Consider the following 58,258-nt stretch of genomic DNA (forward strand, 5'->3'; position numbering starts at 1 on the left):
AACTACTGAGCCTGCGCTCTCGAGCCCACGAGCCACAACTACTGAGCCCGCGTGCCACAACTACTGAAACCCACGCGCCGCAACGAAGAGTAGCCCCTGCTCTACACAACTAGAGCAGCCCGCGCGCAGCAACAAAGACCCAACGCAGCCAAAAAAAAAAGATCAGGGAATCTCCTAACTCTCATGAAGAAAACCAGGTTTTTAAAAAGATAATACTTATAAATAATAAAGTACTTTCACAACTGTTAGCTCATTTGATCCCCAAAATGTGTGCCTAGAGACCGTGTTTCACAAGAGAAGCCACCGCAATGAGAAGCCTGAGCACCGCAACGAAGAGTAGCCCCCATTCGCTGCAACTAGAGAAAGCCCACGCGCAGCAACGAAGACCCAACACAGCCAAAAATAAATAAATTAATAAATTAATTTTTAAAAAAAATAAAGGTAGCCTCTTAACAGGGTGCTTTTCTCCAGCTCTGACTGAAGTAGCGAGTACTAGTTATTGAAAAAGAAAAAAAAAGTACTTCTAGTATAGAGAAAGGCAATCTATCCCATCTCATAACCTGGTATACATATCCAGCCTTTTTTGCTCAGATGCTGAGCTGACCAAACAATCTTTCAAATTGTATTTAGGAATACTGCGTTGATCCATTCCAGCAAGAGGAAATAAACACCCACTATAAATAACCTGTTGCTATTTATCCTGCCAAGGTCCTCTTTTTGCTGTAAATTAATAGATGGTTGTTCTGGTCTAGAAAGCATCTGCAGGAGAGTTATCATGAGTAAATTCTTTATACCAGGGCCATCCAGTGGAACTTTCCATGATTATGTTCAAAAGGGTAGTTAGCCAAATATGGCTACTGAGCACTTGAAACATGGCTAGGGCAACTAAGGAAGTGATTTATAATACTATTTAATTTTTTTTAACATCTTTATTGGAGTATACTTGCTTTACAATGGAATGCTATTTAATTTTAATTAAGTTAAATAGCCACATGTAGCTAGTGGCTACTGACTTGGACAGCACAGCTCTAGACCCTTGGTACTCAAAGTGTGGCCTGTGGATCAACAGTGTCTGCATCACTTTATTAGCTTGTTAGAAACGCAGGATTTCAGGCCCCACCCTAGACCTACGGATTCAGAATCTGCATGTTAACAATATCCCCAGGTGATCTGTATGCACATTAAAATTTGAAAATGGCAAGGTTATTTCTGAATGACCTGAAAATTTAAAAAAAAAGGATGGACTGAGAACCATATCTGTGGTGACCTCTTCAAATTGCAGCTACCCACATTTGAGACCGGTGTCCAGCATAAGGGGGCTTCTTTCTTTGTATCTGTCTCTTATCCATCCCTTAAGCATAGCAGAAAGGGGAAAGTGAGAGAAGGGAGAGAGCCTGGAACACTGAGTCTAAGGAAAGTTAGTACAGGATATGGGGATGGGGCTGCGGTGGGAAGAGCATGAGTTTCTCAGGGATACCTGTACAAAATAAAATGATGGAATTCCCTTGATAATTATTGACTATGGATGATGGGTATATGGGCATTCATAGTATTATTTTCTCTTGTGTATGTATGACATTTTTTAAAATTGAAAAATAGATGTGATTTCAGAGATGATGTGTGTGATAGCCAGCCTCCAAAATGGTCCCCAAAGATCATCTCCTCCTGGTATTCATAACTTTGTGTAGTCTCCTCCCATACTGAATCAGGGCTGGTCCATGTGACCAAAGTGGAGGTGACAGGTGTGACCTCATAAAGCTAGGTCATGGTGACTTCTGCCTTGCTGTCTCTTGAATCTCTTGCTCTGAGGGAAGTCAACTACCGTGCTGTGAGGACACTCAATCAGTCTTGTTGAGAGGCCTCTACAGAGAGGAGCCAAGCTCTCCGGCCAACAGCCGGCCAGTCATGAGTGAGCCATGTAACTGAGCCTCTGTGGAAGTAGATTCTCCAGCCCCAATCAAGCCTTCCACTGACTGTAGCTCCATTTGTTTGCAACTGCCAAGCCAGAACTGCCTTTCAAGCCGCTCCTGAATCTCTGACCAACAGAAACTGTGAAAGACAATAAATGTATATTCTTGTATTAAACCACTGAGTTTTGGGGTAATTTGTTATACTGCAATAAAGAACTGATGCAATGTGATTTCGGAATTTCCCACACCCTGAATACCCTCCCTACATTATCACTGATGCCTGAAATAAACAGGAAAGGAAAGACCTTTTCACACTGTGCATAGGGTTAACATGCTAATACCCCTTGAAGAGATAATACATTCCCCTAAATCCATGGTAAAACATGTGACAGATATAAATTCTTTCTTTTGAAAACTCTTAGCAGGCTAATATATTGAGACATTAATTTCAGTCTTGTTCTTGCTGTTGTAAGAAACTAGAAAAAATAAAAAGGTAATTTCTCCCTCAGGGTCTACCATCTCAAGAACAGCTAGTCTGAATTATTAGGTCTAGGCTCTCCTTACATCCCCTTATTCCCATGCCCAACCCCCCAAACACACACTGGTTAACAGCTTCTTGGTGTTTCAGGGACCACCCTATAGACGACAAGCCCCCGCCCCCTTCATTTTGAGGATTAGGTAGCAGAGAAACTATAATGGAATTGCTCCATAAGGGGAGGGGAAAGAGCTGATACTGGTTTAGGAAGAGGGCAAGTGCCAGACTTAAGGGATGAATGATTTCCCCCAGGCTGGGAAGGATTTTGGAGTTTCCAGGAATGGAAACTTGTCCCTGTCTTGTATGCAGTCGAGGTGTGTGTGTGTGTGTGTGTGTGTGTGTGAGAAAACGAGAGGGGGTGTTGCCTCACAGGGTGTCTGTGCTTGCACCAAAGATCCTCCCTTACCCCTACTCCTGCCCATCCAGCTTGTAGGCTGTGGAGCTGTACCCTTTCAGTGGTACCCCAAGAGTCGTGGAACAGTAGCATCAAGACTGAAAAAAAAAAGGCCCTTCTCCAAATCTTTCCCCCAAATGTTGGAACTTCACAGACCTCTGTCTTGTATGCAGTCGAGGTGTGTGTGTGTGTGTGTGTGTGAGAAAACGAGAGGGAGTGTTGCCTCACAGGGTGTCTGTGCTTGCACCAAAGATCCTCCCTTACCCCTACTCCTGCCCATCCAGCTTGTAGGCTGTGGAGCTGTACCCTTTCAGTGGTACCCCAAGAGTCGTGGAACAGTAGCATCAAGACTGAAAAAAAAAAGGCCCTTCTCCAAATCTTTCCCCCAAATGTTGGAACTTCACAGACCTAGAGAGAGGGGAGGGAGGAACCTCAGAACGTGACTAATGAATTTCCCGCCAACATTAACAGCCGGGAGCTGAACCAGATTTCTCTAATTTGTAAAATTAGAAGACATGTGACGCATCTTGGCCCGGAGCCAGTTGCAGCGAATTCACTTCAGTTAGACCTACTTTTCCTGGGAGCGGTTTTGGTAGGTAGAAGTATGGGGGGGTGAAGGGGCTGGAAGAAGGTGGAAGAAGTAATTGGGGAACTAAGGGGCCAGGGCCCCGCTCCCAACAGTTTTCCTTGCCAGGTCCCGACACTTTCTGAGAAGGAATGAGCTGCGCGCGACTGCCACTCCGCCACTCCGCCAGTCCGCCAGTCGGGCTCCGACACAAACACACGCACGTGCGCCCCGCCCCCGCCGCGCGCACGCGCCCCGAGGCTCGGCGGCGGCGACGGGCGCGCGCGCGGTGTTCGCTGCCCCCACGCCGCTCCCAGCGCTGGGATTGCGGCGCCTCCCGCTCCCTGCACCGCTGCACGCCGGCCCAGCGGACCCGGAGACGGTGGCCGTGGTCTGGGGGCTCCGACGGCGCAGCGGTCGAGGCGGCGGCGCGGGGGGAGCGGAGCGGAGCCCGGCAAGTCCCCGGGAGGCGATGTTGCCGGGCGCGGGCCCCTGCGAAAGGCGGGCGCCGCGGCAGGCCGGCCGGTGAGGCGCCGCCAGGGGAGGCCGCGACGGAGCTCCCGGACCCGCCATGGGCTGAGACACGTCCTCGCCGAGCAGGTGCAGTGAGCAGAGGTCCCACGGGGGGAGCCCGCCCGACAGGCCCCGGGGCCCCTCAGCCCGGTTAGGGCTCTCCCTACCCAGCCTGTGCCCGGTCGACCTTCCTTCAGCTCCTCCCCAAAGGCCCTGCTGACCCCGCCTCCAGACCCGGGCCCTGCAACCCCTGTAACCCCAACAGTCCCTGACGCCCCGGCGATCCCCATCCTCCGCTCCTGTGACCCCAGCCCAGCAGGCCCTTGTGCCCACCTCCTCCTCGGTGCCAGTATTTTGAGCCCACCGCCTGCACAGTGCTTGGGAACTACCCAGCATCTCTTCTTTTCTCTTCTAGCCCAACGGGGGTGGGGCCGCGGGGGGGTGGGGGGAGGAGAGGGGAAGGCAGGAGAGTCGGTCCTTCCCGCCAGAGGCCCCGGTGACCACAAACCCATCCTGTTTCTCTTAAGCCTATAGTGAAAGTGACCCTTCCTTACCCCACCAGAACATGCCCGGGTGACTTCCTCCCAGATCTTCCTTGTGGCCTTCCTCGCCCTCCCCAGTGACACTATGCAACCCCAGCGTGACCTGCGAGGCCTCTGGCTCCTGCTGCTGTCCTTGTTCCTGCTCCTCTTTGAGGAGGCCAGAGCTGGCCGTCCCTTGGTTAGCTGTCCAGCCGCCTGCCTGTGCGCCAGCAACATCCTCAGCTGCTCCAAGCAGCAGCTGCCCAACGTGCCCCACTCCTTGCCCAGCTACACGGCGCTCCTGGACCTCAGCCACAACAACCTGAGCCGCCTGCGGGCTGAGTGGACCCCCACGCGCCTGACCCACCTGCACTCCCTGCTGCTGAGCCACAACCAGCTGAACTTCATCTCCTCTGAGGCCTTTTCCCCAGTACCCAACCTGCGCTACCTGGACCTCTCCTCCAACCAGCTGCGTACCCTGGACGAGTTCCTGTTCAGTGAACTGCAGGCGCTGGAGGTGCTGCTGCTCTACAATAACCACATTATGGCAGTTGACCGCTGCGCCTTCGATGACGTGGTCCAGCTGCAGAAACTCTACTTGAGCCAGAACCAGATCTCCCGCTTCCCTCTGGAACTGGTCAAGGAAGGAGCCAAGCTACCCAAACTAACGCTCCTGGACCTCTCCTCCAACAAGTTAAAGAACTTACCATTGCCCGACCTGCAGAAGCTGCCCGCCTGGATCAAGAATGGGCTGTACCTGCACAACAACCCGCTGCACTGCGACTGTGAGCTCTACCAGCTCTTTTCCCACTGGCAGTACCGGCAGCTGAGCTCCGTGATGGACTTTCAGGAGGACCTGTACTGCATGAGCTCCAAGAAGCTGCACAATGTCTTCAGTCTGAGTTTCCTGAATTGCAGCGAATACAAGGAACGTGCCTGGGAGGCCCACCTGGGTGACACCTTGACCATCAAATGTGACACCAAGCAGCAGGGGATGACCAAGGTGTGGGTGACACCAAGCAATGAACGGGTGCTAGATGAGGTGGCCAACAGCACAGTGACGGTGTCCAAGGATGGCAGTCTTCATTTCCGGCGGGTGCAGGTCGAGGATGGGGGTGTGTATACCTGCTATGCCGTGGGGGAGGCTTTCAATGAGACACTGTCTGTGGAGTTGAAAGTATACAATTTCACCTTGCACGGACACCATGACACCCTCAACACAGCCTATACCACCCTCGTGGGCTGTATCCTCAGTGTGGTCCTGGTCCTTATATACCTGTACCTCACCCCTTGCCGCTGCTGGTGCCGGGGTGTCGAGAAGCCTTCCAGCCATCAAGGAGACAGCCTCAGCTCTTCCATGCTTAGTACCACACCCAACCACGATCCTATGGCTGGTGGGGACAAGGATGATGGTTTTGACCAGCGGGTGGCCTTCCTGGAACCTGCTGGACCCGGGCAGGGTCAGAACGGCAAGCTCAAGCCAGGCAACACCCTGCCGGTGCCTGAGGCGACGGGCAAGGGCCAGCGGAGGATGTCAGATCCAGAATCAGTCAGCTCGGTCTTCTCTGATACGCCCATTGTGGTGTGAGCAGGATGGGTTGGTGGGGAGATTCTGCCCCAGGAGAGGTAATGCACCCCTGAAGGATACGAGGGGATGGAAGAGAGGGCTAGCTGCCCAAGGGAGTGGGCTCCCCCCGAACTCAAGGGAATTGGTCATGGTTACAACAACAGGCAAGACCCCAAGCAGGGTGTGGCTGCCATGATTTTCAAATATGGATATGCTAATTCTCAGGCAAATGCTACACCCCTACCCAGAGCCCTGACAGTTCTCAACGTGGTGGAAGAAGAGGAGTGTATCTGAGCTGGTGGGAATGAGGAAGGGGTGGGAGGAAGAGCGGATTCCTTAAACTTTTTTGAGGTCATCCCTAGCTCCTTAAGAGAAAATTATTTGGAAAAAAAAAATCATTTTTTCCTATCTCTGCCCACCCACACCTGCGATGTTGTGTGTGCTGGCGGGAGATTCCACAGCAGCCATGTTGGGGAAGAGCTATATTATCTTTGACCAGGAAGTCACACTTCACAGCTGGGGAAATTGGAAACCTTTGGAAAAATGAGTCAGGAAAAGGCTGAGACCTTAATCAGTAACACTCCCCAAACCCGTTGTAAGACTTCCCACTAATGCCTTCTTCTTTCTGGATGAGCCCTGGGTGGATGGGTCTTTGCAGGAGCCTGGCCTGTTGCCTGTCAGATAATGGCAACAATGTGAGACATGGTATCTGTGCCTTGTCCTGGGACCAGTGGTACAGAGGGGTACAAAATGAACCGAGGGGTCCATGTCACAGCATAGATGCCAGCACAGAACTTGGAGATGGGGGATAAACTCCAGATTGGCTAATTCCCTGGTTGGTGAAACCCTTGGTTAGCATTTGATTCCCAGCACCTGTGTGTGGCACCAGGGTGGAGGGTGCTGAAAGCAGAGCTTCTATGGATGCCTGCCATGGACGTGGGATGGGGGCCTCTTTGCACTAGGAGGAGGAGGGTAAATCAGCCTCTATTTATGTAGCATCCAGCTGGACCTACCTGATTTTCTGTGTATGCCATCTCTTCATTCAGTCTCCTGGTCAAGTTCAGGTGGGATTCTGAGTGTTCCCTAATATGCTGCTCTGTAAAAGAAGGAGTCCGGAAAGTCTGGCCCCAGCTGGGTTAGATTGGGCTCGGGGATGGAGGGGGCCGGGTATGTATCTCTTCTGTGTTGACAAAGCCTCTTTGCTCCTCTCTTAGAGATCTCAGCCCTGCTGCAAGGCCAAAGCATGGGATCTCATCATCTGAGGAGATGGAATTGAGTGGTCTCTGCCACAGAAGAATGGCAATTTGGAGTGTGGCTAAGTTTTGCCCTCTCCACAAGGTTCCATGCAGTCTTGTAACAGACAGTCAGTGGCACTAAACTTTAAAAAGGAGACCCTCTCAGCCAGAGGTCTGTGCAGTTGTGGTTGTCAGGCCCGAGGAACTTAAGAACAGGCCCAACATTCCATTCCATCCCAGTTGCAGGATACTTTGGGTATAGAGACGACCACTCCCTTTGACTCTGCTGCAGGCCCTGGGAGTTGGTTGCTCTGAGCTTTGGCAAGGGGATGAGCAGGGCCAAGGTGAAAATGTTCTCTGATGTTGGTCTTTTCAGTCTCTCCCCTCTCTCCCACCAAGTCTCCTTCCATCGGAAGTTCTCCAGATCTTCTAGTTTTCTGATCTCTCTTTAGGTTCCAAGAAGTGTCATTTACCTGCGGGTGAAAGCTGCTTGCTAGGAGGGCCTAACTCCTGCTGCCCATTAAGATTCGGGGAGGGGACTGGAACTCAACGTCTGCTTCTTGTCTGTTCCTGGGATGTCAAGACTGCTGTCCATCCTTTATTAGTAACCTAGTTTTGTCAAGAGAGGTGCAGCATTTCCCTCAAGTACTTGCATGCTCATAGGGATGCATGCTTATAGGTCTGCATGCACCCCAGCACCTTGACTTCCATCAGGACAGTGAGTCTTCAGTCCCCACTGATGTCCGCTTCCAGAGTGGTTTCCACCTCTGTGCACAACTTCATGCACACAATTTTCTTGCCCTGTAGGAGAGACAGTGACCATGCCAGGCTCCACAAATACAAACTTTTGTACTTTAGATTTCTGAACTGCCTGAAGCTTCACCCACATCTCCACGACACTGAATAACTTCTCAGAAAAGGCTGGAGTTAGGAGAACTACAGGTTGAAGATCTTGAGAGAAGGGGTGATGAGGAGCTAGCTGGCTCTTCAGACCCCTCAGAAACCTTCCGTGGATTAAAGTTGATACATGTGAGAAATAAATGTAGAACTAGGTCAGTGACGGACCCAGAACAACACTGGCAGGGGACCAAGGAGCTGTAAGTTGCTCTTCCTGTGTTAACTGCCCTGGTAAGACGGGCAGGAGGAAAAAGTTGTCTGGTTATATTCCAGAGACTTCTGAAGATTCTGATACTGATGCTATAGGAACCAGGACTCCCTCCTCAGACTTACTAGGGAATCGGGGAAAAGTCTCACCTCCATTCTGCAGCTTCCCCTCTAGGCACCATCTAGGGCTCTGAAAATCTTGAAAGTGAATGTCAAATGAAGTGAGTCTTCTGGGGCATTCTAGCTGAGTTCCTTAGGACTAGGAGGGCCATTTGCTTCATAAATCCTACTCAGTTTAGGGCATAATATCAAGAAAAGGCCCTGAGGATCTAAGTCTCCCCACTGTATCCACTAGGTTGGCCAGTACCTACCAGTTTGAGAGACTGGTAGACGTGCCTGGCTGCCCCACCAAGAGACTGAACTGATGAGCCTCTTCCCATGGTTTCAGTCGACAGAACCCAAAGGTAGCTTTCTACCTGGGGGATTGGGTACTCAGCATATGTAAGCTCACTAGAACCCTGTGTAGGAAACTGCCAGCTCTGGTTAAAAGAAAAGGTCGAGCCATTACCCCAACCCCCATAAACCAGACGTGTCTCCCAGGAAGCAGGTGTCCCTGGAGACAGTATGACAGGGCTCTACAATCTGTCTGTGTGATTATTTGTGATTTTTTTTCTTTGCCTGTATTTATGAGGCTCCTAGGAAGGATCCAGGAGCAGGTATACCCCAGCTGGGGAGAGTAAAGCCGACTGATTGCAGTTTTCCGTGTGTCCTTACCTTTGTACTTCCTTGTAGCCCTGCTGGCGGAGCAAGCAGGCCTCCCCATGTCCAGGATCCTAGTCCTCCCACTTATGTACTCTCAGGCTGGCAAACCTTGGAGCCTCTGGGCTCTGAAAACTAGACAATGATCATTAAACCTGGCTTGAGTCTCTGTTCTGGCATAGTCTGTGACTGGTTTATTTATCTTTTCAGCCCGTGGCTGGGGTTCACTGGACCTCAGAAGGGTGTGGCCTGTCTAGGGGGAGAAGAGTTAAATGCTGTTATAAGGGCATGGGTTGAATCCACATCTAGGCATTAAGATGGACCAGGGGTCAGCCAACCTTTTCTGTAAACAGTCAGACAGGAAACGTGTTAGGCTTTGCAGCCCGTATAGTCTCTGTTACAACTACTCAGCCGTACCGTTGTGGCAGGAAGGCAGCCACAGACAGCACGCAAATGAATGACTGTGGCTCTGTTCCAGTAAAACTTTATTTATGGACATTAAAATGTGATTTCCATATCATTGTAACATGTATTTGAGGTTTTTTAACCATTTAAAAATGCACAAACTCTTACTAGCTCACAGACCATACAAAACCAGGCAGCAGGTTGGTTTTGGCCATCAGACCATAGTTTGCCAACCCGGCAGATATTCTCAAAAGAAATGTCACTGACGCTTTAGCAAGAGAGAGTTTAGAAATTCCATGACTTGGGGCTAGAGCCTGTAAATAAAGAAGGCTTTCTGGATCCCTGGGGAGGAGGGTTGCCTCCCTGAAGAGTTCTCTTAAGTCTAGATCAAGCCTACAAACTGTACCATGGAAAAATGCTTGGACTGGGTTAAAAGAAATGATGGAGAGCAGCTCGGTTTCACAGTATTTTGATTATTACCGGTATGTGTTCATGCCGTGAATGGTAACCATCTTAGTTTGGCTTAAAGTATATTAATCTAATAGGAAGGTTATTATTCATTGACAGTGTAATATGTCCTAGGCATTGCACAGAACACAGAAATGCGGTCCCCACTTTCCTGGTAACAGAAGACAGCCTACCAGAAATTGGACTGGATTCTACTAAACTCTGAACATGCAGTTTCTTTGGCTACTCTCTTGGTACTTCTGGAAGGGGACTGTCATGGTAGATTCCACAAGGGAAGAGGACATGGTATAAGGAAAAAAGAAACTAAAAGAATCAGAATTTGGGGAATTCCCTGGCGGTCCAGTGGTTAGGACTCCACGCTTCCACTACAGGGGGCACGGGTTCAATCCCTGCTTGAGGAACTAAGATCCCGCAAGTCATGCAGTGCGGCCAAAAAATAAAAGAATCAGAATTTGAATAATTACCTAATTTCTTACATTGATAAAACCTTGACCAAAGGACAGTCCTCCTCTGTCTGGAAAGCTGTCTTTTTCTCTTGATGAGGAACAAGTAAAGTGGTAAGGGATGGAGACACCTCACAGCCAGCCACATCAGACCAATCAACCTTGGCAGTCAATGAAATGACAGATGTTGATGCCAGAGCACCCCCAGAGTCTACATTTATATAGTATTTTTTAATCTTTCCAAAGCAGTTTTTGCTATGGCTGAGTTTAGCCAAGAGGGTGAGCTGATAAAGAGAACAGATCTGGGGAAGACTACTGAGAGTTCTCCCCTGTATTTTGGCCTGTGCCAAGCCCTGTCTCTGTGCCTGAAAAGTTCTGATACTCCTTTCTCCATCATCCCAAGGAATCTGTGGCTGCATCCCTTCAACCCTCCCCTTCTCCCCGCTTCCCCAACCCCCCAGGGAGTTCCATAGGTTCTGGCCAAGATGTGCAGTTTTGTCTGCCATGTCTTGCAGCTCTTCCCCTAGCTCCTCTTAGGTGGCACTGCAGGAGACTGGATGAGGTTAATATGATGGCTACCTTTTAGAACAGAATATGGGAGTTCAGTGGATTGCCCAGCCTAGTCTCTCTTCCATCTGATCTCTCAAACTCCTTCCCTTTCTGCAGTTGTAGCTCTTGTACCCCTTATCTTGTCTCCTGGGCAACCACTGGTGAAGCTTCACTTTTCCCACGCACACTGCAGAAAAGGCTCAGGCCCATGCCGTAGTATGGTTAGCTCTTCTGGTCTGGCTACAGTGAGCCTATGCTGGATGCTTCCTCTCCCCAGGCTTGAGAGAGGAAAGCTAAAGCAGCTGCCACGTCAAGCCCTTTCATCAGGCGTATATACTGTTGGGTGGAAAACATGAAGTGTTTTCCTGCCCTGAGGCCTTCCAGTCGACAGAGGCTTTGTTACAGTCCCACAATCACAGAGGGCATGGAGAGAACCAACCTTTAGGACATGAGGCCCTGCAGGAACTTCTAGGTGCCCTACAGCACTGACAAACATAAGGTGAGAGTCACCCCAAAGTTGGGGGGTGTGTATGCATGTGCACGCCCATACAAACATGCACACAGGTTGGGGAGCACTGTAGCTGGATAGAACTTTGTGCTGCTTTTCCTTCACCTCCCACTGCTCCTTCACTTGGCCGTGGTTTGCTTTAGGCGTGGACCTAAGCAGAAAGGCCGAGTCCAGTCTTGGGCATCCTTAGAAAGCACTGTGAGATCAGTGGGAATCTGCTTTAAAGAGAGGGGTGCTGGGGGCCTCTCATGTATACTCAATGAGACAAAGTTGAATCCTCTGGTACCAGAGACTAGCCTGAAGTAGCTACTTAATCTGCTTTTAACAGAGGTTTAAAAAATCTGGGAAATTCTAATAGCAAGTAGATAAAAAACTGGAACTTATTCCCTGCACATTGGTAACTTAGTCAAGCCTTCTGGGTGGGTGGGTGGGTGGGTGGGTAGGGAGAAGGTGGTCTTACTGGAGGGAATGGAGGGAATCTGTCTGCTTTAAGCTTAGCCCAGTGCTGGAGACTGTCTACATCAAACCACCCTCCAGGGCAGTTCTGGGGCACTATCCTCCTGCCTTTCAGCTGTGTCTTCTCTGGGCCTATGCTTTGCTGAGGCCATGACCACAATGCCTGACTAGTGTTTCATTCCTGGATCCCAGGATAGGGAAAAATAAAATAAAAACTACTAAGATTAAAAGACAAATACCAAAGCCTCTGCGCTCCTGGGGTGCCTGCCTCTCTGTGTCCACTCCAGGCAGACTGCTGGCTGTTCTCAGACCAATGGAATGGAAAGTATCCTTCTCCTAATTTAAACATAACTGCTTTCATGGCGCGTGTATGTGTGTGTGCATGTGCGTGTATGTTTTAATTCCAATAAAGTCCTTTGAGGAGGAAGGGGCTGTGATCCTACTCCAAGAGACTGAAACAAGGAAGGAGAAACAAACCCGTGAACAAGCCAGGGGTTGTGTCTCACAGCTCCCCACCTCCACCCTGTGCCTGGGTGAGGGCCTGAGGCAGCCTGTGGCTATGGGGGAAACCAGAGTGTTGGTATGGCAGTGTTGTGTCCATTGCTCCTCCCGTCCTGGATTGTCTGCTCTGCCTTTCCCTCAGAAGAGCAGAATTAGGTAGAAGAAATTTAGAGAGATTTTTGACCAGGAGCTCCAGACTAAGACCAGCTCCAGGAACTTCAGCCTGGACCTGGGGGATAACTGACTCCCAGATTTGCAATCAGCCCCGTGACTTGAAAGCACTAGCTGGCAGCACTCAGGGCAAGCTTCACTAGAGTCATAGCCTTGGTGGCATTCCTGACCTTGCATCTAAGAGGAAATGTCTGTGTTCTGCAATGATGGCCAGCCACACAACCTCTCTGAGACTTGGGTCCTCTAAGCATCATTATTCGTAACTGTTTATTGCCTCCCTAAAAGAAGCATAAAACCCAGAGCCAGGCTGAGTGAAAGAGAGATAAGGACAAGCACATAATACCACCTGTTTTCATCTGTTTAATGCTTTGAACTTCCCAACGCCTGTTAACATGCATTCTGTCATCTAGCGCTCACAACATCCCTGTGAGATAGGTCAAGCAGCAAGTGATTTGCCTGTGGCCACACCAGTGTTAGGAGCTGGGTAAACCCAGACTGCAGGTTTCCTAGCTCCCAGGTCGATTCACTTTTCACTTCATGATATGTAGGCTCTTTATGCCAACCAGACGCCTCCCTGCTCCCTAAGCCTGCAGAGGGCCACCAGAAATGCTGAGGGAGTCAGGGCTGTCCCCTGGAGGCCAAGACAGGTCAACAGAAGGAAGGGCAGGAGTACTAGAGGTTCAAGGTCAACAGCCACCACTACCAGTGTCAGTGGAGCATGCACTACATTCCCTACATCTTGACCTTTGTCAGGTGAAAAGGCCTTATTAGTTTACTCAGAGGATGCTCAGAGCCCACTCCCAGAGGAAGGATAAGGCTTGGCTGGGAGGTGAGACTCCTGACCTGTCCTCCCTCTGCAGCCCAAGAAGAGGCGGAAGGTGAGGGCTGGCTGACTCAGCTTGCAAGTGCTTAGAGATCTGGAGCTGAAAGGCCCCAGCACTGTTCAGCTAATGATTATTATTAACTCTGAACGGGCCTTGGCATAGCAGCCAGCTGGCTCAGGGAGAATGCCTGGATCTCCCACAGTGAGGTTTTAAAAAGAAGACCCATAGCAGCCATGCCCAGGGGTAGAAGGGTGGGGACGATGAGAAGGAAGGGACAGGCCAGTGTCAGGGAGTGGGGAGAGGTAGTCTGTGCTGTGAGAGGGTGCGGACAGAGGCGGCACAGGCTGGCAAGAGATAGCAGCCTACCTTCGATGCAGCTGAAAAGCCAAGAAGGTGAGGCTGGGAGACTTCCCCAGACAGAGCTCCTGCCATTCAACACCACCTCCCAGCCAGGGGCAGGGCGGGGGGAAGTGTTGGGGTGGGAAAGCGGTGGCTATGGGAAAGATGGGGGCTTCGGGGTGGTATGTGAACCCAGAATGGTGATCCTATTACCATTTGGATTTAGATACAAAAAGCATCTATATTGGGCTTCCCTGGTGGCGCAGTGGTTGAGAGTCCGCCTGCCGATGCAGGGGACACGGGTTCATGCCCCGGTCCGGGAAGATCCCACATGCCGCGGAGCGGCTGGGCCCGTGAGCCATGGCCGCTGAGCCTGCGCGTCCGGAGCTCCGCAACGGGAGAGACCACAACAGTGAGAGGCCCGCGTACCGAAAAAAAAAAAAAAAAAGCATCTATATTTCTAATGTCCTCAAGGCTGAGTTTGAATGTAATCATATTTGGAATCAGGACTTAGTGAGTTTGATATGCAAATTTGTGCAAATGACACAGAATTTAAAAAAACCTGAACACCCTGGCTTTCTTTTTTAAAGGCAAAACAGGCTGGCTACTTGCAGCTTTCCCTAGTTAGGGGACAAGGGCAAAAGGGCAGCCATTTGCTTCTCTCCCAAGGCCTCTGCCTCACTCCTGAGGAGCCCAGATAATACCCGAGATGGGGAGATACAGGGAGGTGGGGGGATAGAGGGTGTAGGGAGGAGGAAACACACAAGCAGGAGGCATATGCAGGCGTCAGCCCCCGAGATCCCAGCTGGAGGAAGAGTGCCCTGGCACTGAGGTCTAATGGTTGTCCAGCTGCTGCCCCAGGATGTGAGGGCAGGTGGTGATGGAAGGAGAAAGGAGGGGAGCAGAGGGAAGTCCCCTTACAATCTGGCCAGCTGGGAAGAAGGGCTCCTCCTGGTGACCTCCTCCCTATACTGCAATCAGACTTGCTAAGCAGGAGGAGACCACCTGTGCCCCCCTCTCTGCCCTGTGCCTCTGCCCCCCACCCCAGGCCTACCGGTCAGAGAAGTGACAGCTGGGACCCCTTCCTCCTGCGGAATATAAATGACTTCCCCCTTCCTCCCAGGGCTGGGAATAGACATCAGCTGGCACTGCCCACGCAAACTGCCGGCTGTCAGCCAGCCTGCCCGCTCACCAGCCCCCGCACCACCTGGGAGGAGGCAACACCTCAGGCAGGCTCGGGCTTTATGGTGTTGCCTGCTTGGCTCCCAGAGCAAGCTGGTGAACCCCACCCAGCCTTCCTGCCCTGCTATAGGAGTAAGACTCCCAGCACTGACTGTGGTAGGCAAGGGGGGATGGGCTCCCTGATCAAAGCGACCGTCGGTGAGAATCTCCTCCATGCAGCCCCAGCAACCATCTCTCCCAAGTTCAGAACACACTGAGGAGTTGGAGAGGGGAGAGAGGGCAATGAAAAAGACAGGAACAATCACCCTCTGCATAGCAGGGGTCCCCCTTGAGATGCTCAGGGTCTGGAGAGCTCCTAGGAGATGACACCTGACCCGGGAGGATCCTAGCGAGGTCTGCTCAGAGGACCCCTCTGCCCTGCAGTTCTCACTCCTGTACTGTTGAATCATACCAACCTCCCTGCTTCTGAGCCACCCAGAGAGGAGGTCTTGAATCTTCTAAAGACCTGAGATATCCAAAATATTGCTATCTAGGAACACCTACTCCTGCTCCTGGGACCTAGAGCTCCAGGCCCTACACCCCAGGCCTCCCAGAGTTTCCACTGAGCTCTCTCTACCAGCCTTAACACCAATCTCCTGGCTCAGCGATTTTCAGTATTTGCCATGGTCTACGGAGGTCCCAGCTCCCCGACTGAGCCAGAAGACAGTTAACCAATCTAGCATCCAGCCCTTATCACCGAGGGCAGTCTGGGGAACTACTGATACTTTCAGTTTGGAACAAGGAGGGGGTCTCTGCAGGGAAGAGAGCCCAGCCCTCATTTGTCAGCTGGCACCAAATTCAGCCCCCTCCTGGGCCAAAGAGCTGGCAAGAGACGACACTTGAGAAAAGCTTAGCTGACGAGGGGAGAAGGGGAACCAGAGACACTTTGTTTTCTCTGAGATCAGAAGAGCCCTGCCCCATCTCCTTGACTCTTATTTTGTTCTAACAGCTTCGGAAGAGCTCCACGAAGCTATGTGCTAAGGCAAGGACCTGAGCCCTAAGAAGGACAAAACATGAGATGCTCAGGACTACTTTGCCACTGAGAATGGATGTCTCGCAGCCCTCAAGCCCAGATCCTGAAGTGAGCTGAAGGAAGTTCTTAGCTGGGCTAAGAAGCCCAGCCAAGAGCCAAGGCTTAGTTAAGCCAATGCCCTTTTGCTCCTCCAAAAGTTTTAAAGTGACTTTAGTGCCTTTATTGTCTTGAAGTTCTGGAGACCCTCACCTGGGCCCCTTCTCTCCACAGTGCCTGACCCCTTGTCCCCTGGTGCAGGGGCCAAATCGGCACAGATTCCTGAAAGGCCACAAGAGCAGACCTGTCCCTCCAGAGGGTTAAGGAGACAATGAATGTAAGAATTACACCCTGAGTCTGCTGAGTGGGACAGCCCATGGTTCAGACCTGGGAGGGTGTTCTGTGACATCAACTTGACAGACACTGAATGTTAAGAGAGATTGTTTAGAAACAATCACTCATTACATAGATGAGGAAACTGAGGTCCTGAGACATGTGACTCATATAAGGTCCCACAATACAGTGTCCCATAAACAAGACCCATTGGCTCTCTCCATTACACTGCTTTCTCAAAGTGACCCAAAGAGCCATAGCTGTCATTCATAAGTTACAGGAATCCAACTTTTCACCAGGCATGCAAGGAAGAAATGACTGCTAGCACCATCACCACCACCACCCAACACTTCTGTCTCCCATCAAGAGTGGAGGCTTCAGGATCAAGCTCCCCATCACCTTTCACTTGGGCCCCGTACATTTCCCCATTTTGGCCCACTGAGTCATCTGTCAGCAACAGCAGTTTGGGTTTCTGCAGCCCCTAGCCCAGCTAAGAAATACAAAAACCCTACCACTTCTGAAGTGGATCCCTGAAGGTCACCAAAGGAACCACTGAAGTCCAAGTCAAGTGTCCCATTTTGATTCACAGTTTGGAGGAATTCACATTTCCATTTTCTTCCTTGGCAAGTAGAAGCTGGAGATCTGGTGCATGATTATCAGGGCTGGATAGAGGGGCAGCGCCAGGCACAGGTACCAGGCTGCACCTTTGATCTGGGCCTGGAACCACACAGAGTGCATACCCAGGAGCACTGTTACAGTAGCCATTAAGAAGATCACCAGTCCACATGTCAGATGGTAGAGTTTGAGGCGAGCCACCCCTGAGACCCTGGCTGCCCGGGGACAGAGGAGGCAGAGCCCACACAGTGCCTGGACGCTAGTGGCCAGCAATGTCAGAGCCCCTACCCAGCTGTGCCAGGACACCAGGTGGGGCAGCTCACTGCGGGTCCTGCTGGAGATGATAAAGCCCAGGCCCAGGGCTGCGCAGAGGATGGCTAGGGTCTGCCCCGCCCAATGGAGTCGGATCCGGGCCTTTCGGGAGCAGAAGAACAGGGAGTGCTCAGGCGAGAAGAGTAGGATGGCCTCAGCCATGCAGAGGCAGAACTGTGAACACAGGAGAGGGCCAGTGAGCCTCAGACCCAGCTTGGAGGCCTAAGAAAAAAGAGGTGCCCCCAAACATCCAAACAAGGAGGACAGAGGGTGGGGGCTAAAGAACTCCCACCAGGACCACCTGCCACACAGGTCAGCATTTGTGGGCAGAAATGGGAATCCATGCTAGAGTGGAAGTCTCATCATTAAGGCTGACATCATGCCCCCACCTCCACCACAGACAATGACTCTCATTTCTTGACCAATGGGAACAGCAAATGTTAAACTTCCTCCTGAACTTTGGGGTGGGGAGCAACTGGATTACACCCCTTCCACTTCCTCCTTTCAGGCCCTAATGGAGAAAAAAATGGTATCTTCCATGTCCTCCCACCCCCTTAAACCATCTGACTACCTACAGCCCAGCCCTCCATGTTTCCTTCACAGGTTGCAGGAAAAGATGGGGCCCTGGGCGTTTCCCCCCACCTCTCTGAGCCTCAGAAAGGCTAAGCCTTCTGAAGGCTGGATGCTTCCTTAGGGGCATATCCAAACAAATCACCTGCAGAAAGAAGCCCAAACTCACCGCCAAGGCCATGAATACAGGGTGCCAGGAGAAAAGACCTAAGAATCAAAGAGAACAGACTGACGGCTGGGCACCGTTGTTTCTACCCCTGTGGCTGGCTGGAGCCCAAAGAATCTGGCTGGAGGGGAAAGGTCAGAGTACTGTCTCCAACCCTAATGGGTAATCAGGAACTCCGGGCAAAGTGGAGCAGCCAAAGGGCCTTAGGGTGAGCAGCCAAGAGGGCAAACATACCACTTTGGCCTGGGTTCCCCATTCAGCACCTCGCAGCTACCAGCCCAGTCCTAGAACAGACCTTGGCATCCCTCCTTTACTTGTATCATCCACGAGGGGCTTTGCTTATGACGAACTAGTGAGTTGCGTTCACTTCAGTCGTCTCCTCTCCTCCCAGCATCCAAAGCCCCACCCTTCCAGACCCCACCCCCAGGGTCACGCCCCACCACGCCCTTACTACACAGTCCGCCCATCCACTGCTAGGGTCCCCACTCCACGCCTCTTAGCGCTCCCAAGCGCTGCCCCTCCAGCATCTAGGCTCCGCCCCCTTCCCCGCCCCGCCTTGCACACTTACTGGTTCCTGGCCGGGACAGCACTGTCAGAAAGATGGTGAAGCCCAAAGCGACCAGGTGCGCCAAGATCCCACTGCCTCTCCGCAGCCACCGGGTCAGTCTCGGCTCCCTCTGTGGAGCGGGAACCAGACCTACCTCCAGGGACTGCATGGCGGTGCCCGGCCGCCCCACACTTCCAGCTGCCAGGGCACGTCTTCCGGGTTTGCAATCGCGGAGGCGGCCTCGGCTGCGGGAGAGGCTCCTCCCCGGGACGCCGCCGGCAATGCGGCGGTTCGTCCACAGCGCCCTCTGGGGGCTGGGGGAAAGCGCATCCGTCCTGGAGAGCCCCGAGGGCAGAGGCGACTGGACAGCTCCGGGCCCACCGTGTGTCTGCTGCCCAACTCATGTGTATCTTTATGTCTACCCGGGCTGACAGGGCTTATGTCTCAAATAGCCTGTGGAAACTACATTTACGACAACTTATTTCACCCGAATCACAGATTTGGTATACTGAACCAAGAGTGTGAAACCAGTGTTTTGAACAGTTTTCCAGAAATACTGGATTTCCCTGGTTGCCCACTCTCTCCTGCCACCTCTTCTTCTGTCTTGTTAAGGGAATAAGATCCCTCCCTGCCTAAAAGCAAGGAGACTGAAAGGAGAGGAGAAAGCTAAAAACTAGTGCCCTGTGCCTGGTGAATTCAGGTTTGAGGACCAAAGGAGGGACATGCAACAGTCATATCCCCTGTCTGCACAGTAGCTGTTGTCCCCAGTGAGACAAATGGAAAAACTAGGGCACTCCCAGCCCTTGCCGCCTCCACACCATCTGCTCAGCCCCGGGGAGCCAGGCAAACCTGAGGGGCTAGGGCCTCCCACACAGCTGCTGCCTCCCACACCAAGGGAAGTTCTGTAAGTGAGGATACCTTTTCCCTTCCTGCCTCCAAAAAAAGGTGTGGTTCAGCTTAAGGAGGCCTTCCTGGGAGAGGCTGTACCCCTTCCTGAAGGGTAAACCCACAGGCCATGGAGAAAGAGACCAAAACCAGGCCGTCCCACAGAAATCAGGGCCATCCTGAGTGCAATTACCAACTCAAGCTCCAGTGGTTGAGAAAATAAGGCTACTAGTAAGAGGCAGGAAGGGCAGAAAGGGCTGAAGAAACTGAGGCAGTAATTCAGAGACAGGACGGAGGCACAGGATTGCTGGAAGACCAGAAAAGGGCCACAGGCAGACATCCACAGACCTTCAAGGCCAAGATCCAAGAGTAGAGCCAGAGGTGTGGCTCCCCTCCCCCATCAAGTGTCCTTTCCCAGGGGGACTGTAGTCCCCTTGCTTGCTCGGAGCCACATGCCTCCTCATCCTAAGACTCCCCCAGTGATAACAACCCCCAGCCATTTCCACAGACTAAAAGGACAAAAATATACGAGTGTAAGAGATTTTTTTTGCAGGCAAGTGACGGGAGCTGGAGTCTGACTGCCTATCATCTCAGCCTCCTGGGGAGCAGTTGGGGACAGTAAGGACACTCATTTTGTTACATTTCTTTCCTTCCTTTTCTACGTTTCTGTTTTTATATTTTCTTAGCAGCAACAGAACAGGGAGACAGTCTTGAGGTATTTTAAAGAGTTTTTTTTTCTTAAAAAAAATAATATAAAGTTATAAAAAGCGGCAGCAGCCTGGGGCCCGGATCTGGAGGGGAGGAGGTGCTGGCGGCTCCATCGCAGTGGGCAGGCACTTTCTCGTTAATGGGCTTTTGACTGTAGGAAGACAAGAGGCAAGAGACAGGGTCGGGCTGGGGGTCTAACTGTCCTCCTATCCAGCAAACTATGTGGGCCAGAAAAGCTAAGGCTTGACTTCCTCCTGCTGGTCTTGTGAGTAAAGCTGGGCAAGGGGGAGGATGAATGCCAGCCCAGCAGAGGCAGCCTGGAGATCACCCATGCACACGTGTGACAAAAACACACTCAGGCCCCGTGCAGCTGTCAAACTTACTACTCTCATATGGGCACCAAAGGCGTTGGTATGCATCTAGCCAGTGCCTAAACCAGGAGGGCATCTCCCCTTCCCACCTCCAGTATGTTCCTCCTGGCTAAGGTCATATGGATAGCTCATAGCATGCTACTCCAGGGCTCCCATCAGAAGAGGCAAATAAACCTGACTGCTGGCTTTACCAGAAACCCTGGAGAGCTTGCCTGGCATCTGAAAACCTGGCAGTGGGTATATGTATAAGGTGGGCGGACATGCATATGGGGACCTAGGGTTATGTCCCTGCCCTTTCAAGCCCTGATGCCCAGAGGCAAAACCAATGAACAAGACCAGCCCACCCAGCCTGTGCCCAGCGTGTTAGGCCACAGCTTAGGGACCCAAGCTCAACCCCACTGCCCAAACCTTTCTTATCTGAGCTCATGGAGTCCAGCTTCCTCTCCTTCAGGGAACAGAGGTAGCTCCAAGTCCTGGAGTGAGGGCCACAGCCAATTCAGAAAGTGGCCCTTTGATTAAAGCAAGCAGGGGAAGGGGGAGAGGCAGAGGCAACATCTCCTTAGCCCAAAGGAGAGGGCTGGGGATAGGGGAAAGCCCACCAAGCAAAAGGTGGGGTCACCTCTCCCTAGAGCAGATGGCCCAGGAACTCTCTCTCAACTTCCCCAGTCTTCCCTTCCCTGCCCAGACATTTACTTAAGCACCTCTTTTTGTCAGGTGCCTGTGCACTCCAACCTCATCCATCCTGACCCTTCCCCGCCCCTGCTCTTCAGGGAGCTGGGCTGGTACCTTCAGTGTAGAACACTTCTCCTCAAAGGCCAGGGCCGGACCCGGTTTCTTGCGGCGCACAGAGCAGGCCGCGTCGGCAGGAGCACCAGCCTGGCAGTGCTTGGCCTTCACTGGCCGGCAGTAAGTGGCCAGGTTTTTCCGCTTCTTGGCTACCTCCTCCTCAGAGAGGCAGTTGGTCGGCAGGGCCTTGGCCGGGTGTCCAGCCGCTCCCTGGTTGTCCAGCTGAGAAGCCTTGACTGGCGTGGGGGGCTGATGAGGGGAACCCCGACAGTCCAGGGGCCCTGCCCGCTTCACTCTCGGCTCCACCGTCCCATTAAGCCCCATGCCCAGGCCTGTTTTAGTCTTGGCCGAGAGGCCCCGGCAGCCAGAGGGTTTGCCTTTTCCAGTGGGCTCCAGGATGCAGGTCCGTTTGAAAGTGGCGGGCCCAGGGGATAACTTTCGCTTTCGAGAAGGAGCCTCCACCTCGAGCCCGTCCTTGCCTTTGGATGACTTGCTGGCCTTGGAAGGTGGGAGCTTGCTGAAGGACGGGGAAGGTGTGTTGGCAGGCAGTGGTGAGGTGATAGCCTGGCTCCCGCCCATGCACTCCGCCTGGCTGCAGGCGGCTGCCACGCTGGGGGAGCCTGCAGGGTAGCCGGGGCCAAGACTGTCCTTGGTGGGGGGCGTGGAGGCTGGGCAGGCGGGTCTGGGGGGTGGGCCTGGAAGGCGGGGGCAACTGCCCGCAGAGGATGGGCTCAGGGGAGCAGATGGCGGGGAGCTGACAAGGTGGGATGGAGGCTCAGCCGCCGGGGGGATCTTCCTGCAGCAAGAAGAGAGCCCCACTGTGATGCCAAGCAAGGAAGAGGGCTTCCCCACCAACATACAAGTCTTTCCACCCACGTAGAAATGGCCCACAGAGCCCTGGCAGTGCCGCCCTCTGCTGGGAAACGCTGGAACTGAGAGATAGGAAGAAGGCACAGGGAAAGGCAGGAATGAACTAATATACAAACCCTTTAAAAACCTCACTTTAAATCTCAGGTTGGACACCCCCTATCCCTACTTACCCAAAAGGTACTGGAAGTGATTGGTGAGAGTTAAGATTCACTCCCAGGCCACCCATTCAGGCCCTGCCTTAGCCCAGCTCCAGGCTGCCAAGTTTCCCCACCTCCTTTTCACCCTACCTGGGGTCTTCCTGGCAAACAGCCAAGCCACATCTATAGGTATGTGTGACGAATTAGGGGTTCTGAAGCCCGTGTGTGCCTGGGGCCTGGGAAGGGAGGTTCTGGGGCCGAGAGACTCACTTCCACATGTGTGAGCTGAGGTGCCGTTCCAGCATAGAGCTCAGTGCCGAGCAGAACCTGTCCAGCCGGCGGCTAAACACATAGCATCCTGGACTCACCAGCCGGCTCCCAAAGGTGCAGAACTGGAGGCAGAAGGAAGGCACTTGGTTAAAGGGGCCTGAAATACAGGGAGGGCACCTTCACGTAGGATCTGACCTCCTCCCCACATTGTGGGCCAGGAGGACTGGCCCTCCACCCCCAGGTCCATGCCCCAGGTCCTTACCGCCTGCGGCCGAGGGGGCCGGGTTGCATAATGGCAGTCAGTGGGGAGGTGGAGGTCATCAGATGTCCCCTCCTCCTCACTCTCCTCGCTGGAGGCCTGGGCACCACCCCGGGGCAGGGGGAAGGGGAACAGGCCTGGGTCCCCAACACCACCACAAGGGCCTTCATCATCCAACTCACTCTCAGAGGACGCCCGGGACCTGGAAGGGCCAAAGGGGATGTGAGGGCAATGTGATGAGAGTGGGTCACGGTAGGTGTGTCCCTGATGAACCTGCCAAGCTCAGAAAGTCGGGGCAGACACCCTGCTGGGCGATCAGACAAAGAGGAAGGAGGACAGGAAGGGAGGGAACAACAGAGCTCACAGAGTAAGAGCCAGAAAGATCAGGGGCCACAGCTCCCAAGGGGTTTTCTCCCCAGCCCCTTCACTTCCCAGGCCCTGCCTCCTCAGGGGGAAAATCTGCTCCACATTCGCCTCCTCCAGAAAATATGAGTATAACCGCACCCAGCTCTGGTCAGCCCAGTCAATTTTCTCAACCCCCTTCTTGCATCACATATTCCTGTGAGCCTATCTGTGAGCTGAGCCTATGTTTAGTGTCTGCCCCTCATGTTACAGGCAGAGATGCGTGTGTGTCTCCTTCCGCAAGGCAGGCTCTCCCCGGGTTCCAGCGCAGCCTCTGCACACAAAGGGGCCAGTGAATAAATACACAGTAGGACTGCCTCACCCAGGACCCTGACCCTTTCGGCTCCCCAATTACCACTTTTGGCCTGTTGGAAGCAGCTGGGAAAATGTTTTTTCCTGGGTGTTGGAACACTACAGAGAGCCTGGGGTACTGTGGTATGCCGGGTTAGGAACAGGGAGTCACCCACCACCACACCACCGCCAGGGGCCCCTCCCCACACACTCAGGGTGGAGTGAGCAGCATCTTCCAGGGCACTCCCTGAGCCTGTCTCCAGGGGTTCCTGATGGCCTGGGGCCAAGTGTCCCCAGGTAAGATGGGCGCTGGATCCTGGACGTACCTGGGCAGTGCACAGTATGGGTAGGTCTGCTTGGCACGAGCAGAGAAGGTGCTGCTGGGAGCAGCCACTGCTGCCACAACCTGGACTGAGGAGGGGGGCTCCTGGGAGGGGCGCTCAAGAGCTGCCTCCTTGCGCCCTGGGCTCTTCTCCTTGGGAGACTCCCCTTTGCGGGAGTTGGCCTTCAGCTCTGCCACCAGCACGTCAAAGTCCTTGGCTCGGCCCTGGACTTCCCTGCGCTGGTGCACGGAGTGGATCTAGAACACAGCAGGGGGGAGGGTGGGGAGGGGCTGAGCAGACGTAACGGGAGGTGGTGTGCTCTGGCCTGGGCAAGTGAAGAGACTGGGCGTGTGAGTGTGGGTGTGTTTGTGTGTCCTTGTTTCACTTCCTGACAGGGCCAGAACCCTCCTCTGGAGAGGGGGATCTGGAAGCCACCCCCTGCCCGCTGTCCCCACCTTGGGTCCAGTGTGGGCAGCCTCCCCTCCCCCTGCCTGGTCTGGGCTTAACCCCCAGCCCTTCAGCTGGATCTTGGATGAGATCTCACTTGCTCTCCCTGCCCAGGGCCCGTGTCTGTGCTGTCCTCCCTCACTGTGCAGAGGGACTGAGGGTTACCTTGCAGGTCAGCAGGCGGGTACAGATCTTTTTGGTCTCTGGATTTATTACCCCACACTGCCTGTTGAGGTCGCACTCCTTCCCTGTGGGGAAAGCGGTTCCCATGAACCCCAAGGCCATTTCTGGGAGGGTCTGGCGTCTTCAGGCCAAAGGCCTGGGAAGAGCTGGGCCTAAGGCAGGAGAGCCTCTGGCCCTCAAGTCTGGGGCTGCAGCCTTCCAGAGATACTCCTCTGGGCATCAGCAGCTCTCTGCTGGGTATAAGAACCATCCCGTCCCCATGCCAGCCCAGGTACTCCTTTGGGGGGCCCCAAGTCTCAAACAGGGAAACATGTACCAGGAAACAAAAGCAGCTACAGGCATCTGGGATGCCAGGGAAACCAGCTATGGGAGGCTTCTGGTGCCCTGGATCTAGACGAGAAAAGAGATAAAGTTCAACAGCCCAAGGTGAGGAAGAATACCTTCACCTGCTTGGGCACAGGCTCCAATGGCCTTAATCAGGAGACCTGGACTGAAGAGAATCTTCCAAGAGAGCAAGCAGATCAAGTGAGTGTCCACGTCAAGGGATGACCAGGGGCTCCTGTACCCTGGCACCCTGTGATGGCCAAGCCCACCCTTTTCTGACCCCCTCTCCATCAGGCCCAAGGACAAAGCAGTCCAAAGGAGTCCCCACTCTACCTTCCTGACCCCAAGACCACGACTACTCACGAGCCATCTTCCGGTGGGCTTTAGGGGGCAGCCTGGCCCCACCAGGCTCCTTTTCAGACGGGCTGCCTTCAGCCCGGTGACTGGGGCCCTCGCTGGGGGTTATCTCGATGCTCCCCCTGCCAGGAAGTTCTTTAGAAGGGGATGCCATGGGGTTTTTTCCAGGGGAGTCCTTGGTGAGGCCAGCCGGCTGGCTGAGGAAAGCAGAGGGTGGAGCCACCCTGATTCCGTGTCCATCGGGCTTCGGGAGACTGGACATCTTTTCCAGATTCACCACAGGCACGAAAAGGCTATACACGGAGAGAGGGTGCAGGCTGGGAGGTAGGGAGGCTGGGCCTGGCCCCCAGACTCTAGCCCAGAGCCATCTCCTTTCCCAGCCCTGGAACTTGGGTGGGCTCCTGCAGGGGTGCAGAACATGGGAAAAGGGGACCCCATATTCCCTGGAGCGAGTAGAAGGGAGCTGCAGAGAGAGATGGCCGCCTCCCACAGTGAGCAGTGCCCATCGCCCCACAGCTGCCTCCATGTGTGCCAACCCCTCCCTGGGCTAGGGTCAGGGAGTCTCCAGCCTTTCCTTACCAGAGGTTGTCCTTCTGGGTCTTCTCAGGAGGCTGGTGGCCACGGCTCCGGGACCCCTGGCCCTTCTCCCTGGAGGAGGTTTTGGTGGAACCTGGGGCCCTACAAGCTGGGCCCTGACCGTTCACTACATGGCATTTCTGAGAGCTGGCAGGGGCTGGAGGTGGGGGTGGGGCCCGGGCGTAAAGCTTGCTGAGCGGCCCATGTCTTCTTTCTGTCACCAGGAGGTGGAGAGAGCAATCGAGGTGAGTGGCATCAACTGTCTCCTTCCCCAACCTCCTAACCCTGCTCACAGACTCACAATAGAGAACCTGGAATTTCCAAAGCTTAGATTTTAAATTTGCCTCCTTCCCATCTGAATTTGAGCCTTCAAGACTCAAAATTCTAGGAATCAGCTTCCTGAACCTCTTAGGTCTTCCCAGACGCTAGAACTTTACTCCACCAGATGCTAAAAGGTTGCTTAAACAATAACCCCAACCAACCACAATCTGTGAAGCTCCTCACCTCCACCTTCTTATTCCCAAAGCCTCCCTCCATTACCCACATGACCTCCCAATCGGCCCTGTCCTCAGAGTTCCATGTTCCACCTTCCCCTGTCCCCTCTATCTCCTCCCGAGGGCTCCCCTCACCGCAGTGCTTCTGGAAAGCTTGAGGCTTCACCACTTGGCTGCAATGGTTACATACAACCAAATAGAAGTCGTCATGGGCAGGGCAGTGCCCGAAGATGGACATGTCTGCAATGACAGAAGCCCTTATCACTGGGGCTGAGGACACCAGATTTTCCCTGTAAGATCAGAGAACACTCCCACCCACCACTCAGATGACACTTCCCCTCCCAGCTGATATGACAAGCTTTATATTGGATGCTTCCAGCTTCCAGAGTTCAATCTAACCAGTCCCTAAGAATGCAGGCTTTCAGGTGAGTGGGCACCAGACACCAATGATTAGGATCTCCCTCAATAAGTCACAGGAGCCAGGGGAACAGGCTGACTCAGACCTATCAAAGTGAGAATCCCCAGACCTGCTGCTTCAGGCAGCCACCTCCTGGGTTGTGATGGAAGAAGGGAAGGTGGTCCTGTCTGCCCTGGGCCCCAGCCCCAGTATGTGTCAACTCGCACCTTCTTTAATGAGGGTCATGGCATCCAACTTCTTCAGGTTTTTGTTACTCTCCTCCAACTCAGCCCCTGGAGGAGAAACACAGCTCAGAAGGACCACCCCCATCCCAGAAGCCCCATCTCCCATCTGACCAGGTCCTGGGGCCAAGCAGGAGGAAGCTCTCACTCCTTGACAAGCACCTGGTGCTCAGGACCACTTGGAGAACCTTTCAGTGGATCTTTCTCAAGTGCCCATTCTTCCTTCACTTGCTACCTCTGGAATGAGCTGGCCCCATTAGAAGGGATCCAGCCACCCTTCTTATGGATCCTTCATTCCAAGGTACAGTTCAGGATTCCACTGATGACTCGTTGGGTGACAATGGGTAATTATCTCTTTTCTGGGCCTGCTTCCCCATTTAAACGGGAAATAGTCCTTAACATATTTTACTACAGATCCCCGAGTCCCTTCTTGAGATTTCTCAGACAGGTCCTTTCTGCTTTTCTGTAGCATCCCAAACAGATACTCTCCTAGGTCCCCATCCCCAATTTTGTTCCACCTGGGTTGCCATGGCATTGTCAAAGTTACACCCAGCTTCTCAGGTCCTGCACTGATAGGATGGCCACAGAGCAGAGAAACTGCTGTCTTAGGGCCCTTCAGCATCTTCAAAGTCCCCTTGATCAGCTATGCAAGCCCTTTTCCTCTTAAGAGGGGGTTTGGGCAAGGGTTGCCCTTGTACCTCAGTTTCTGGGTTGATGACAAAAACGTTTTAGCTGTGCAAAGCAGCTCTTTCCCCATCCCCCTATCTTACTCCTCTCCCCTCCCTCCTCTACGCCCCCTCCCTGTCCCTTGGAAAAAAAATCAATTCTGAGTCACCAAACCCGTCTGATTCCATTTCCGGTTCTCAATGCACCCAGACCCTGACAATGGCCCCATCCTTGCCCACCCAGCATGGGGCAGTTCTGGGGTGGCCTGAGGCTCCCACTTAGGTCTGCTTCTGACACCTACTAACAGACGTGCCCCTTTCTAGAATGAGAAGAATACTGACAGTCTTATATAATCTCCAGATATGAGGGGTGGTGGGTTAGGCATGCAAGAAACAAGGGGCAGCTCCCACTCTTAAGTCCATTAAAATGCAGTGATGGAAAGAACTGAGCTGGGAGTTGGACGTCTCAGAGGAGAACAAGTGTCATCAGAGACCGCTCCATGTGGTCTCTTCCTCCACCTCTTCTCACTTACAAACTTCTTCAGGGGCGTGATGCCTGCTGTCACCCCAAAGGCCACGAGGCCAGATGCCCCCTGGGGCCGAGGAGACAAAGATCAGGAGAAGGGGCTGTCAGCCCGCTCACCAAAAGCACTCAGGGGCCTAGAGAAGGTGGGGGTCAGGGGAGAGAGCCCGGGAGGCAGGGCAAGAGGCCCGGGAAAGGACGTAGGGTTGGAGGCATGTATGGATGGACGGAGGAGGGAGGAAGGGAGGATGGATGGATGGATGAACCGACGAACTAATGCGGAGGAGGCCGGGGTCTAGTGGCACTGCAGCCGACAGGCAAACGCCGAAAAGGAGCAAAAGGTGTGGGGCAGAAGGCGAAGGAACAAGGGGGGTTGGGAGGGGGGCAGAGAAGTCGGGTGCGTGGGAAACACGTGGACAGGAGTGTTGCCGATGGTGTGGGGCAGAAGGCGAAGGAACAGGGGGGGTTGGGAGGGGGGCACAGAAGTGGGGTGCGTGGGAAACACGTGGAGAGGACTGTTGCGGATGGGGAAACCTCGAGGCAGGTGCAGGAGGGGCGGAAGCTGGAAGACAGCAGGCAAGAAGATCCATAAAAGCAAGCAGATGTGGGGGCAGGTACTGGGCAACGGCAGAGGCAGAGGTGGGCAGGGTGGGCTGCTGGAAGAGGGCCGGCGCTAGGACCCGGAGGCGCGAAGGTGGAGGAGCGGGCGGGCACTAGGACCCGGCGGGTCCTTTGTTTGGGGGGCCGGGGAGCCGGACGGCGGCTCCCGTCGGCAGCTCCCCTCTGTTGGCGGGGGGCCGGAGGGGGGGAGGGGAGACAGTGATGGGGTCTTCAGACTCTAGGGGTGCTTCACTCACCGTCGGCCGCGGGCAGCTCGGCCCGCTCCACCCACGAGCTCCAGCTCTGTCCCGCGAAGTCATCGAGACTCGGCACCCGCCGCTCCAGAGCGGCCATTGCTGCCGCCGCGCGTTCACGCACCGCCATCACCGCCGCGGACGCGCGCCCGCCCCGGCGCCGCCGCTGCGCGGCCCCCTCCCCCCATCCCTGCCGCGGGCACGCCTCCCCTCTCCCTCCCACCTTTCCAGCTCACTCTTTGCGCAAGCGCAGCACTGGTTGCCTTCCCCTCACTCTCCCTGCCGCATAGCGTTCTGGGAAACGTAGGCTTAGAGGTGGTGAGGTTGCCTACTGAGCTTGACGAGAGAGCCCCTCCAAAATGCGCAATTGCGGGGGAAAAAGAGACCAAAGCCCCAGGACCTCTGCTCCTAACCGTTGTGAACACATTCTTTGTGCTACCAGCCCACTCTCTTTAGTTCGCTGCACACAAACCCCAGTCCCAAACCTCTCTCTGCCCAAGATGCCCCTTTAAGCCGTGCCTCCGCCAGCTGGCTGGCGCCCCTTCCCCGGCTGGCGGCCACGAAGCGACTTCGCTTCCCCGTAGAGCGAATGCGGTAGGTGCAGGGAGGTGGGCGCTGTGAATCAGAAGGGCAAAGGGAGGGGGTCTGTTGGATGTGCTGAAGGACACAGGGGTTGGAGTTGGGGGAGGGTCCTCAACTCTCGGGTTGTGCCTCCTGTGTGGGAAACCCACGCTGCCCTGACGCAGAGCAGAGGGTTGAAGTGGCGTTGTCTGGGTTTGGGAGGACCTAGCTGAGCTGACCGGGATCACCTGTCAGGATGACAGAAGGCTATCTCCGAGCCAGAGCCAGCCCCGGAACTGGGGTGGCCCCGAGGCTGCTGGTGTTTGCAGCATCTCTGCTGATCCGTCTCTCTCCTCATGAGCACTGCGATCGATACCCTGTACCGCCTCTTCCCAAACCCTGGCTGGACCCTGACTCCATCCATCCCTTTGGCTTCTTTTTCTAACGAATATTTTCTCTGCTGGCAGGGCTGCTACCAGAGCCTGGGCACAGGGAGATTTCTCATCAGATCTGTCATTTTCCTTGCTAAGGCCTGGAAAATACCTTAATCATCCACCTCTTTCTCTTTTCTCAGCTGATAACATTGCTTCCCACCCTCACACAATCAAGAGACAAAAGCCTGCCCCCCACCCCATCAGATCAGAAAAGAGATACTAATTCTCTTTTCCCTTCTCAACCCCTTACACCTCACCACATATTCATTCTTTCATCTAAGGGGAAACCAAACTGGAGGCGAAGAAGTCAAGGTCTGTGACTTCAAGACCTCAGACTGTCTTCTCATTTTCACCCAGGGAAGGTTTAAGTACTTCAAGGATAATCTCTGAGGGTAGAGATTCTTAACCTGAGAACCAAGGATGATTCCTAGGGGGAGTGGGAAACTGGTGACATTGAATGTAATATTGTGCCCAAGTGTATTTTTCTAGGGAATGTAAATGTAGCCTGTGACTGTTTGTCAGAAGGGGCATAGAGGTGCAAGTTTGTTCAGCAAGAACCTTTATAGTTAAAAGGGCAAAGCACGCGGCCCTCACCTCCTGACAAGGAAGCTTGTCTAGGTCACAGATGGTAGGAGAGCAAGTGGAAACAGCATTGTGGAAGCCAATATCTCTCGCCTTTTGAGTTTGCTCTAAATTTACTAATGAGTCTCAGTTACTTTGGACTAATTGGTGCCACCAAAAGAGGAGATGTTGCCAGACTGGGGTCCGCCAGGAACAACTCCTCAGCCTGCAGACTCTATCACTGGGAGTGCAGAGTGGAGAGGAGTGGAATGATGTTTTGGTGGAAATGCTGATATTTGTCCAAGAACTTAAAGCAAGGGGAGGAGGAGGAAAAAAGTCCCCAGAAGGGCTACATTCTTGGCTCCTTCGTGGCAAATGCTTGAAGCACTGTTTATTCAAATGTATAATAACAAGCACCAGAAAACAACATGCAACATTCTCCCCCCACCCATGATCTTCAATCCCAGAAGAAGGACACCTATGACCATGATAGTGGAGGGAACTCATGTTCAGGAAAGGTCCTAGGTGGGCACCCTGTCAGGGTCAGAGTTTACTAGGGCAAAGGGCAAGTGCCTTGCCTGTTGGCCTCCTGCAGCAACTGGAGAAACCAGCACCTTCTACCTCAGGCCCCACTAGGCAAAGTGGTGATGCCAGCCCTAGCTGGAGGGGACAAGAGTCCTATGAGGACAGCCGCACACTCAGCATTTGACCCAGACCAGCCCTCTGAAGGTAATGAGGTGAAGTAGCCTTTCCTCTTAGGGTGGCTATGGAGAGAGAGGCCATAGCCTAAATCAAGGCTCTTCAGGCTGAGAACAAGCCAGCCTCTTGAAGAGGAGAAAGAGCCTTCTCTGCTCTAGGGAGAGTTCTGGGCTAGGAGTCCTTGGCAGGAGTGCATACCCACCCACCCCCCTTTCCCTAGCTGAAGGGCCAATTAGTAACTTAGGCCCCCAAATGAGAACACTTTATCCATCACATTTCAGATAAATTACAAATACGTACACAGAATCCAAACAAAGTTCCAGTAGAAGCTCTTCACAGACCCTCACAGGGGCCAGCTTGAAGAAAACTGAAGGTCATCCCTTTGTTCTCTGTGTCTCTGGAGCTGTGGGCAAAACTGTCTCCCCTTGTCCTTGAGTAATCATGGGGACAGCTCAGGACAGAGAGGTTCAGACTTAGAAACACCCTTATCCCCATCTCCTATCTTCCCTCCTCAAATGCCTTCCCCCAAATCTAAAAAACAAAACAAAACACCTAATTTTTCACTGAAGGACTCTGGAGCATTTGAAGATGTAAACCTCACACTCCCCTGTCAAGTGGGGAAACTGACCCAAAGAAGAAATGATTGGCCCGAAGTCAAAGGTCCTGCTGCCTGGGTACCCCAGTAATGCACACGTTAAAATGGAGGGTGCTGAGGAAGGTGAGGAGGTTGGAGGGGTTGACTCAGTCCTGAGGAGAGACTGGCACAGGGCACATTTACCTTTGGGATGACAACTGGGCTAATTGGCACTGGATTGGAAAATGGCTGGATTCTGCCTTCTTCCTTCTTCCCTGGGCAGCCCTATGGCCAGGGCAGACTGAAATGTTTTGAGCTGGATGGGAGACAGATGGCCCTTATCCAGTCAGCACTGACCCTTGGGCCCTGGGGTCCGCAGAGGTACTGAAGAGGTGTCAGGAAGGGGAGACACACCAAAGACAAATATGGAACTGGGTCCCGAAGTGAAGAAGCACCAAGAGCATCAGCCTGCCCTGGACTGGGGTGGGCGTGTAGGGGGGATAGAGCTTGGAACAAATGGGGAAGCAGGGGAGGAATGGCAGGCAAAGGGAGAGGGCATGTTCTTTCGTAGAGGTGAGAAGGGGAAGTATGAAATGGGCCAGAGGAGGAGCAGGGCGGGAAAAAAACGAGCAGAGAGTGAGGAAGAAATGGGCCCATCCATCCATGTCCTGGGGCTCTGGGGCAACTTAGACTCATGATGGTCCTTTCTTACCCTTTCAAAGCCCCTATCTGGCCCTACAGGAATGAAAGGAAGGCCTGGACAGACTTTTGAAAAGGATCTTGAATGCCTCAGACCCAAGAGGCTGGGGAAGGGAGAGGGACAGAGAGGTGGGAGGCGGGGAGGGCTGAAACGGAGATGCTCCTAGACCCCTCATCTTGTGTCCCAAGTGTGAAACCAAGCCCAAGAAGGAGGACAGGGAGGAAGGTAAGGAGTTTCTAGGGCAAGTATGAGTTTAGAGTGTTGGTGGAAGTGCCCCAGCCTGGAGGGGTGGGAGGACTAAGGAAATTTTTAAAAACTGATTCCCCAGCAAGTTTCCTGGCTTCTGTTTCTTGAAGTTGCAACTCAGTTGCAATTTATCTGCTCCCCACCAAGTCTCAGCCTACTTGGGACCCTCTGAAAGGCTGTTTTCTAGGTTAGTCAGCCTCCTGGGTTCCCACATGATGGGCTCTGTGGGCAAACAGAGGCCAGAGGAGAGGGTGGGGAGCATACTGAGCTCAGGCTGATTGGAGGTCAGCGCAGACACGGGGCCTTGATGACAGCTATTGAAGAGGGGTCACTAAACCACTGGTGGGCCCTCCATGCAAGGGGGCAGGGAGAAGGCTGCCAGCCAATTTCCCCTCCCCCCACTTTTATTGATGCTGTACAGGCTGATAGAAGTGGCAGCTAGGAACCAGTCTCAGGTCTCCTGACCCCAACCTTTGTCTGTAGCAGAGGCTGGTTCTCAAAGGCTGTGAGGGTACATGTAAGACCCCAAGTAAGATATCTGGGTCCAGGCAGTAGATAAGAAGCACTGAGCTCCTGCCATCCGGGGCTCCAGCAAGAGGAGGGATAGGAAGCCACTGGGAGGGCTGCCCAGGTTTCTGACAGCTGATGCCTGCCTATCCAGTGAAGACGTCTCAAAGCTCAGAGCCCAGAATAATGGGGGAGGGGAGTTGGGGGAGGAAGAAGAGGGAGGTCCTGGAAGCCAGAGGCGGTTGAAGAGGCGCTGTCCTGTTCGGGAGTAGCCGGGTGGGGGCCGCTTACTGCTTCTCCACCGCTCCCTGCTCAGCTGCGCTCTCCTGGCCGGCGCCCTGGCCCTGGTCCTGGCCCTGCCCATGCCACGGGGTCTCCTTGAACACAAACCAACAGTTCCCGGCCCACAGGAAGAAGCTGATAAAGCCAAAGAGCTGCAAAGACATCAGGGGGAGGGGGGCTTATGAGAATAAAAGGAGGGCATCCTGGGAACAGGGAGGGGGAGTACCTGGTGTTGGGGGGAGGGGGAGGTGCAGAGGGCTAGAAAGACTAAAAGAGAACTGGATGTAGAGCCAGGGTTTAAGGCCATCACCCACTAAGGGATTCTCTGGTGAAAGTGTCTAACTTTGTCCACAGCATGCACCCAAGTTGTGGCTTGGTCGCTAGGAGAACCTGGCTCCTGGAGTGGAGCACCGTGCAAAGCATAGCAAGGAGCAAGGGCTCTAGTGGCGCTTCCCACAGCGTCCGCAGGCTGTTTCGGAAGGCCTTGTCGGGGTGGCTGGGGCCAGAGCTGTCCAAGGTGCTCCTTCCCTAGGGTAGTGACCTAGCCAGCTCTATCCAAATATTTATTCAAAATATTTAAAAACCTATCAGCAGGGAGTATTTAGGGGGAAGTGTACTGATGTCTGCAATCAACTTTGAAATGCATTAAAAATAAGATGGATCGATAGATGAAGAGAGGCAGATAGATACGGGACAAAGCAAGTCTAGTAAAATGTTAATGGTACAGTCTAGCTGATGAGTGCGTGGCTGTTCATTGTAAAAGTCTTTCAACTTCGCTGAATGTGTGAACATTTTTACAGTAAAAGGCTGTGGGGCTAACACCTATCAGCAGGGTTCCAGCAAGGTCTAGAAGGCTCCCTGGTGTGCTAGCCATTAAACCTTTCAGTTGCTGGGCCCGGGGAAAGTTCAGGCCATTTTCAGGGCAGGGCTGAGGCGGCTGGGCTGACAGGAGGGCATTTGCAAAGCTCAGCTACTTACCAACTGATATGGAGATGTTTCGATGTTCTAACAGCTGGGGTGGCCAAATACATGCATACCAGCTAGACCCACCACTGCCCAAAGACCTTTTCCAGCCTGGATGCCTGAGTGACAATAAGCCCCTTCTCACCCACTCTGGGTCTGCTCCCCGCTTTGAGCCCCGTCACAGCCCTAGGCTCCCCCTCCACCTGCTCATGTGTGTACATACACACAGACTGTAAAGAGGCAGGAGGAGGGAGAGGCAGTCACAGAGCACGCCTGGAGGTGGGGAGGAGAGAGGGAAATGGGAGGCAGAGGCAGGAGGAGGAAGGCACAGGAGGCTGAGTGGCTCTTGGGTTTCCCCTGCTCAGATGTCCCTCAGGGTCCGCCAGGGGCCAGCAGCCAGCATTAGGTGCAGGGGAAGCACTGGCTGCCAGTGCCGGGGAGGGCAGCTGTGGAGACACCCTCTCTGTTCCTCTCAGACCCTGCTGTGACAGGCCTGGGCAGCTGGGAGTGTGCTGCCTTCCCCAGACCCCCTCAGGGGCCACAGGTCTCACCACGGAGATGTTGGCCAGTCCCATGGAGGGCGTGGCCCCGGCACTGCACACCGCCTCCTCTCCATGGCACACAGACATGGCTGCTGTCAGGCTGGATGGTCGTGTGGCCCCCTTGACGTCGGTCAGGCCCTTGCCCCAGGCAGCTGCAGCTACCAGCCAGAAAAAGGTGAAGGAGACAGTCACACAGAAGTCCTGGGAGGAGCAGAGGGACAGGAAATACAATCAGCAAGGCCTCCATCATTCTGTACTTCTTTTCCTCTTGCCATAAGGCACTGGGATCCTGGGGTCCCAGGACAGCTGCCTCTTCCCGTCCTACCCAACACCTAGAGCTTCAGGGAACTCACATCATCCTAGGAAATCTGCCACCAAGAGAATCCTGCCAGCCAGGGCTACCCCTGCCCATGCCCTCAGAACTGAGGTCAGGTAACAATGTGCCCAGGCATCTGTTGGTCAGTGTCATCCCCAAACCCACGTGGCCTAAACTTGACACTCTCCCCACGCCCAGCCTTTCCTTTGATCACCACTGCTCAGTTACAACTGGTGGCAGAGTGAGGGCAGACTGCAGGAGATAAATGGGGTCCCCTAAGGCACCTTTCCACCTTGCATGCCTGGCATAAGGAGAAAGTAAAGGGGAAATAATATTAATAATAGCTAGCACTTATGGAGGCTAACCATATACCAGGTATTTTACATGCATGTTCACTTTATCCTTCCAAAACACTATTAGATTGTTATTATTTTATTCCCATTTTATAGTTGAGGAAACTGAGAGTTAGAGACGTTAAGGAAATTGTCAAGAGCACACAGCTAGTAAGGGACAGTGCTGGGATTTGAACCCAAGCGATCAGACTTCAGCGCCTGCTTCTTGAAGCTCTTGTGCCTACTTTGAGTAGAGCAAGCGATGGGAGGTTGGTAGACGCAGAGTCCTGGGACATGGGCCTTCCACTGGCCCGAGGACCTGTGGCAGCCCCAGCACCCGAAGGGACCAACAGCAAAGAGCTGGCAGGGAGATTGAGGAGGTTCACATCCGAGTGTCCGGGACCCAGGAAAGCCACCATGTTTGTCCTCAGCCTGGGAACGTATGTCTCCTCAGTGCCTCCACCCGATCCCTCCTGGCTGTGCCCACTCACCACCAGGGGAAAGCGCCTGTTCTCCGTGTAGATGTTGTGGAAACGCAGGTAGAGGACGAGTGCAGCTATGGTGTAGAAGAAGGAAAAGATGCCCAGGGTCACGAAGAACTCGGCGGGGGCAGAGAAGTCCCCCATGAGATGCATGGTCTTGGAGGTGGATTCAGCGTCGCAGAGGGGCATCTCATACTGGACCCGGTTCAACCTGCAGGTGGCACGGAGCCCACCCTGAGCTCAGGACGAGTCTCTCCCTGTGGAGGCAGTGGGCTTCCCCTGCCCCAGGAGCAGTCCTGCACTAGTTCTCACCCAAGGACTCTTACAGAACCAAGAAAGGGGCAGGTAGGGAGGAAAGTTTCTGGAGGGAACCTTGCAGTCAGGACAGGAATTTCCCTGGAATTCTGGTCAAACTCTACCTCCCTCTCAGCCACCACCCCACACTCATCCACCCTGCCCAGATACGGTGACCCTGTATTTCCAAGTATCTCCACGACCCTTTAGATCGTAACCACAGTATATATAGTTCATCTATTTCTGGTAGCCAAACCACCAGGGAAATCAGCTTCATTCTGTCCCTGGGAAAGCACAGGTCCACAGTGGCCAAGTTAAGATTGGAATCACCCATTCTCAGGCTTTATTTAGGTCCCCCAATGAGACTACACTGGACAAAATCAAGAGAGAAAAACAAATACCCTATTATGAACAAGAGACAGCTAATCTAACTTGGCTGCTGCTACAAGAAATTTCTGAAAAGCTGAGCCCTGTCCCCATTCCCCTCTGAACACTTGGGCTCTCCCTTCTCTAAGCTCCCAAACACTCAGGAAAGAGTATTGTCTTCTACCTCCTGGTCAAGGTATACCTCCTCGTATTCTGGTGGTACTGGTGAGCATCCCCCATCAGCTCTTTAGGATCTGAGTACTGACAAGCTTCCTTACCTTCAAGGCAGGGAGGAGGCTGCTGAGGGTCGAGAAGCCTCCACCCCACACTGCATGGGTTCTTTCTGTAGGAGATGTTGTTACCTGCTATTGGTTATCCATGCACTGCAACGTTATTATAACAAGGATCTATTTGAGTTTCCCTTATATTTTTCTCTGGCCAGTGTGTCTGAAATTCCTAAAGGGCAGGAAGGACCTGAGCCTTGTAATTCTATCTGAAACTGGAGTGGCACACAACAAAAGGTCTTTAGGTTTCTGGAGGAGAAAGAGACCAAGCAGGTCCTGCCAATCCAGTGAGAGAGGCTATGCAGGGTCAGAATCAACTCCTGCTCACCTGAAGGGATAGCCGAACGAAACAATGATGGTGCTCACGTCCTTGGCTTCGTTGTTGCAGCGAACCGTTGCTCCTGTTTCCCCACTGTAGGAGCCGCAGGACCCGAAGGCGAAAATAGCAAAGAGCTGAGGGAGAGTGAAGCCCCTCTGAGAGTCAGAAGGTCTCAGCTGGCCAAGGTCTGTCCCTTCAGAACCACCCTCTGACTCTCGGCCGGTGCAGATATGGGGGTGGGGGGAGGGCCAGGAGTCCCTTTAATCAGGTCCCTCCTGGCCAGGGACCCATGGCTTCCTTTGGTCTCCCAGCCTCAGGGTGCTGTGTTCACCGCACAGCGTGCTGGACCAAATAGCCAAATGAATAAGGTTGACTATGACTGGTACCTGGGAGGGAGATGAAGAGGGAGAAATGGGCAGTTTCCAGGTCTCCCCATTGGATGTGACACTGGAGACCACAGGTAGCCTCCTTAAGATGATGACTAACACAAGCAATTTAGGCTTTGGAAACTTCTATCTCAAAGTTGGACTTGAATTTCCTCCCCAAGGGAGAGGCACCCTAGAAATAGATTTCCCTGCACCAATCTAGATAAGGAGTGCATGGAATTCTTTCCATTTCTCCTTTGAAGCCATCACTACATCTTGCCATTACCTTCTTGCTAACTTCCAATGGCTTCCTGCCTCAGTGGAGGTATAGCTAGAGGGGACAACCTCTGCCAAGCCTTCCGAGGGGCCAAGGGGGCAGGGGCCCGGCTGCTGTCCCATGGTACTGCCAGCTAACTCCTCTCCCCCAAAGGCACCTTTCCTTTGGCAACTGTGCTGGCTGGGTTGATGCTGGCAGTCCTGGCTCAAGCCCAGAGAAAAGTATCCTCAACTTGCCTTATCAGCCTCTGCTTTTTCCCCAGTGGTGTTTCCCTTTATAATCCGTTGCTGCTGCCATTTCTCAGTGTTAAAAACCAGAGGCATTTCAGATCACATGAATTGTTTTCCTCTTCACCTTTCATCACATTTTACTAAACCTCCTGCCTTGAGTGAAATGAAATTCCCTCATCCTATGATTTTCTAATTTCTTTCTGAGGATACACACTTTGGTTAGAAGGAGGTGAGAAATTGGAGTCTCTGATCCTCCCACATCATCTGTTCAGGCCTCGTTTCCTGTGCACTTACCATTGGCTTGTGCACGATATAATCATTTGTATTAAGCAGTGAGCTTATTCTGTTAATTGTTCACTTTTTGTATGTTTCTTTGCGATTTGGTATCTTGGATATTAAGCACCTAGAAGAGAGCTAATTCACATCCCAGTCCTGCATCCAGTGTTTATAGAATAGAGTTGTGTTCACATTATTTTGCTAATGCTTCATAGTATTGTGGAGTGAAGAGACCTGGATCAGGAGTCTGGAAATCCAGGTCCTAGTCCTGGCCCTGTCACTAACTGGCAGGGTGACCTCTAATAAGTCATTCTGCTCTCTGAGTCTCAGTTTCCTCCTCTGTAAAATGAGGGGTTTGGAGCAGGTCATCCAAAGGCCTTTTCCAACTCCATGATTCTCTCACTCTCCGAGGGTAATGCTATCAGTGTGCTCTTGGCTGGGCTTGCCAGCAGCTGTGCTCTGTCCCTGGGTGGTGTCCGGTGCCACTGCCCCACCTTGCATCGCCTGGCCTGGCAGATCTTCTTCATGCTGGAGCCACTGACCCCTCTCTAAAGGTCATAAACCTCTCTGTTTCTAGGAGGTTTCATTCAAACAAATGACAATTGTCTCCATCTTAAAAATCATCCAGGGGGCTTCCCTAGTGGCACAGTGGTTGAGAGTCCGCCTGCCGATGCAGGGGTAGGGGTTCGTGCCCCGGTCCTGGAAGATCCCACATGCCGCGGAGCGGCTGGGCCCATGAGCCATGGCCTCTGGGCCTGCGCGTCCGGAGCCGGTGCTCCGCAACGGGAGAGGCCGCAGCGGTGAGAGGCCCGCGTACCTCAAAAAAAAAAAAAAAAAAAAAAAAATCATCCAGGAAAGGAGACAGTATAACCTCTCTCCAATGCCTGATTAACCTCCTGATCTGACTTAAATTACAGAGGCTGCAGTAGAGCCCTGTTTGCTCATCTTCTTGACAGGCCTGGAGAGAAGTTACTCAAAGCCTCTGCATTATTATCCTTTACATACTCCAAGTCACCTCCCTGGCATAACAGGGGAACTTCTCTAGCTTGTCCTCGTAAGAATTCTCCAATCTTGTCAGCTCTGTTTCTTGTCAGTTCTCTGATTCCTCTTGGCAGTTTCTTTGTTCCTCTTAGCTTCTGGTGCCCAGAACTGGACACAATTAAGGCGTTACATTCTGGGAAGGGCAGACAGTTGGATATATTTTTACTGTTGGCAGTTAGCCAGTGAATGGCTCAGTAATAGGTTCCCCCCAAAAGTAGGAACTCCTAACTTGGGGCAATGAACAGTTAGTTATGGAGCCTGCTTTTTACCAGCACTCTCTTGACTGGCACTCCTGACCATCTACAGAAAGATGTCATTTACTGAGCATCTACTATGTACCAGGCATTGTTCTAGGCGATATGATTTATTAGTGAACAAAAGAGAAAAAAAATCTCTGTCTTCATGGAGCTCCTACTATAGAGCTGCACTATCCACAATGGTAGCCACTAGCCAAGTGTGGCTATTTACATTTAAATTAATTAAAATTAAATAACATTTAAAATTCAGTTGCTCAGCCACACTGACCACATTTCAAGTGCTCCCTAGGCACATGTGACTAGCAGGTTCCATACTGGATAACACAGATTATAGAGCTTTTCCATCATTGCGGAAAGTTCTGCTATGTCCAGATGACAACCTTGAGGTTCTGAATATCCTGAACTCTGCTTTACGATTCCTCTCTGGGCAAAATATAACCATAGTAAACTTAGTATTAACTGTATTCTCTTGTATTCTGATTCTTTGAAAGTCAGGAGCATCTAAACACCTTATATAACTTTATTAACCAGAATATATGATTAAATCTGAACATAACACAGTCAGATGGTGTCAGATAACACATGACAGTTGGCTATGCAAGTGAACGGATGGAGGAATCTCAGGAAAATCTCACAGGTTCACAGAGCAGCAGAGCAAAAAGGATCTCAGAGATTATCAAGCACAATAGTCTCATTTCATAGAGGTGGAAACTGAAGTCCCAAAAGATTAAGTGACTTTCCCAAGGTCACATTTAGCCAATGTGAGAGCCAGGCTTAGAATTCACAACTCCTGATTCCCGGTTCAGTGCTCTTTCTACGTCACCCATTCATTAATCAACAAAGAGTTATCGAGCATCTACCTTGTGCCAGATGCTGCAGAATCTAAGTTGAATAAGACCTGGTGCCTGCTCTCAAGAGTTTGCATCCAGAAGGGAGAGAGTCATGCTCAAATAAAAACCAAGACAGAACCCTGCATCACGGAGTTATAAAGGCTGAAAAAGATCTCTACCGTGTGAAGGGAGGATTGCAAAGAGAAAGGAAGTAGCTCTGCACCTGGGATGCAGGAGCAGAGAAAGACATGCTTTCCCAGCTCCCTCTACCTTTCTGTATCAGATATGCTTTCTTCCTTAACTGTGCCAGGTGACTGAGCCACAGGGAAGAGTGGGGAAGAACAGAAACCACCCCTGTCACCAAGCACAAGGCTCTGAGCCAAACAAGGTGGTCATAAAGAACAGGAGCCAAGAAGACATGGAGACCCTAAGACAAGGGGCAACTCCAGAGCTCTGGTACCAACCAGCCTTCCTCCTCATGGACCTGCATTGCTGGGAACAGCAACGGTCATACACTGCCACCCTCTTCCCCCTCTTCCTCTTCCTCCTCCTCCTCCTCCCTCTGCATCTCTTTTTTTAAAAATAAATTTATTTTATTTTTGGCTGCGCTGGGTCTTTGTTGCTGTGCCCGGGCTTTCTCTAGTTGCAGGACTACTCTTTGTTGTGGTGTGCGGGCTTCTCATTGCAGTGGCTTCTCTTGTTGTAGACAACAGGCTCTAGGCATGCGGGCTTCAGTAGTTGTGGTACGTGGGCTCTAGAGAGAAGGCTCAGTAGTTGTGGCGCACGGTCTTAGTTGCTCCGCGGCCTGTGGGATCTTCCCGGACCAGGGCTCGAACCCGTGTCCCCTGCATTGGCAGGCAGATTCTTAACCACTGCGCCACCAGGGAAGCCCTCTGCATCTCTTTTGGAAAGATGTCAGAATAACCTTGCTACTTTAAGGATGAAGCTCCACTTTGGTGCTGACTTGCTTTTTGGTGATAATCCTTTGTCAATCCTGAGAACACTAACATTTCCACTTAGTGCAGGGCACAAGGAAGACAAGTTCTCCCCCAAATCCTATTCCCACAATCATGTCACTGGTTTTTATGGACTCTGATGGTGTACTTTCGAATTCCCCACATTTACGGAAATACCTTATTTTCATTACAGAGACCCCAGGGCCAAATAAGTGACTTTGGCACCTCAAAGGTGAATTACTGATCAAGGGCACACCAAGTTAAAGGTAACGTGACATTATCGATACAGTAACTGAGTAATCCAGGAGATTCGTACCTTACCCTCAAAGTGAGGATTTGGCAGTGACATCTGAATAATCTCACCAAAGGACAAGTCCAGCTGACAGTCTGCATAAGGGGGAAAGTTAGGGAGAAGGAGAGGTTTGGGAACCAACACTTGCTGAATACCTCCTGGACTGCCAGGCTCACCATGGTCTTCCTGAATGCTCCAGTGCTTTACAGATATTAGCTCCTGTAATCCTCCCAGTGAGCTCATGAGATAGATCTTACCCTCATCTACAGATAAGAAACTGAGACCCATGAAGATTTCATCACTTACCCTATGTTCCATAGCTAGAAAGCAGAGAAAAACTAGTTCTCCAATAATTGGTATATGCCCATGTTATTTTCCTAGCTGAGTGTAGACTTAGTGAGACCCCAGAACTGCAATTGAGGTGAGATTAGTTAATCTTTAAATTTTAAAGAGATACCCTAAGCTAAGCTCCTCACTAATAAAAGAATACCATTACTTTTATCTCACCAGGATTCCAGTAAAACCTTTGCTTTTTGTAATAGTGACAAGAACGTTTTCAATTATCATTACAATAACTGCAGGTTTGTCTGTGGTTTTTTTCCCCCTTTTCCAGACTGGAGTATTTGATCCCTCCAAGCAGGAAATATGCAAAAAGTCCCAAACGACATTTTCACTGTCATTTTGGTGCTGGTTCCTGGTGCTGGTTCCTGTGTTCACCTGCAGAGACTCAGGGCAAGTGAAACTCACTCTGAATTCAGGCTACCAGGATGGCAGTAAAAGCAAATCATGTCTCTTTATGATGCTACCCTTCGAATGAAGGCTGAGTGCAGAGCCTAGCCCTGGACTCTTGGATTGAGTATTATGAGAGAAAGGCATAACTTCCTCTCTAAGAAGTTGAGGATGTTAAAAGTCAAACAGGTCTTAATTCTTAGGGATCAGAACTGACTGTGGGAGGAGACTAGGCATTGCTTTGTGCAGCCTTATAGAAATGTTGTGGGTATTGGTTGGGGGAGGGTTGGGAAAAGGATAGAAAAGTTGAAGAAGGAAGCTTTTCAGAATCCCTCCCATGGAGGATGATTCCATGGTCTAATAACCTCATTGTTTCCCTCATCCCTTGACAGCCTTTCTCAAATTTCCCTTAGATCCATTTGTCTAGTTTAATGATAAAATTGTACCCTTACATTTCTGGTTCTGCTCCTCTGGACCACTCATAATGGATCCCTCGTTCTGGATGGTAGACACACGGAGCCTTAATATCATTCTTCTACGGCCCCCTCAAGTACTCAAGTGGTGGGTCATGGCAGGGAAGTGGGGGGGGAGGTGAAAGAGCTCAGTCAGCAGTCGTTCCAACCATTCTTGAGGCAGTAGAGAGAGTGGAAAGTCCCCAACAGGTCCCAGAGTTTGCACTTGGGAGCTCCGCATGCTGGCCTGTAGCCCCAGTCAGGGTCTCAGATATCCAGAGGTAACCCCAAATGCACTATTGCCCCCGAATTCCAGATCTGATGATTCTCATCCAAAGGATGATTTAAGAATCAGCAACACAGTGCTAACTCCTGTCTCCAGTGAGTTAAAAGCCCTTTAGAACTCAATCCTCCTCAGTATTAATGGTAACTTATTCCCTAGCTGAATTCTGTGCTGAAAGCAAATTAATTAAGTTATTCACACACCATTTGGTGTGTGGATTGTCTAACTTAAATCTCTTCTGTGATAGTGCAATAACTGCTCCCGAAAAGTCTTTATGATTTGAAAGAGTGACTGCACCTGTCCACATTCCTAATTTATACCCAGGAGGCCTTGGGCACTGCGAAGGACAGAGAACATGCTAACATCTCAAAGTACCAGTGAGGCAGGAGAAGATGGTATTTCCCCTATACCACTACAGGGGAAACTGAGGCCCTGGGCAAATGATTTCTTCAAGGTCACAGGCTAAGTCTAACCCAAGGGCAATGTTCTAGCATGCCAACCCATTTAGAGCAGAAAGGGACCCTAGGGATGGTCTGAACATTTGATTAATATGGAAACTGAAGTCTGAAGAAGAGATATGTCCAGGGTCAAGTAAGTAGAAAAGGCAGGTCCAGGTCTAGAACCCAGGGCCCCAGCTTTCCAGCTCAATATTCTCCCTTATTCTACAAGCCACATTTTGGCTGATTTTTATTCTGTCTTACTGTTTTTTCTTTTATGTAATCCTAGAGCCATGAACTCCATTCATTCATTCATCCACTCCCTCACGCAGTTACAGGAACGCAGATTAGTGACCTCAACAGGACAGCCGCCAGCCAGGACCCTGTCCCATGAGTCCACCTCCAGGATCAGTCAGGTCCTGGTGGGTTTGGGGACAGGATGGTTTCCATCGCCTGCCTCCTTCCGTCCTCTGCCCTCCGCAGCTTTCCTCATTCCCACTTGTCCTCTTCGCCCCTCCCGCCACCGAGGAGTGGTATGTGCAGGATCAGAGTTCTGGAAAGGTTACACCCGGGTCCTCTCGCCCGGGTGAAATGTGAGCGCCCTGGGCAAAGACTCCTTGCACATAGAAGGACCGAATCCGGGGCTCCGCATGCTTCGTTCCTCACCCTCCTGCCACCAAGTGCTGGAGAAGCAGCCCCAGCCCGCCCCTCCCCCGCCCACCTGTCGCCGCCCCCCACCCTTCCTCCGGGACCGGCCTCAGCACCTCCCCGCCCCCCACTTCGGCCACATTGCTCGGGTCAGCGTCACGGCCCAGGCTCCCGAAATAGCCCTCGTCTGGGGCAGCGACTCACCCACTGGAGAACTTTGATGAAGCCCAGCGGCTCCTCCAGCCGCCTCCAGCGCAGCCCCACGAGCAGGCGGTCCACCTACAGAGACAGGGCCCGGGGTCAGGGCGGTGGGAGGCCCAGGAAAGCGCTGGCCCTCTTCCTCCCACTCACACCCGGGAGAGAGGGCAGAATAAGGGTCGGCCCGATACCCAGGTGGAGAAGGGGCGGCGAGAGAGCCCCAGGGGCGTGCAGGGAGTACCTGCTGGCGCGGCGACTTGTCCGCCGTGCGACTGGAGCTCTCCGTCGAGGACATGCTGGCGCGGCGGGGCCGGGGCGCGGCGCGCGGTCCGCGGGGACCGCGGTGGGGCTCGGGGCTGCTGACCCGCGGCGGAGGAAGCGAGCTGTACCGAGGCGCGAGCGGCCGTCGGCGGCCCGGGATCCAGTCTGGCTGGGTGGGTCGCGGGGGCGCTGCTGCTCGCGCTCGCCGAGGCCGCGGCCGCCGCTCTGCCCCGCCGGCTGCAGAAAACCCCCGAGTCCAATTCAAACTTCTGTCAAACTCGCGAACGAACTTGGCAATAGAGTCACGTGGCGTGCGCTTGAGAACCCTCCTCCCGCCCCCCTAGCTCCCGGGTCCCTGCCCGCAGGACGCCTTAAAGGGACCTGTGGCCTCTGCGGGCAGTTCGGCCGCGAGGGGGCTCAGGTTCCTTGCCAGGAGCCTCCAGGGCCAGTCCCAAGCGAGACATCACAGCTGCCCCGACCCATAGCCAAAGTCGGGAACCAGCCTGGCGCGCTGGCAATCATCGGCTCCTAGTTTATCTTTACCAATTTTCCTGGATTTGGAGCTGCTCTGTGCCGTTTTTTCTTCTTTCACACCATAATACTCAGAACCTAAAGGATTTTCATAAAGGCATTATCAGGGCTGAAATAAAGTTCTAAAACTTACGGTTAACAAACTGCTCGCTTCCAAAATCTTCAAGTGCCAGTACAGACGAAATGGGCAATAGAATGTAACTTATTGTTCTGTCTAGTTAGGCGTTGCTTTAATTTGTGAACACCAAAAGCATTCTTACGTTAGTGAGAATTTAAAAGTTATGGATCATTTAAAAGTATAAACTCAATCTCCTTTAAAATAGCCCTCGCCATTTCAATGAAAGTGAAAATATTCTTTGAGGAATGGCAGGGGCGGGGGGGGGGGGCGGTTGGCTAAGAAGATGTACTTTGTGTTGAAAAGTTGACGTTGTTGCATATGATCCACCGTAAATCGGTCCCTAATTTTCAAGGTGTTCCGCAGGAGCCTGAATGAGTAATGATGGATATTACACATTCGGTTTACCGGAGTGTAAATGTAAGTAGTGAAAGGTTAAGTGATTTGCCCAAGGTCACTGAGTGATCCAGTGGGAAGTAGCCAAAGAACCTGCCTTCACCTCCTAAGAATTGACTTGTAAATGTGTATCCATCGCCTGGGAATCATTCCTGGAGGCCCCTTCTGGTACTTCAGAATGACTGTTTTTTTGAACATTTAGCTATTATTAATACAATTCGTTCCCCCACTAAATAAGTGCCTTCCAAGGTTGGGGTGGGAGGAGTGACCGGGGTCAAGTCACCTGGGCTTGAAGGGAACTTCTCCAGTGGACTTCATGCAAATCTAGCCTAAACTAGGAACTACTGAGTCCCCAATCCACTTCAGATTCCTTTTCTATGGAATAGGGATAATAATTTCTGTCCTTATTTCATAAAGTGATCATGAGGCTTAAGTGGTGTGAGGTATGTAAATGCCCACACTACACAAATATGAAATAATCTACTCATTACCGATGTCGACAACAATATGCATACAGAATACAACACAAGCAGAAAAGAATGAGAATAACACAGCAAAATCCACACACCCACCAACCAGCCTTGTTAAATTTTAACACTCTTCCTCATGTCTCGAATCTATTCCTTAAAAACAAAATTAAAATGGCATATAAAATTGAACCCCTGTGTGTGTAGTATTCCATCCTATTACAAAATATGATCCATCACTGTTTATTCACCTGCCAAAATACATTTGGGTTATTTCCATTTTATTTTTTTACTATTATGAGTAGAGCTGCTAAAAAAAACATTTTTTGTACAGGTTTTTGAGTGAAGTAAGTCTTTATTTCTAGGATAAATACCAAGAAGTAGGATTTCTAGATTATATGTCTAACTTTATATGAAACTACCAAACTGTTTTCCAGAGTGGGCTTATCGTTTTGCTTTCTCACCAACAATGTATTCCAGGTGCTTTGCATCTTCTCCAGAACTTGGTATTGTCAGAGCTTTTGTAGCCATTCTAAAAGGTACGTGGTGGTACCTTATTGCCATTTTAATTTGCATCACCAATAGCTAATGATGTTGAACATTGTGTAAGTGCTTATTTGCCATCTGTGTATCTTCTTTGGTGAAGTGTCTGTTCAAGTCCTTTGCCCATTTTTTAGTTGGGTTGTTTCTTACAATTGAGTTCTGAGAATTCTTTATATATTCTGAATGCAAAGTCCTTTGTTGGATATGTGATTTGCTAATATTCTCTCCAGTCTGTAGTTTGTCTTCTCGTTCTTTTTTTTTTTTTTTTGCGGTACGCGGGCCTCTCACTGTTGTGGCCTCTCCCTTTGCGGAGCACAAGCTCTGGACGCGCAGGCCCAGCGGCCATGGCTCACGGGCCCAGCCGCTGCGCAGCATGTAGGATCTTCCCGGACCGGGGCACGAACCCGTGTCTCCTGCATCGGCAGGCGGACTCTCAACCACTGCGCCACCAGGGAAGCCCTTCTCGTTCTTTTAAGTGTCTTTTGCAGAGCAAAATTTTACATTTTTGTGAAGTCTAATTCATCTTTTTTAAAAAATGGATCATGATTTTGGCATCATGTCTGAGAACTCTTTGCCTAACCCTAGGTCACATGTATTTTCTCCTATGTTCTTTCCTAAATGTTTATAGTTTATGCTTTCCATTTAGATATTTTTGAGTTATTTTTTGTATAAGGTATGAAATTTAGGTCAAGGTTCTTTCTTTCTTTCTTCCTTCCTTCCTTCCTCCCTCCTTCTCCTCTCTCTCTTTCTTGGCATGTAGACGTCCAAATGTTCTAACAACATTTTTTGAAAAGACTATTCATTTTCCATTTAATTGCTTTTGCACTTTTGTAAAAAAATCAGTTGGCCATATTTGTGTGAGTCTATTTCTGGACTGTCTGTCTAATCTATGTATCTATGCCTTTGCCAATACCACACTGTGTTGGAAACTGTAGCTTTAAAGTAAATCTTAAAATAGGGTGATATAATTCCTCCAACTTTAGTCGTCTTCTTCAAAATTGTTTTAGCTATTCTAGTTCCTTTGGCTTTCAAAATAAATTTTAAGATCAGGTTGTCCATATCTTCAAAAAATTCTGCTGGGATTTTGATTAGAATTGCATTAAATCTACAGATCAATTTAGGCAAAACTGACATCATTTCCATGCTGCATTTTCCAATCCATAAATATGGCATGCCTCTCCATTAATTTAGGTCTCTGATTTCTTTCATCAGCATTTGAAGTTTTAAGCATACAGATCATGTCCATGTTTTGGTAGATTTATTCCCGAGAATTTAATTGGGGGGGGAGCCATTATAAATTATATAATTTTAAATTTAAGTTTCCTTTTGACAATTGTTAGTATGTAGAAATATGATTTTTTCTGTTGACCTTGTATCCTGTGACATTTCTAAACTCACATTTTAGTTCCATGAGTTTTTTTGTAGGTTCCTTGGGATTTTCTATGTAGACAATTACATTGTTTGCAAATAGGGAACGTTTTACTTCTACCTTTATAACTGTATGCCTTTTTTTTTTTTTTTTCGGTACGCGGGCCTCTCACTGTTGTGGCCTCTCCCGTTGCGGAGCACAGGCTCTGGACGCGCAGGCTCAGCGGCCATGGCTCACGGGCCCAGCCGCTCCACGGCATGTGGGATCTTCCCGGACCGGGGCACGAACCCGTGTCCCCTGCATCGGCAAGCGGACTCTCAACCACTGCGCCACCAGGGAAGCCCCCTGTATGCCTTTTATTTATTTTCCTTGCCTTATTGCACTGGCTAGGACTTTCAGTATGATGTTGAATAGAAGTGGTGACAGTGGACATCATTGCATTGTTCCTGATCTTAGGGGAAAGTATTCAGCTTTTCACCATTTCGTATGATATTAGCTCTAGGTTTTTTATAGATGCCCTTTATCAGCTTGTGGAAGTTCCTTTCTTTCTTTTTTTAAATTAATTAATTTATTCATTTATTTTTGGCTGCGTTGCGTCTTCGTTGCTGCGCGCGGGCTTTCTCTAGTTGCAGTGAGCGGGGGCTACTCTTCGTTGCAGTGCGCAAGCTTCTCATTGCGGTTGCTTCTCTTGTTGTGGAGCACGGGCTCTAGGCACACGGGATTCAGTAGCTGTGGCACGTGGGCTCAGTAGTTGTGGCTTATGGCCTCTAGAGTGCAGGCTCAGTAGTTGTAGCGCACAGGCTTAGTTGTTCCATAGCTTGTGGGATCTTCCTGGACCAGGGATTGAACCCGTGTCCCCTGCGTTGGCAGGCAGATTCTTAACCACTGTGCCACCAGGGAAGTCCGAAGTTCCTTTCTATTTCTAGTTTGCTGAGAGTTCTTAATCATGGATGGATGTTGAATTTTGTCAAATGCTTTTTCTGCATCAATTGATAATGATAATGTATTTTTTCTTCCTTGGACAATTATGACAAGTATGGTAGATTACACTGATATATTTTTTAGACTATTAAAAGTATATATAAGTACATATATAAAAATATATATAATTTTAAAATAAAGTGTATGTATACACACATACGTACATATATATATATACACACATATAAACATACATACATACATACAGTTTATTTTTAGAGCAGTTTTAGGTTCACAGTAAAATTGAGCAGAAAGTGCAGAGAATTCCCGCCTCCCTATCCCCTCCCTGCATGCAGCCTCTCCCATCATCAACATCCTGAATCAGTATGGTACATTTATTTGTAACAATCAATAAGTCAACACTGACACATCATTATCAACCAAAGTCCATAGTTTACATTAGGGTTTACTCTTTGTATTATATAGTCTATGGATTTTGACAAATGTATAATGACATGTATTCACTCTTATAGCATCATGCAGAATAATTTCACTACCCTAAAGATATCCTGTGTTTTACCTGTTTATCCCTCCCTCCCCTGCCCCCGCAACCAACCACTGATCTTCCTGCCTCCCTATTTCTGCTTTATCCAGAATATCATACAGTTGGAATCATTCATTATGTAGCCTTTTCAGACTGGCTTCTCTCACTTAGTAATATAAGTGAAATATATATAATAATACATAAGTTTCCTCTATGTCTTTTCATGACTTGATAGCTCATTTCTTTTTAGCGCTGAATAGTAACAGTCCATTGTCACAGTTTGTGTATCCATTCACCTACTGAAGAATATCTTGATTGCTTCCAAGTTTTGGCAGCTATGAATCAAGCTACGATAAATGTCCATGTGCAGGTTTGTGTGTGGATGTAAATTTTCAACTCCTTTGGGCAAATACAGTTCAACTGCCGTATTGTATGTTTGGTTTTATAAGAAACTGCCAAACTATCTTCCAAAGTGGTTGTACCATTTTGCAGCCCCATCAACAATGAATGAGAGCTCCTGTTGCTCCACATCGTTGCCAGCATTTGGTGTTGTCAGTGTTTTGGATTTTAGCCATTCTAATAGGTGTATAGTGGTATCCCATTGTTGTTTTAATTTGCAATTTCCTAATGGCATGTTATGTTGAGCCTCTATTCATATGCTTACTTGCCATCTGTATATCTTCTTTGGTGAAGTGTCTGTTCAGATCTTTTCCCCATTTTTAAATCAGGTTGTTCATTTTCTTATTGTTGACTTTTAAGTGTTCCTTGTATATTTTGGATAACAGTACTTTATCAGATATGTCTTTTGCAAATTTTTTCTCCCGGTGTTTCGTTTGTCTTCTCATTCTCTGGACAGTGTTTTTTGCACAGCTTTTTAAAAAAGTTTTAAACTTTTTTTAAAGTTTTAAATTTTAATGAAGTCTGACATCAATTTTTCCTTTCATGAGCCATGCCTTTGGTGTTGCATCTAAAATGACCTCACTAAACCCAAAGTCATCTAGGTTTTCTCCTATGTTATCTTCTAAGTCTCATAGTTTTGCATTTTACATTTAGGTCTATAATCTCGAGTTAATTTTTGTGCAGAGTATAAAGTCTGTGTCTAGATTCATTTTTTTTGCACATGGATGTCCAGTTGTTCCAGCACCATTTGTTGAACAGCCTATTTTTTTGTCCACTGAATTGCCTTTGCTTCTTTGTCAAAGATCAAATGACTATATTTTTGTGGGTCTATTGACTGATTTTTGAATACTGAATCAGTCAGCCTTGAATTTTTGGTCATGATGTGTTATTCTTTACATATATATATTCTATAATATATATGTGTATATTATATATTGTTGAATTCAATTTTTAAATTCTGTTGAGAATTTTCATTTTTTTTTTTTTTTTGGCCATGCCAGTGCACGGCATGCAAGATCTTAGTTCCCTGACTAGGGATCGAACCTGGCTCCATGCAGCGGAAGCACTGAGTCCTAACCACTGGACCGCCAGGGAATTCCCCTGTTGAGGATTTTTTTCATCTATGTTCATGAGGGCTATTGGTTTGTAGTTTTCTTTTTTGGACTCTTTTTGGTTTTGTTATCAAGGTAATAGTAGCCTCCTAAAATGAGTTGGAAAATGTTCCCTTCTCTTGTTGTTTTCTGGAGAGCTACTGCTTTTTAAAAAGCTGAAGCTGTATTGTGGACAAATCGACTGTACATTCAAGGTAATATCACTCAGCATTTTTTTTAATCCATGAAATTTATTCCACAGCAGGTTGTTTTTTTTTTTTTTTTGAAAATTATGCCTGTTAGGAGTAGAGGCAGTCTACAAAAGGAGACTGACCACTTGCCAAATTTCTGTCCTGAATAGTTTTTTGTTTCTGTGTTTATTTTAGATAATCTTGGAAGACCCTAAAGACTTTTTGGACTTCTGGTAAAATGACTTCTACTATTTGGAATCCTAATTCTGTTGGATTTGGATTTATAAACAATTTGTAAAGGCCTAATACATTTCCAAACCACTTAATCTTTGTACATACTTCAGAAAAAAATACTTTAAGGGAAGAAATATATATATGTGTGTGTGTATATCTATATATGTAAAAATCAATGGCTGTTATTGTAATGGAAAATAAAAACTATGACAATTATTGTGTGAAACAGTGACTTAAATATTTCTATTTTTTTCTGGAACCAGTGACAGAGAAAACATTCCTTCATAAACAAAGACATGGAAGTGTGTATTGCTGAGGGATATTGGTGATCAGCAAATACTTCTATCTGCCCTGAAAATCAGATGTATGAAGGGCCATAGTAGAAAATAAAATTGGAATGGCAGTTGGGGGTAAGGGCCCTAAGTGATAAGCCCTTAGACTTTATTGACTACTCACTCAGATTTTGAGCAGAAGAGGTGATAAAGAATAGAGGTTAAGGACCCAAGTGGAGTGAGACAGATCTGAGTTCCAAACCTAGTTCTGCCACTTAGTAGCTATGTTTCCTTTTCAAGAGACTTAATTTTCCTAAGCTTCTATTTTCTTATCTACAGAATGGGGTTAATGACAGTATCTACTATGAAGGGCTGTAATGAAGGTTAAATAAGGTAATATAAAGAGAGCCTGGTACCTGCCACATAGCAAATATTCAATAAATATTAGTTGCTATGTGATAGAACTGTGTTTCAGAACTATTAATCTGGCAGTAGTGTGTATAAGTGATGTAAGTACATGGCTTTCCTTCTTAAAACAGAACCAGAGCCTTCCACGGTTTGTGCCAAGAATACTTCAGGAAGTTGAATCTCTAGGTGGAATGGCATGTCTCTGAAATTGAATTAACAAGATTTAGAGGCTACTCTGACTGAAGGTCAGGGAAGAGGGAATTATGACTGCATTACTGTTTTCTATATTCCAGTGTACCCATATACTGTGCTATTTTTAAGCACTGAAATTAAGATATTTTTATTGGTGTAATAATACCATTATTTTAGACCTCAGTCAGCAGCTTTATTTACTCTTCTTAGGTCCTCTTCAAACCCTCCTTCCTTCTCCTGCTCTAACCTCCTCCTCATCACTAACCATAAACCATTACCATTTATCACCATAAACCCCCCCAACCCCTCCTTACCACCCAGTTCCAGTAACTCCCTACCTCTTCCAAACTTCTTCATCCTCCACTACGCTCTCTCAGCAAAAATGCTGAGCGAGGACTAAAAAGGAGGAGCCTTTGAAGTAGGAAATCTCCCCATAGGGGATGGAGAAGAGTCTGACCCAGCTAGGGCCATCTCTTTTGGGCTCACAGGAGAGAAATCATTTTCAATCAGAGGAAGTAGTCCTGAAAACCCTATGGGTTGCTAAACTGGGCAGGAAAGTCTAGAAGCTCTTCCTAACCAGCTACATCATAGATGATGTGTATGGATATGTGTGGGGTAGGAGAAGTGAAGTTGCAGAAAGCAGCAGAGCCAGTACTGGCCAGAAGGATATTTTGTAATTTGTTTACAATTTTTGTTTTAAAATGTGTTAAATAATATTTAGTTACATTAATATTTTTTAAACTTTATAAATACTAAACATGTAAAAAAATCCAGTATTTTAGCTTTGCAGGAAGTTAAAGCAGAAAGATTAAAAATATAATTTTGCTCTAGTATTGTAACTACTCACTACGAGAGGAATCAAAGATGGTTTTAAGTGTGAAAGACCGTTGATGACAAGTATAAAAACAGGGAATGTCACATCAGGACTATCAAACATTGTCCTGTACTGTAAGATATGATGTCATGATCTGGATCCCAAACTGTTTTCTTTCTTTCTTTCTTTCTCTTCCTTCCTTCCTTCCTTCCTCCCTCCCTCCCTCCTTTCCTTCCTTCCTTCCTTCTTTTTTTTCTTTCTTTCTTTCTCTCTCTCTCTTTCTTTCTTTCTTCCTTTCTTTCCTTCTTTCTTTCTTCCTTTCTTTCCTTCTTTCTTTCTTTCTTTCTTTTCTTTCTTTCTTTCTTTCTTTCATTAGAGAGAGAGATTTTGTAGTTTTCCTTTGCTTTCCTTTGGTGTCAGCACCAAGTACCAAAATATTGGATTTTATTTCATTAAGTGTGCAGAATTCATAACATTTTTTAAAAATTAGTGAAACTGCTACTAATTCACATGCCTCCAAGCAAAAACCCTCCTCTGCTGTTGCTTCCAATTTGCTTGTTGCAGAAAACCAGATAAATTAGTTAAAACTACTTTAGTGCAGACACCTGACTCAAACAGGCTTAAGCAGAAAAGGAAATTTGTTGCCTCTTGTAACTGAAACATCCAAGAGTTTTAGTCATGACTCATTCCAGGGGCCCAAGTGATAACATCAGAACTGCATTCGTTCTCTGCCTCTGTCTCTATCTCTCTGCTTTCCTCTCTATGTTGGTTTCATTTTCCAGCTGGATTCTCCCCCTTGATAGCCCAACAACATGTCTGGTCTTAACATTGTAACAACCTAGCAACCCCATAAGAGTTGCAGGCAAAGTTCTGGGTAGGGCTCTCAATAGCCCAGGTTGGGCCACATTCCCATTTCAGAATCAGTCACGGTGTGGCCAAGGGACTGGCCAGATCCTTGTACTCATTCTTGGACCTTGTGGGTAGTATCAGTCCTATCAAAACCACAAAACTGAAAGTTAGAGAGAACTAGTTTCCCCAAAGGAAAATCAGGGTGCTTTTGCCTAAATAAGAAAGAATAGATAGTGAACAAGCAAAAACAAAGATGATCATTACATCAGATAACAAACCTGTTAGAACTGCACCTAGAATCATGGCAAATTGGCTCTAAGAGAGGATCGAAGAATGTTTCCCATAAATAAAGTCCATGAACTCTGGTATGTAAACTTTGTGGCATCTCTTTCAGTAGTTTCAAGTGATTTTTCAGAGCTGAGGGCATGGAGATGTTCTTCTGCAGAATCATCTTCTGTCAGCTCTTTAAGTGTGGGCACCTCTTAGGGTTTTATTCTCTGAATAATTAAGTTGTCACATAAATGATCTCTGGAGAAGATGAATTGTACCATAATCTGACAAGTTGTATTTCTCTCATTTGGGATTGTACCAGCAAATCATGAGGTTGTAAAGAGAACCTCACAGGATATCTAAGCCACCTGGAGTACAGACAGAACAACGCTTAAGTGTAGAATTTAAGAACTAAAGGAATCTGGGATTGTTTTCCAGAATGCAGCTAATTTTCAAAATGAGATGTCAATTAAATAAATATCAACTGAACACTGTTCCATAACTGATTGCTTCCACAGTATTTATTTTCCCATTTTTCCAACAGTAGTACCCAGATTTTGTTTAAGGCAAGCCATTTATGGCCAAATGGTTTAAGTAAGATAAATCTCACCTCTGGTTTTAGAAGTAGGTTCTGATTGACTTATGGCACTATTTCTGGTCATAATAATTCATTCAAGGATGGGAATATGACCCAATTTAGGCCTGTTATACTCAATTCTTGAACATCTATTTGAATGAATAAAAATCTCTCTCTTAATTGGATGTAAATCCACATGCACATAGCTTCAGGAACTATAGGCAGCCATCCTGCACCAGGAAGGGAGAGTTTGCTGAGGATGAAGCCAGTCTCAGGAAAAACTAGGAGAGAAAAACCAGGTCCCGGTCACATTATTTGAGTTGCTGGGTCAAGACATGCTTGAAGCCATGTTACTTGTGGACTTTTTTGGTAATGTGCACCAATAAATTCCCTTCACTTTTTAAAGTCAGTTTGAGTAGAATCCTCTGTTTGTTACCTGTTATTCTAACACAAACCCCAACTGAATACAATTCTGATGCTAACCACCTGGAGTTAGTGTAAGACTACGCAGGTTTAAGGGCACGGGCCTCAGCAAGACTGCCCTTACTTCAGATGCCATCCACACTTTGAGAGTCCCCAGGTCACCCACACTTCTGACCAACTGGCAGAAATTCAGGGGTTCCCATTATCCCATCAGGTTCAATAAGTCACAAGAATAAATCATAGAACTGAATGACTCAGGAAAGCACTGCACTTAACAATTACAGTTTTATTTAAAGGATACAACCAGGGCCAGCCAAATGAAGGGACACATAGGGTGAGGTCTGGGAGGGTCTTCAACATGGAGCTCCCATATCTTCTCCCTGGGGAGCCAGGACGTGTCACCTTCCCAGCACACCCGTGTTCACCAACCAGGGACTCCTCTGAACCTCAGCATCAAGACATTTTATTGGAATTTCACTGGGAAGGCATGACTGATTGGATCATTGGTCACATGATTGAACTCAGTCTCCAGCTATGTTAGAGATGTTTCCTCAAGCTCTCCCTACCTGCTGTCCCCTCTGCCTCTGCATTAATTCAATCTCTCACCTGCTCTCACCTGAACTCTTAGTATAGCTTCTTAGTTGCCATTCTTATTCCATGCCACTTTCCCACAGGTTTGGCCTCCTTACTCTGGCAGCTTCTCTGCCTTGATTAAGCCCCAGGGGATGGGCTTAGTCTGGAACAATAGGGGTGGGATTTCTTTGAGCCTATTTAACCTGCCAAGTTCGAAGACATTCTTGAAGATCCTCATTATCTGAAACAGAGAATATAATTAAGGGGAAATTTAGGTTGTTTCTCCTCACTATTCCCTCTCTCTCTTGCAAAATCTGCCTTTTTAAGGTTCATGTCATCTATCCATTCATCTTTTCTCCCTTCTGAATGCAATGATCTTCCAAACTCTTGGCCACTTTTCTCATTCTCTGAAGATCTGCAAGCACCTGGCTCATGGCCTTCCTGTCCCCTCAACGTCTGCCACTCTCCTGGGCAATTATAAAGTCCATGTGGCCCCTTAGCTTCCTGTTCTCATTATCTCCAATCCAATGAATTTCTTCTCAACTCTGCATCATCCATAATCCTCTTCTGTTTTCATGCTACCATGTCTCCTTGGCTCTCGCATCAACTCTTATGGCTTTAGACACAGTCTGTGTGCTCATGACTCCTAGCTATTCTTCCAGCTCAGACCTCTTCTGAAATTCATACCTCCATATTCAGCTGCCTTTTCAGCATATCCCTTTATATGTCTCATACTCGGGCATCTCAAACTCAACTTCTCAAAACTTAGCTATTGCTCCTTTGAACTTCCTAGGACAAATCTACTGCATTTCAGCAAATGATACCATCAGCCATTCAGTTGTGCAATCTATCTTCCTCACACCCTTTTATCCTATCAAGTCCTGTTCATTTTACCTCCAAGATATATCTTGAATCTGTTTACTTTTCACTATCCCCACTGCTGCCAACCCAGGCCAATGCATCGTCCCTTTTCGCCTGGACGACTGCACTAGTGTCCATCAGGTCTCTATTTGTTCTTGTACTCATTCAATCCATTCTTTACATAGCAAGCTTCATGAGGGTTTTTGGTTTTTTTTAAGTGCAAATTTTACCTTTATTCTCCTTAAAATCTTTTAGAGGCGTCATAGGATGATGTTCAAGATCTTTTGCATGTTCGACAAGGGCCTTGCGTGATCTGGTTCCCACAGTCTTTCTAGCTTGCCTCCTGCTGCTCTCCCCTTTATTCACTGGGTCAGTCACACAGCCCTTCTCTCTTTTCTGAAGATGCCAAGCCCCCTCATGCCTCAGAGTATTTATACACACAGTCCCTTCTACTTTGAACATTCTCCATGCCCTACTCCAATCTTCATCTACCCTTTATTGTGTGACAGAAGATGTGGCCTGAATAAAACACAATTCTCTTCCCTTAAAAGCTCATAGTTTAATAAGAGACCTACATGTAAGCAAAAAAAGAAAAAAATTCCACCACAGTATAATAAATGCAATAGAAGTATGGCCAAAGGAAGAAATATTTATTTATCTCTGAGAGTCAGGAAAGGACATTTAAGTAGAAGAACCAGTATGTCCCAAGGACACAGGCAAGGACATGAGGAGATATAAGCAGTTTGGTGCTGCTGGTAAAGATGAGGAGGTTGCAGGAGATGACCTGGATGCTGTGTTGAGGGGCTTGAATTTTATCCAGTATGCAAAGAGGGTGTCCCCTACAAAGGATTCTACGTAGGAGAGACATGAATACATATCAACTACAGTGCTATCAAACTGATAAGTAATGGGAGAGAAAGACATCAAAAGAAGGTGAAGGCAGAAAGTCAAGTAGGAGAATACTATAATAGTCCTAGCAAGTGGTGATGGCAACTGAATTAAGGCGAAGGTAGTGATAATGGAGAAGAAGATGGAATGAAGATATTTCTAAGGGGTAGAACTGATAGGACTTGGTGACTGAACAAAACATGAATCCTTGCCCTTATGGAGCTTGCATTCTAGTGTGGAAGGCAGATAATATATCCAATAAACAAATGCAAAGCAACAAAGGATTAATCTCCAAAATTTACAAGTAGCTCATGCAGCTCAATATCAAAAATACAAACAACCCAATCCAAAAATGGGCAGAAGACCTAAATAGACATTTCTCCAAAGATGGTATACAGATTGCCAACAAACACATGAAAGAATGCTCAACAT

At 49.7% G+C, this 58,258-nt stretch overlaps 4 protein-coding genes across 12 annotated transcripts; 1 reads left to right on the plus strand and 3 right to left on the minus strand.

Annotated features, from left to right (window-relative positions):
- Nucleotides 1–3,709: 3,709 nt before the first annotated feature.
- AMIGO1 (adhesion molecule with Ig like domain 1) lies at nucleotides 3,710–15,996 on the plus strand. Of its 4 annotated transcripts, none has more exons than XM_028485546.2 (3): nucleotides 3,730–4,004; nucleotides 4,480–6,064; nucleotides 15,938–15,996. In XM_028485546.2, the coding sequence occupies exon 2, from the start codon at nucleotides 4,545–4,547 to the stop codon at nucleotides 6,024–6,026; it is 1,482 nt and encodes a 493-aa protein (XP_028341347.1). In that variant the 5' UTR covers nucleotides 3,730–4,004; nucleotides 4,480–4,544; the 3' UTR covers nucleotides 6,027–6,064; nucleotides 15,938–15,996. The 4 variants fall into 4 exon arrangements, with proteins under 4 accessions (XP_007106534.1, XP_028341347.1, XP_028341346.1 ...); XM_028485545.2 differs by lacking the exon at nucleotides 15,938–15,996 and adding an exon at nucleotides 7,220–9,272; XM_007106472.2 differs by lacking the exon at nucleotides 15,938–15,996 and having other exon boundaries at nucleotides 3,710–4,004; nucleotides 4,480–9,272.
- A 436-nt stretch (nucleotides 15,997–16,432) lies between these two features.
- On the minus strand, nucleotides 16,433–19,896 carry CYB561D1 (cytochrome b561 family member D1). Of its 2 annotated transcripts, XM_007106470.4 has the most exons (3): nucleotides 18,562–19,896; nucleotides 17,997–18,034; nucleotides 16,433–17,431 (listed from the first exon to the last, which is right to left on the minus strand). In XM_007106470.4, the coding sequence occupies exons 1-3, from the start codon at nucleotides 18,707–18,709 to the stop codon at nucleotides 16,931–16,933; spliced, it is 687 nt and encodes a 228-aa protein (XP_007106532.1). In that variant the 5' UTR covers nucleotides 18,710–19,896; the 3' UTR covers nucleotides 16,433–16,930. The 2 variants fall into 2 exon arrangements, with proteins under 2 accessions (XP_007106532.1, XP_028341348.1); XM_028485547.2 differs by lacking the exons at nucleotides 17,997–18,034; nucleotides 18,562–19,896 and adding an exon at nucleotides 17,647–17,703.
- A 139-nt stretch (nucleotides 19,897–20,035) lies between these two features.
- On the minus strand, nucleotides 20,036–31,537 carry ATXN7L2 (ataxin 7 like 2). Of its 5 annotated transcripts, none has more exons than XM_028485544.2 (12): nucleotides 31,460–31,537; nucleotides 26,848–26,913; nucleotides 26,359–26,463; nucleotides 25,733–25,943; nucleotides 25,160–25,446; nucleotides 24,455–24,537; nucleotides 23,846–24,099; nucleotides 22,830–23,028; nucleotides 22,568–22,689; nucleotides 21,291–22,086; nucleotides 20,913–20,977; nucleotides 20,036–20,284 (listed from the first exon to the last, which is right to left on the minus strand). In XM_028485544.2, the coding sequence occupies exons 2-11, from the start codon at nucleotides 26,864–26,866 to the stop codon at nucleotides 20,918–20,920; spliced, it is 2,136 nt and encodes a 711-aa protein (XP_028341345.1). In that variant the 5' UTR covers nucleotides 26,867–26,913; nucleotides 31,460–31,537; the 3' UTR covers nucleotides 20,036–20,284; nucleotides 20,913–20,917. The 5 variants fall into 5 exon arrangements, with proteins under 5 accessions (XP_028341345.1, XP_028341344.1, XP_023975610.1 ...); XM_028485543.2 differs by lacking the exon at nucleotides 31,460–31,537 and adding an exon at nucleotides 28,908–29,034; XM_024119842.3 differs by lacking the exons at nucleotides 20,913–20,977; nucleotides 31,460–31,537 and adding an exon at nucleotides 28,908–29,034.
- On the minus strand, nucleotides 30,815–45,005 carry SYPL2 (synaptophysin like 2). Its single transcript, XM_024119896.3, has 6 exons — nucleotides 44,879–45,005; nucleotides 44,644–44,718; nucleotides 37,376–37,500; nucleotides 36,113–36,314; nucleotides 34,983–35,174; nucleotides 30,815–33,620 (listed from the first exon to the last, which is right to left on the minus strand). Exons 1-6 carry the CDS (start codon nucleotides 44,930–44,932, stop codon nucleotides 33,474–33,476), a joined length of 795 nt encoding a protein of 264 aa, XP_023975664.1. The 5' UTR covers nucleotides 44,933–45,005; the 3' UTR covers nucleotides 30,815–33,473.
- Between the last annotated feature and the right edge of the window lie 13,253 nt (nucleotides 45,006–58,258).

Source organism: Physeter macrocephalus, unplaced genomic scaffold, assembly GCF_002837175.3.
Source record: "Physeter macrocephalus isolate SW-GA unplaced genomic scaffold, ASM283717v5 random_444, whole genome shotgun sequence".
In the NCBI taxonomy this organism is placed as follows: Eukaryota; Metazoa; Chordata; class Mammalia; order Artiodactyla; family Physeteridae; genus Physeter; species Physeter macrocephalus.

Excerpts from the sequence above, each read along its gene's own strand:
- AMIGO1 (XM_007106472.2), top strand. The coding sequence starts at position 4,545 with ATGCAACCCCAGCGTGACCTGCGAGGCCTCTGGCTCCTGCTGCTGTCC.
- CYB561D1 (XM_007106470.4), bottom strand. The coding sequence starts at position 18,709 with ATGCAGTCCCTGGAGGTAGGTCTGGTTCCCGCTCCACAGAGGGAGCCG. Across the intron at positions 18,035-18,561 it reads GCTGTCCCGGCCAGGAACCA|GTCTTTTCTCCTGGCACCCT; the intron begins GTAAGTGTGCAA and ends TTTGATTCTTAG. Across the intron at positions 17,432-17,996 it reads CTGTATTCATGGCCTTGGCG|TTCTGCCTCTGCATGGCTGA; the intron begins GTGAGTTTGGGC and ends CTGTGTTCACAG.
- ATXN7L2 (XM_024119841.2), bottom strand. The coding sequence starts at position 29,034 with ATGGCGGTGCGTGAACGCGCGGCGGCAGCAATGGCCGCTCTGGAGCGG. Across the intron at positions 24,100-24,454 it reads CCCGCCTGCTGACCTGCAAG|ATCCACTCCGTGCACCAGCG; the intron begins GTAACCCTCAGT and ends GCTGTGTTCTAG. Across the intron at positions 22,690-22,829 it reads GGCCCCCTCGGCCGCAGGCG|TTCTGCACCTTTGGGAGCCG; the intron begins GTAAGGACCTGG and ends TTCTGCCTCCAG.
- SYPL2 (XM_024119896.3), bottom strand. The coding sequence starts at position 44,932 with ATGTCCTCGACGGAGAGCTCCAGTCGCACGGCGGACAAGTCGCCGCGC. Across the intron at positions 37,501-44,643 it reads TCATCAAAGTTCTCCAGTGG|CTCTTTGCTATTTTCGCCTT; the intron begins GTGAGTCGCTGC and ends ACTCTCCCTCAG. Across the intron at positions 35,175-36,112 it reads ACAGGCGCTTTCCCCTGGTG|GACTTCTGTGTGACTGTCTC; the intron begins GTGAGTGGGCAC and ends TGCTCCTCCCAG.